Source organism: Centroberyx gerrardi, chromosome 9, assembly GCF_048128805.1.
Source record: "Centroberyx gerrardi isolate f3 chromosome 9, fCenGer3.hap1.cur.20231027, whole genome shotgun sequence".
Taxonomy (NCBI): domain Eukaryota; kingdom Metazoa; phylum Chordata; class Actinopteri; order Beryciformes; family Berycidae; genus Centroberyx; species Centroberyx gerrardi.
In genome coordinates this window covers 15,495,760-15,555,764 of record NC_136005.1, presented here as the reverse complement: position 1 = coordinate 15,555,764, position 60,005 = coordinate 15,495,760, and the positions used below count along the sequence as shown (strand labels likewise).

At 44.1% G+C, this 60,005-nt stretch overlaps 4 protein-coding genes across 4 annotated transcripts; 1 reads left to right on the top strand and 3 right to left on the bottom strand.

Moving 5' to 3' along the window:
* Window positions 1–1,282: 1,282 nt before the first annotated feature.
* Window positions 1,283–5,026, bottom strand: LOC139908785 (flavin-containing monooxygenase 5-like). Its single transcript, XM_071895604.2, has 10 exons — window positions 4,895–5,026; window positions 4,351–4,539; window positions 4,046–4,211; window positions 3,716–3,858; window positions 3,164–3,363; window positions 2,471–2,704; window positions 2,157–2,278; window positions 1,956–2,028; window positions 1,729–1,798; window positions 1,283–1,639 (listed from the first exon to the last, which is right to left on the bottom strand). The coding sequence occupies exons 1-10, from the start codon at window positions 5,024–5,026 to the stop codon at window positions 1,283–1,285; spliced, it is 1,686 nt and encodes a 561-aa protein (XP_071751705.2).
* Window positions 5,027–9,203: 4,177 nt separating this feature from the next.
* LOC139908834 (flavin-containing monooxygenase 5-like) lies at window positions 9,204–10,886 on the bottom strand. Its single transcript, XM_071895675.1, has 5 exons — window positions 10,755–10,886; window positions 10,446–10,634; window positions 10,175–10,340; window positions 9,531–9,673; window positions 9,204–9,407 (listed from the first exon to the last, which is right to left on the bottom strand). Exons 1-5 carry the CDS (start codon window positions 10,884–10,886, stop codon window positions 9,204–9,206), a joined length of 834 nt encoding a protein of 277 aa, XP_071751776.1.
* A 5,876-nt stretch (window positions 10,887–16,762) lies between these two features.
* Window positions 16,763–22,058, bottom strand: plpp6 (phospholipid phosphatase 6). The gene is made up of 2 exons (XM_071895660.2): window positions 21,426–22,058; window positions 16,763–18,434 (listed from the first exon to the last, which is right to left on the bottom strand). The coding sequence occupies exons 1-2, from the start codon at window positions 21,907–21,909 to the stop codon at window positions 18,067–18,069; spliced, it is 852 nt and encodes a 283-aa protein (XP_071751761.1). The 5' UTR covers window positions 21,910–22,058; the 3' UTR covers window positions 16,763–18,066.
* A 434-nt stretch (window positions 22,059–22,492) lies between these two features.
* Window positions 22,493–28,865, top strand: prdx6 (peroxiredoxin 6). The gene is made up of 5 exons (XM_071895621.2): window positions 22,493–22,656; window positions 25,583–25,739; window positions 26,947–27,093; window positions 27,963–28,109; window positions 28,499–28,865. The coding sequence occupies exons 1-5, from the start codon at window positions 22,565–22,567 to the stop codon at window positions 28,622–28,624; spliced, it is 669 nt and encodes a 222-aa protein (XP_071751722.1). The 5' UTR covers window positions 22,493–22,564; the 3' UTR covers window positions 28,625–28,865.
* The last annotated feature ends 31,140 nt before the right edge of the window (window positions 28,866–60,005 follow it).

The window sequence follows — 60,005 nt, the reverse complement described above, 5'->3', positions numbered from 1 at the left end:
ATTTTGATAAACAAGAGTTAAGGAAAGAGATAGAAATTCAAATTCAACTTTACAAATCTCAACCATGAACTTCTAGATTCAACTGCAATATTGGCCCTTTTGCAATTTTGCAAATGAGGTTGTATCCTACCAGGTGATGCAAGCCTGTACGCCCATGAACTAAATGTTCATGTCTACTCTCTTGTAACTAGTCCAAAAGGCCGCAAAATGTCACTTTTATTCATCTGTAGTTACATCTTGAAGCAGTTGGAGTTTATTACAATTTGTCAGACTAACGCTTTACAGGCTACATACCATCCGCTAAAACATGCCTCACACACACACTGTATCAACCTTACCTCTTCTTCGCAGGGAGAAATCAGAGTAGACTAGACTAGACTAGATCCTCTCTCTTCCTGCTACCTCCATTCTTCAATCCTGTTTAAACTGATTAGCTAATCAGGCTTTACCATTTACGCAAAGGAGGTTGATAACTGATCAACTGGGGTCCAACTGGGGTGTTTTCATCATATAAACACTGATGGGACCTGACACAGAAATGTTACAATGTTACCACTGTGTTTAACATGGTCAGTTCTGCCTGTTTAATAAATATAAAGAAGATGCAGATGGTAGACAGAAGACAAAGTCAAAGTACAACATTAACAGAGCATAATCTTTGTGAAATTCTGTATTGATTTGATTAAATTACCTTTAGCGTTTATGTAGCATTAAATAACATTTGGTTTAGGCCAGGGTCAGCATTCATTACTATTGACATTCATTATTTGATGGCTGCAAGAGTGTTCATTGTTTGATGTGGTCATTTGTTATTTGACTTTGTGCTGTGCATCTGTCAATGAAACAGCAGGTGATGCAAATTACACGCACGCCAGTGTTAGCTTGTTGTTAACAAAATTATTGTTTCAGCTTGAAAACGGTTACAGAATTCAAGTGCCATTAGAGAGACAAATGTACGTAGGTAAAAACATCCATGTTTAAAAAGCTTGCATTAAGCACAGACTGTGACAGGGAAGATTATGTGAACACCCCATTCATTTTCCCCAAATCGCTTTAGATCCAGAAGTCCATATTTGGGCAAAGCACACTCAAAATGATGACATCACTTATTAGGTCTATCCTCAGACCAGTGTTCCCTTTCTCTTTTGCTGCAACTAAGATTATTTTGGATGTTAAAAACAGTCAGTTTCCATTCATATGGTTTACTTATTTAGACTTTAAGCATGTTGGATCTCACAGTACCGGCTGATCCTAGATCACATCATGTTACTGTGGTCAGTGTCTACCAGGCGCTCTGCAGCAGAGTGTTAAGCCTGTCCAGAAGCTGAGCTGGACCCTGCAGCACTGTGCTGAGTTTATCATGAGACAAGAGCACAGCCGTTACCACAGCTCCTCCAGATAGTGTGAGCAGCCAGGGGGAGAAGAGGACAGACTGCCTGGTCTCCGGTTCTGGAACTACTCTGGTCCTGAAAGGCTGGGCCACCCGCTCCCATTGAGTGAGGATGGCCTGACGCGCTCCGGCCCACTGTCCAGGCCCAGTCAGACGGTACTGATACGGGGTGCAGGGACCCAGGAAGACCTTCAGCCCCAGCACAGGATCTGTCAGTAGTAATCTCAGGATGTTTGGTCGAACCCCTATCTGTGATTGGAGATGTATTATGATGGTTGTGCCTGTTACATACATATGGTAACACAATTTTATTTAGAGCTGAGCAGAAGTGAACTGACCTCCCCAGCCATGAAATCCAGGTAGGAGATGTAGTTCACCTGGAGCGCAGCCTGTCGTGGACAGGGATAGCTGAGACAACAACAGAGGGGTAATGTCATTTATTAACAGTGCATATTATTTTAATCACATGGACATTGGACTGAGATTTAAGCTTTAAAAAAATCCTCAGAAAAGACTTGAATGATCTCAGACATCTATGGAACAAAAACTTCTAGACAATGGCTACCTCCTCATGTTTGTCTTTCTCTCAGACTCAATGACAGTGAGCATTGTCTCCTTGGGTGGAAGATGGCTCAAACCTTGAAGAAACAAAGACACCAACTGACAAGTCTTGTTCCCTATGCTTTTGTGTTTGTGTTTGTTGTGATGTGGACATAAATAAAAGTGAGAGAGAGAGAGTGTGTGAGTAAAGCTCAGGTATGTTTACCGGCAATGACCTTAATGGCCCATCGTGCCTGCATTTCCACTATGGGCATGATCGGTCCTTTTGTCTGGAACAGACCCATGATGGCCAGAGTGGACTGTTCTAGAGACGGAGGAAACAGTCTCCTGAAATTTGAGAGAATTGTAGAGTAATCATTTTAAATTGTGGTATTATAGTAACAAGTCCTAACAGGTGCCATATGAAATGACATTATTAGTGTCTATAATGCAATATTGAGGTTTAATTAACTTGCGTTACATCCCATATGTCATTAGCCCTACCTATACAAGACAAATCTCTATCCACCCTGTACTTACTTGTACAACGTCACCTCTCCGCCAGGCCCCTCAGATAGACCTGGGGGCAGGAATGTGAAGTTTCCATTATAGCCTGTGCAGAAGACCACAACATCAATGTTCTCCTCCACTGTGCCATCCTCAAACACGAGCCCCGAGCCCTGAAATCCTTGCAGGTTAGGCTTCATCACTAACGCCCCCTGAAGGATTCGGCCAGGAAGGTCGTCATTGATCAGTGGCTTTCTGTCTAAAAGCCTGGGAGAGAGAGGAAATGAGGGAAGGAGTCAGTCAAACTCATTCCTTTGGTACAAATAGTACGCTTTGTCACATTCAAGATCATGCTTTTGAAGTAGTTTGAGTGATAGCACAGCTGACTATCCAGCTAGAATTGCTGTTATATGTAGAGTGAGAGTAACAGAGCTGGCAGGAATTCTGTGCTTTTTCTAATTTACTTGCTAGCAGGAAGAACACATCCTGTAGCACAATAAATACTGGTAAAAAAAATATTTAAATAAAGAGGAAAAGCTGAATCTCAGGTTGGACAGTCAACCAAAACAAGCTGGCAGTAAACCCCTGTGTTGTAGGATCACGAGGCAGAAAGGAACAGACTGCTAAGCATCAGCTGCAGAGACAGGTGCACTTGCAGCCAAGTCATCCAGGCAGCGTTCTGAATATCACCCATCGAAATGTGTCGAACAGAGTTTCAGTAGTCACCTGTGTCTGGGCATCAGGCCGTACAATCTGTGGTCATATTTGTGGTTCAAGGCTCTCTCTGCCACCCAGTTGACCAGAACTTTGGGTAGAAGGAGGGTTAGGATGTTGTTCAGCCTGGTGATGACTGTCATGTCCAAGGGAAGGCCGCTGCTGGACATCCTGCCCATCACCCAGGCTCCTTGGCGTGTGCTGAGGAACGTCTGTCAGAGAGAGAGTAAGAGCACTGGGTGGGGATACAGGATATTGTGTGTCATAGATGGGCAACATTCTCACAAACATGCAAACAATTACATTGCGAAACAACATTGCAACAACAAGGCAGCGCCCATCAGAGCTCCCACATAAAATCCGGTTTAACTCTGCTCTTCAAGTGTCTTATGAGAACACTGCAATATCAGTATAATAGCATAGCTCACAAAATAAAAAAGAAATACGAGCCAACAGACACATTGACAATAACAATTAATTTTTAATCATCTATCGCAATTCCTCTGGATCACCACTGCCCAACAAAGCTGGAGGCAACGGTTTTCTGTTCCTCTTCTGCCTCACCTTCTCTGCAGATCTGCTAATCTCCACAGCAATGTCTCCCCCAGAATTGCCAATGCCGACCACCACCACCTTCTTTCCTCTGAAGGCACCTGCATCTTTGTATTGCCAGCTGTGGAAGCATCTGCCAGCAAATGTCTCGTGACCTGGAGAGAACCAGATGGTGCTAAAGCTTAGAGAAGAACTGGAGTTTCTTTCTAGAATCGTATACACTGTTAAATCAGTGCATTTCAAATCAATCCTCCATCAAATATTGTAAAAGTATAATGATTATATATGTTTGAGAAGCATGTTTGAAATGTATTTGAGTGATGTCTGTGTGTGTTTACTGACCTGGAAAGTCTCTCAGGGGTAAGACTGGATGGGTGTAGTGGCCTGAACACACCAGAACTCCATCGAAGACCTGCCTGTCTTCCTCTCCATCCCTGTTAACGGTCACCACTTCCCACTGGCCAGACAGAGAGAAATCTGGCCTTTGCCTCACACTTCTCACTGTGGTCTGAAGCACACATACACATATATACACACACACACACACAGTAGAAAATGTGAGAGGCTCGACACAGCATGCTGTAGAAACTTGACAGAAGATAGTGGGAGCCTTGAAATAATGTCACAGGGGACGAGAGAGGAATAACCTGGAAGCGGATGTGTCTGCGCAAGTCAAAGCGCTCAGCATAGAGCCCGAAGTAATGCAGGAGCTGTGAGTTGTGCATGTAGTTCGGATAGTCCGCAGGCATGGGGAAGTCGCTGAAACACATCATCTCTTTGGAGGTGTTGACCACCAAGGAGCGGTAGATACTGGAGCGCTCTGGCTCTGGTGACTCCTGTGGACACAAAAGAAAAAAACAATGCTGTTGATGATTTCAGGATGACACTGAGCTGGTGCAAATATTGCATGTAACCCTGATCTGATGTTGGGATGTTACGTTTACCTGCTTTAGCCAGAGCATAGGAAGGTACTCTATCTATTGTTGTGCACAGGGTACACAATCTTTTGGATTACCTCTCACTCACCCTGTTTATTAATCCAAATATTCATCTATGCATGGGAACTACTTCTCCTTGAAAGTGGAATGTTTTTTGCCCATACAGCATCATAAGATATTGATGGCAATACAAATCCTAGTCTGGCTAGAGACCAATATTCTGGATATTTCTCAAACCAGTGCCCTCACCCACCTTAAACCTCCACAGGCCGCCGATGTCATCACTGCTCTCGAAGCAGACAGGCTCCAGCCCCTCATCCAAACAGCTCTTGATACAGACCAGACCTGAACTGCCCCCTCCAACCACTGCCACACGCCGGGTCATTATTGATCACTTGTATATATGGGGGAAGAGAATTGGCGCACGCTATTAAACAAGTGTGATCTCTGGAAAACAGAAGAAACTCAGGAGTGTCAGTCAAGTATTTTAGAAATTCCCCTTAACGGAGGGGGAGTAACAGAACACTTTGGAACTCTTTTGTGTAATCATTAACACGACACCTTTATCTTATTATTAAAGTATGAAACACAAGTCAACTACTCTCACCTTCTCCAGTAAGTTGATCCTAAGCCCTGTGCAGCTGTGTTCACTGGTGTTGAATAGCCTCTAAATTCACTGGAACTGGCCTGTTGCATATCACCCAATCAGTTAATCAGTATCCCTCCCTGGGACTTTAACCCTCTTTGGAGTAGAAAGGTTTACACTTGAATGCTGTGAAATGTATGGCAAAGTAATGTGGTGCTCCTCATTTTAGGAGAGATCTCCAAATTCTCTTCAGCAGAATGCCATACTGTGCGAAACAATGTTTGTAAGTGAACCCAAAGGAAAGGGAAAGAAGAGCAAGGTTGTGTTTTTATAGTTAAACTTTTACTTTGTAACGGAGAAGCCGTCTAGCCACAGGAAGCACTTTGTAAACGCACTCCTTACACAGACCTGCATACACACACTGGCATATAAACACTGCCCTTCCTTCCTGCTGTCAATGTAGTAAGTGCACGCACCGCAATGCCTATTCTAGTTTGGCAAATAATTCCCCACTAGTCCATACCCGGGGATGCGCCACAACTACGTGCAGACTTCCGGGGATGCGCACGCCACAACATCATCCACAGTTAGGGCAGACTGGTGTTGGCTGTGCCCAGATGTGTAGCTGCGTTTTTCTGGAGCTGTTATGTAGGCTAGTGTTTAGTTTTTGTAAATACTTTCTTTTTTTCCCTTTTCTAAATGGACGTCTATTTTTCTGTTCCTCTGAAATTTTTGTTATGGAGCACCTAATAGGCCTATACACACTTTCACTGAAGTGCTGAGCGACTTAAGCCATTGTTTTTCCCAACTTCAACCCACACTCCGTTACATAAGTGCATGTCCATCCATCCTGAAGAAAAAAACAGTGCCACCTTTTGACCAAAGTGAAGAACTGGTATTACACTTGTTCTTCTACAAGTCTGTTCTACTTAGCTAATGAGTCACACTTATGGACATGTTCATCCAAAGTGCTTAGCTGCATCATTAGTGTACGACTACAGGTGGCCTCAGTGGAAACTGACCAACTATTCTTGGCAAAGTTAGTGCCATGCAGTAGTGATGATATGCAGCTATGCTTTGAGACAAACGTTACTCTTCGCTAGACAGTGGCAGAAGGCTACAGGTGAATATCCCCACACTGGTTTTAGCAGACAGAGTTAGGCCAGTTTGTGTAAATAAATAGCTTGACTCAACCGGAGGCATTACCAGAAAGTGGTCTATAGCACCAGTTGGCTGTTTTTGGGGCAGTTCTGGCTTTTTCATTGTTTGCCCCTTGCTGTTTGCCAAGAATGGCCAACAGTGTCTCTCGAGTTAGTCATACAGGATGGGCTCCTTATGGTTGCCACGATTGCTTGCTTTTTATTAATTCTTGTGTTTTATTTCATATGTTCCCTTGCATGCCTACCATTCCATGATATTGTTGTAGTTTCAATGCAACTAGACACAAGAAGTTAGGTGAGACATTTATTATAAACATTGTTGTATTCACACAGAAATGTGAAAAACACTCCACATTCATGGTCACTTTAAGTTAAATATGGTGTAAAGAAATGTTTCTCACTTTAGTACTTTGAAAAAATGACATTTAACGATTCTATAAATCTCACTAGGCTACAGAGAAATCACAAAGGAGTGAAAGGACAGATTCCGCAACATATGACAGGTTTAAATGTTTAAATAGTCTAAATATACACATAATACTTCTAGTTCAGATCACAGCTCAGACAGTGATCCCAATAATCATCATCCCCATAATCACAACCCAAATGGGAGTATACAGAGCTAGATAAAAGCTTAGTCTGACTGAATTTAAGTGAAAGACATTTGGTGTTACAATGGTAACTCCTATGTTAATATCTTCCACCGCAGATACTTCCACATAGACCCAGATACACTAGAGATGGACAGAGGTTAACATTCTGTCTGTAGGAGCTAATGGTTCTCTTTTCATGTTATTTGACCCCTGCAGCACGTTCAGACTGCCTGTGGACGGAAGTTGGAGAGGAGGGTGGGGATGGTGGTGGGGTTGCGGACATGGATGTAGTAGACGGCCGCTCCTCCGGCCATGACAGTCAGGCTCAGCTTGAACAGTCGGCCAGCGATGGAAGCCTTTTGCTCCTCCACCTGGCAGAGATATGGGGAAAAAGTTAGATGATCTCACTGGCAAAATGCTAAGTCATTCATACTGAATACCTACTTATTTTTCAGATAACTTTGGACTCTGACAACTGTACATTACACTACAATTACATGCCAGGTCAGTAGTATCTTGGGGAACAAATGTCCATTGCAGACCTGTCTGGTTTTCAGGGGCTGGAACATGCGGTCAAACTGGGTGAAGATCGCTCTGCGGGCCCCCTCCCATTTCCCTGGTCCCATCACACGATACTGGTAGGATGTGACGGGTCCCCACAGAATCTTATTGAACAGTTGGTAGTCCGTGAAGAAGAGCCAGGGAAGACTTGGCCGCACTCCTATCTCTCCAGCTAATTCATCCATGTAGGAGACAAAGTCCACCTGCAGGGGTGTCAACTTGGACACAATGTAGCTGTGGGGAGGGCATATCATAAATGAATGTAAGATTCCAGTGTAATATTAATCCAGTGACTCGGTACGGAACAAAGAAAACATGTTATCTGGGATTTGAGGGCAATGTTGGTTGCAATAGTAACAACAAATGAGGCAAATGAATACTGAGAGACTCACTTTTTGTCCATGTCTTTGGTGTCATTCTCAACTGCCTTTATCATGGCCTGGTGTGAAGGCAGTTTTTTAAGTCCTGAAGAGCAAAAGACAGAGGGCTGAGGTGAATACCGACTGACAAGAGCTTGGAAAGTGCCTAGGCTAGGATTACAGAGTGCTGAAGTAGGTATATTTTTCAGATCTGAGCTGAAATGCCATTAACAAAATGCTGGACCTTTGTGTGTGTAGGCGTATTAGATCTGCAGTTTAAGAAGTCCCTGCATCTTGCCCACACACCACAGTGACTGATTTATGACAGACATGCAGCCTCACCTTTGAAGACACGTGAGACCCAGCGGGCCTGCATCTCAGCCTGAGGCATAATAGCACCGAGGGCATGGATGAAGCCCACGACAGCCAGAGTGGGGTGCTCCATGTTAGGAGGGAAAACGTGCTTGTACAGACCCACGCGGTGGCCAGACTTGTACATGGCGCTGCTTGGCAGGAAGGGGAAATCGTAGTTGTATCCTGTGGCGAACACAATCGTATCCACCTACAGCAGGTAAAAAGATCAGAGCTGAACTTGTGTTTCAAGTTGGCAAGAACTTAGATATTTAATGCTTACAGTTGATTTAGATATCTTTAGAGAAATAGTCTTCTGACCTTTTCCACGACACTTCCATCATCAAACACCACGGTGGAGCCGCGGATCTCCTTCACGTTTGGTTTGACAATGACAGACCCGGACAGAATCTTCAAAGGCAGGTCATCGTTGATCACTGGGATCTGACTGAACAGCCTGGTGAGGTGGGAGGCAGTGGAGGGGAGGGGAGGGCAGGGGAGGGGAGGGGAGGGGGGGAGAGCAGAGGAGAGGGGAGAGATTGAGGCATTGTAACCTACAGTAACTGCTCTGATAAGAACACAGATGGAGAGTGACTTACAATCCACAAGAATGGCATCCACAAAGTATAAAGAATGATTAAGGGAGGCTCTATCACAGTACCTTACTGTCTCTATCCAATACTATGCATATTAGAGGTCTTGCACTCTTTCTACCCAAGGGGAATGCATTAAAATGTCTGGCTTCAGATTTGACTCATCTTGCACACTGTAGAAAACTTCAAAACTGCAATGTGTAATTCCTTAAATGAAATTTGCTTTATTTCCGACACACACAAAAATGTGAGAAACAATAATGTGAGAAATTTTATGCTGAGTAATATACTGTGCAGTGCAGGATGCATTAGAACAAACCATAATGTTGGTACTGAGAGCCTGTAGAAACCGAAACTTCCTACCTGTGTCTGGGCTTGAGTGCGTACATGGTGTGGTCATACATGGCGTTGAGTTTGCCCTCGCCAATCCAGTTGAGAACGCTCATGGGCAGCAGCTGGAACAGGATGTGGACAAAGCGTGTGTTGTACTTCATGTCCACTGGCAGGCCGTTGTCAGAAACCTGCCGGATGACCCAGGCACCACGACGAGTGCTTACATAAACCTGCAGAGGCCAGAGAGAGGAGTGGACAGGCAGAGAGACAGATACAAAAAAAAGAGCATGAATGGACGGATTATCTTGCATCGATCACTTAGGAGGAATTGTAATCAGAAACAACTTCCTGACCTGCTCTGCGACTCTGCTGCTCTCCACAGCAATGTCACCGCCTGAGTTACCGATGCCGATAACCACCACTCTCTTCCCGTACATGTCCTCAGGCCCTTTGTAGTCCCAGCTGTGGAAGTACTTTCCTTCAAATGTCTCAATTCCTGCAACACACACGGTCATTCAATTTCAGCAGAATGATCTGATGTGACCTATGCTTCGAATTGTGTTCCCAATGTTCTTTTCATTATATGAGGCTGGCTATCCTTTGTAATACAAAACAGATTCTCCCTCAGGCATTTTTCTTGGTCCTATTTCAGGTCTCCTCTTGTCATGTCTGAAAGGACAAATTTTTAGAATGTTGTTCCAGTAACAGAAGTGAACACCCTGATCCTGTACAGCTGTGATTGTTTCGACATATTACAGAAAATGGGATATAGACTCCTTTTGTAAGCCATGGCAGCACATGATGGTATAAAGACAGATAGAGTGACAGATAGAGTGATAAAGTCGTTTCCTCCATGTCCCCTCTCCTTATTGCTACAATAAACAAACATCCATTCAACATTATTCATTTACATTAAGATCATGGGGGCTGAACACAGGGGCACTGGGTATGTGTCTCTCCAGTCAAACCAGTGTCTGTTAGTAGAATGTGTCTTTACCTGGGAAGTCTTTGAGCGGCAGGTGGGGGTAGGTGTAGTGACCGGCGCAGCAGATAACTGCATCAAAGACATGCCTCTCCTCCTGTCCGTCCCTGTTCTCAGTCACCACCTCCCACTGACCGGTGCGCGAAAAGTCTGACCTCTGTCTAACACTCTTCACTGTGGTCTAAAATATAAAAGAAAATACATATGATATGGGTTATTTTATAGATACCTCGTAGAAACGCCCTATATAATTAACCACACACTCCTCTCTCTCCTGTCTTGTTACCTGGTACCGGATGTGCTGCAGCAGTTTAAAGTGCTCTGCATACATCCTGAAGTAGTTTAGGATTTTTGAGTGGTGCATATAGTTGGGGTAATCAGCAGGAATGGGGAAGTCGCTGTAGCACATCATCTCCTTGGAGATGTTGATGGTGAGGGAACGGTAGATACTGGCCCTGTTGGGCTCTGACACTTCCTGCGGAGGAACAGTTTGAAAAGGCAGATGTTAACAAAAACAAAATGGTTGCAGCATAAATGGTTTAGGGCGTAAATAAAACACTGCTGCCGAGATAGTTGTTCTAGAGTGAGGTCTTGCCTTGAACTTCCACAGTCCGCCCATGTCATCACTGCTTTCAAAGCAGGTGGGCACCATCCCCTCGTCCAGACAAGCCTTCATACTGGTCAGACCGGAGGGGCCTGCCCCAATCACTGCTACTTTCTGCACCATGTTGGAGCTGCGGAGGCAAAGGGAGAGTTGAGGTTAGCACCAGGCAGCATGCATGTTCTGGTAGAGAGGGGAAAATACTGCACTAACTCCAGGTCTATTAAATCATTTCAGTGTACTGCTTCAGTCAAACTTTTTGCTGATCACATTCTTGTCAGACTGAATTATATAACAGGCTTTCAGATTGGGTCTACCAGTCTATCAGGGCAATTTCCAGTATCACCCAGGAGATAGTTCAGCAGCATGAACGATATGAAGCCTTGTGCACGATGAAATTTTACTAATTTGAATTGCACTAATTAAAACTTTAAACATTCTGGCAGCAGATGAACAGATGTTTACTGTAGTGGAGAAAAAAGCAGAGCTGACAAAATAAAAATCAGAAGCCCTGGCTTGACTTTATATCTACATGATTACCCATAGCAGAAAAACTTTTTTGAATAATACTAAAAGTTTGATGTTTTCACTCACAGCCATAGCACAGTTTAATGTTATGCTAACATAACAAATGTAATTTAAACATAACCGATTACCTTCAAAATGGTACTCAAATGCAGCAGAATATTCCAGAAAGTAAAACAGCAGCAGGTTTCCTTCTTACCTTGATCCTAGCACGTCAGCTCAGTATGTCTGTAAAGTGGGATGGGAATCATCTGAGCACTGTGCCTTTTATGTTAACCCTGAGGCAAGACATGCTTTCATTTTTTTTAATCACGCCCAAAAAAGGCAACTATCAAGTTGAGCTGTGTTTACTCAGGCCAAACGACTAAAGTTCACTCATCTCGTGCAAATCAAGTGTATGAAGAGTGGTCATAGTGGCAACGTGACATCCTTTCTTACCCGAGTCCCTGCACAGGTGCCAAAGGGACAGGACAGGGCAACATAATGTAACGGGGACACCAATTACTGCAACTAGTTTGGAACCCTGCCAACTCTGATAAAACCCTGCCTGCCACCATTTATTGCTACAAAAGTTCAATATCAGTAGACGATTATAGCTTGTCTGTGGTTCTCAATGGTGAATTTATAGTGACCTTATCACACTTTGTTTTGTTTTTTTGTTTTATGGTACAGCCAAACTGGTGTGTGTGCCATTATATTGTGCAAATAATACATGCTGTGTGTTGATAGCCAATGTAGATCTACTTCAGCCAAGAAATTGATGCATGATTGATTTTAGAGGTTACTTCAACAGTGAGTACACTTCATCACCATTTACTGAGTGGAATGGGGTCAATTCCCTTACAGTAACACTGTGTATGTGCACCATACAGTTCAAACAGTCAATAAATATCAGCATGACATATTTGCAAATTTGTTCTTCATTTTTATTTAAAAAGTCATAATTACAGTCAAATCATTCAGCAATAAACCTCACCAACTCAGGGAATATTAAACAGCAATACTTGCTACCACATTCAACTCCATTGAATATTACACAGTGTAATCAAATGACTATATAGGGATATGTACATACATTTGTCAAGATACTTCAGAGTAAGGACTATACAGTAAGCACACAACAATATAATTTATAGTATATAGCTGGCGAAATTGAGTGCAGTGAAATGTGATGGAGCTAGCTCCGTGTTTGGATTCACACTGTACAGCTTGGGCATTCAATTATTTTGGAAATAGGTGTGGAATAAACAAAATGCATCTTTACTTATTGTGGTGGTTCTCAACCTGGGGGTAGGTAGATGATACATGGAATGTGAAAAATGTATTTCTAATACACAAATATAGTATGGTTGTGATCATTGTGATAAACGCCTTTTTCTTATTTGCAGTCTCTAGGCTTCCTCCAATAATTACAAAGTAAAAAAAAGTCTGAAAAGCAATAATAAAAATCATCATTTGGTCACAAAGCTCACCATCCTGCATATTTAGGTTTGCCACTTGGGGTCACAGACATCACATCATAGTGGTTGTGACCCAAAAAGGTGAAGAACCACTGTCTCACTTGCTGGTCGAGGAAACTTATCTTTAAAAGTCCAAGCTTGCACTGGGAAGATCATTGGTCAATTATTGCACAAAGAATGTACAGCATGTAAGAGGTCAATAAAACAGTCCGTAGTATAGGGCACCAGTGTACCAGGGAACAGCCTGTTCAATGATGTCACTCAGTTCACACCAGACACGTGGTCTGGGCTATCTGGCAACAGCCCACATGAAGTGGCTCACAGTCAAAAACAGATATTTGAAGAGCTTTTAAAATCTAAGGTCACACATCAGATTTTTTTTTTCTTCTGAAATTTGCAACCATTTCAAACACATCTGGCCACAGGACGGGATAAACTATATATTCACAATTCTGACCAAATTCGTCATCAACAGCCAAACAAAAGCTAGACTAGCACACATGGAAATTAGTGCTTAGCTGGAACTGAATAAGGTTTATTTTGTGAATGTGTGGAGTGAGAGCAGATGTGGTTGTGGTATTCAGAGGGATGTAGGGACTGTTTCGAGGTGAGTAAGAGGGCAGGGGCGGACTGGCCATCTGGAGCAGTGGGACTTTTCCCGGTGGGCTGGTTGACCTGTGGGCCGGCAGCGAGCCCAGCAGCACCGATATCAAAAAATGAAAAAAAGTCCCATGCTGTTTGGTAGTTTTGCTGTAGACTGTAAGGGGGTTGGGGGGGGGGGGGGGGGGGGGGGGGGGTCACAAGTTCATCACATCATAAGCCCATCTTCCCCCCTCCCCGCCAGCTTTACTGTGGTACATTCTATCTTTCCTACACAAATACACATTATGCTGCCTTCAGGTGCTGTTGGAAATATCAGAATTATAAATTCAGCATGCATGAACGATATAAACAAGGGGGTAAATATGACAGGGAGAGTCAGGATTTTCTATGATCCCCGAGTTGTTGGGCAGAGAGCATGGACCCTTGCCAACAAATTGTTTTTTTTTTAAATTATTATATTCTAATAATTTCTTTGTTCTAGATGTGTCCACATTGTGAGACGTGGGGCAGTGGGTTGAGTATTGGTGGGTCAGGTTGGGTCAAATTTCCAGGGCCTTTTTTTTTATTTATTTTTTTATCCCAGCCTGCCAGTGTGACAGGGAGCCAGCTGCTGGGCATCTTAGAAGGGAACAGAAGATGCAATTCAGCTGCTCAGGCCTACTGAGAGGAAGATGAGAGGGAAAGCAAAGGAGGCAGCGATACTAGTGGAGGAAGGAAACAGCATGAGAGAGCAAAGCAGGGCAAATTGGAAGAGGACAGTGAGTCACGGCTAATATGCTGCTCTTCCATTTTTAATCATTGCAGAGATATTCTGAGGGGATGGCCTGTTCCTAACACACACACAGACACAGACACAGACACAGACACACACCTTTCTCCCTGTCTCTCCCTGAATCCACTCAACAGGGAGAAGTAGAGAATTGTGTGTGTCTAGTGAATGAATGGAAGAGAGCAGCAAGAAGAGATACAGAAGCTCATTGTGTAGCGGACTACAGAAGAGAGCAAGGAACATAGCAGGTAACTATAGATGAATGGCCATGAATAGGGATATTTAAAGGGCACCACCACTCCATATTCCTGGGGTTCGCCAAGGTACATGTCATTATGTGGCTCAAGCTCTACATTGGATGTCATTCGCACAGAAAAATGCTCATGTAACTCCACTTTGCTTGGCTGCCATTTTCTACCCGGGTAATTTGGGGATTCTGCTCTTACAAAAGCAAGTGGTGAGAAGAAATCATTTAACTTGGACTTCAGAAAAGTCATCTAATCACATAAGTATGATTATGTTCAAGCCATTTTTCTTATTCTCATAGTTAATTGCAAATAAGCAAAAATCCCCACTTCAGTTTATATGTTTGTTAGAAGTCTGATTTTCTGGCTATTGGAAAACAATATCAGGTGGGTAATATCACTACAGACATGGGACAGCCAATATTGGGTGACTGAGTGCTCATGGACCCAACTGTTGTTAAAAACACCACCGCCAAAGTGAAACTTGTGTAATAACTTCACTTGAAGTTAAGGACACGAATCACCTAACCATACGGCCCAAAGATTCACCTAGGGGTCGACGGTCTCTGTGACACATCAAGCACACGTCTGTGTTACAACATCTTGACCACTGGCGTCACTGAAGTTTTAACTCTTAGAAACATTAATGCCTCACACTTGTCTGCACACGCCAACACACACACACACAGTAGTAGGTCAGCTTGGATAAGGATTAATCATCAAACATGCTGCCTTTGAGAAAACGTAAGTACACCCAGACATACAAGGTAGATGCAGACCCATAAGGCCACGTCTGTGACTACGCATCAGGATCCAAGACCAGTTCAGCAGTTGGATGCAGGCCACAAAGCGTTACAACATCAATGTAAAGACTCTTTGCCCTTTCTTTGGTCTAATTATTGACAGTAGGAAAATTGGCATCAGTACAAAACTCAGCTGTTTAGCATTTAACAGATTTGTCAAGTGATTTCAACCTAGAATTACAGGGCAATTCATAGCATAACAGACACTATGACCATGCATAACACTACTGGAAATCTACCAAGCCAATATTTGACATACAGAGCCTTGCAAAATTATTCAGACCCCTTGAGTATTTTTGTTTGCTTTTTTTTTTAATCTGAAATTCATTTATCGATATTTCAACAATAAGGTTGGCTTCATCTTCAGAAGTATTACTACTTCTTATGGTGAACTTCATCAGTACAACATGAGGAGTTGTACTTTCATACCAGCAGTCCTTTTCTCAGAGAAGGTGTGAGTTTCTTTTCCAAATGGTTCACATCTCACAGTGGAATGAAACTCCTCATATATCCACGGTCTACTCTGTTATTCTGCAGCTGCTGCACTGAAGAGGATTGTACTGTCAATAAAAACCTGGAAAATGTTCGATTTCCAGCTCCAGACCCCTCGACTCTTGGCACATTTTGTTGTGCTAACAAGTTATTTCAAAATGGATTGCTTTGGGAGGATCTATGCAAAGTGCATTGTTCTATCAAAGTGAAAACAAATCTGAAGAAATTTATGTGAATGTATAAAATTAACAAAAATTAACAGAGAAACTGAGTTTGCATAAGTATTCATTGCTTCGTTTGGGATAAATTGTCACAGTAGCAAAAATTTGCTCAACAATTTTTATCATGTGTTGCTCAGATGTCATTAGGGGTCCAAGCATGAAGTGCTGGAACCCAACCTAGTTTTTTAGATTGTATTTAGCGGTTCTGAAAAATGTTTTCATTTCAAAGTTGTTTTTTCAATTTGTCTTTCAGGTCCCTTCTCTAGAGCGTGATGGGATTTTTATGGTGTAGGCTGGACAGTATGGGATACATGGTTCATTCATGGATGACATTCAAATCCAGTTCTTGAAGTTTCAGAAAAAATATAAATCATCACCCTCCCATCAAACCCACTGAAACTACACCGTCTATATTTTCAATTATGGTGATTGGAAATAGATGATTTATATTTTCTTTTAAACTTCAAGAACTCTACTAAGGACTACTAAAGACAATCTAAATATGACATTGGAGTAACGTTGGAATGTGGAGAAATGTTGAGCCTTTTTTCCTAGTGTGACAGTTTAGCCAAAACAAAGCAAAGGGGATTAATATTTCTGCAAAATAGATTTATTTAAATTTTATACTTTCACATAATTTTCTACAAATTTGGTTTCACATTGATAACGTGCTTTGTAATAACTTTGAAATAACTTAATAGAACAACAAAATGTGCAAAACGTCAAGGGTCTGAATACTTTTGCAAGGCACTGTATATTTCTTTTTATCCTCAAATGCAAAAGTTTGAACCAGACAAATTTCCATAGAAGGAACAATGAAGAGAACTGAACTGAACTGAAGGACATGCCTTTGACTTGTAGAAAACTAGGTTAACATCCCTCTACTTTCCAATTCCCACCAATGATTGATAAACCTTGGCAGTAGCCCGGGGCATTACATAATAAATCAAACGGTTAAGCGTCCCCATTCAACCTCAGTGCCAACCTAAAGCTGCCTGCTATCATGGCGCTAACTTATCAATGAGGGGAAATGACGTGCGTAATCCCACGCACTTGTCCAATAGTTCAAAATGTCTACTAATGAATAAACCAAATATGTCACCATACAATTATTGTCAAGGGTATTGGGAAACATGTTTGGTGATAAAACAGTACAATCCCTATGTCTCTTTTTACCCCAAATGACATTCAGTCACAGGTGTAAAGCATGTTATTTGAAAACATGATGACCTAATTTCCAAAGTCCTTCACAGGTTTGTGTAACTGTTTCACAGTGCAGCATTAAAGCAAGAAGTCGTTTTTTGTGAACATGGGAAAAAAACTTGGGAGGGGAACCATCACCTAATTGATCTATTATTACAACTGACTCTATTTCAGAGTGCCCCACAAGCACTCTAATGAACGCTTTTAATTAACCATGTACCTTTCCCCAGATATGAATGATCACTGTTAAGCTCAATAATACAAATACTCCCCCACAGTCATTTCTCTCACTCTCTCACTCCCAATCCTGTGCAGAGGAGAAAACTTGAATGTAAGGTTAAAATAAAATCTCTTTTCCCCGGCTGAGTCCATTTTTGGCCGATCCCCCTGTGATGGTGTATTGGGGGCGTCGCATCCCCCAAAACCAGCACCCCAGCAAACCACACGTATCACTATTGCTTCATTCAACAGAGGGAGGGAACAGGACAGTGAGAGAACACACACTCTTTGCTAGAAAGCTGATTGCATTAGTGCCAATGGTGTTCCAGGTCCGTGCAGCACATGTGAGCTCATCACTTAGTTTTTGTTTTTCTTAAATCCAGGTATTAAGACATTTTGCTTGTTGATGGATGGATAACTGCAGTCATTTGTTTAGTTTAGCAAATTATATTTGAAACAACTCATTACTTTATAGTGAAGATGTAAAGCTACAAGGGTTGGGAATCTTTCTGAATTATGCACCACTCTACTCTTTACTACCTCGACTCAAGTTCAAGCCCATTCAACATGCACCTTTTCCTCCTCGTTATTCAGATTAACAGGCATGACAAATGACTGTTAGGTCAATTCTTAATCCACAGATTGGAAGCAATTGTGTATTTTCATGGGCATGGAGCAGTGCATCAGCCACATCACCTCATTTCAAACTGCCATGCCACCAGTGGCGCCCCCACCTCCTCCTTCCTTCCCCCTTCAGCCCTTTATCTCAAGCTAGCTGTCCCAGCAGCCCTTGCAGGGCTTGAGGTGAGAGCCAGAGCATCTCCACCAGGTTGTACTGGCAATAGCCCATCCAGAACCCAAACACCACGTCGGTCACATTGTGCCTCCCCAGCAGCACCCGGCTCAGCCCCACCAAGCCGGCCCACAGCAGGACCAGGACCCGCAGCGGGGCGGCCAGCACCAGGTGTGCCAGCACGAACCGCCCACACATGGCAGCACGGGTGGCATGGCCAGAGGGGAAGGAGTAGCGGTCCACGGAGAAGGTGGCGAACATGTCCATACGGTTATGGGCTGGCCGGCGCCGACGTACCACCGCCTTGACAATGCCAACCAGAACCAGGTCCAACAGCAGGGCTAAGAGGAAGGGAAGGGGGAGAGGGGAGAGAACAAAAACACTGTTAGCTAACAGCGTGAGACAATATACTGTAGCTCAGAGCATACAATGGCAATAAACATGGCTTTTGCACTAGAGATGTGTTATGCTGTACAAACACAGCAATGTAAAGATCAACACAAAAAGCCTTCAGCAAACAGATATGAGGGCCCTTAATTATATAGATAGTGCTATAAACAGGGGATATAATATAATATTCCATAAAAGTACCAGAACCATGCTTTGATTATTTTTGTATCCTTGTTACAGATCTGTGTCACAATGACTATAAAAAGATAGAAGGTTAAATGAACAAGATGATGTTATCTTGTCACTCAGTCTCTTTCATTGGAATTATATAAGCATCCAGATTCACCTGTCAGAGACTGTTAATGTTAACACCCTTTTGATCCCATTGCCAACCTAGATCAACCTTCCAGCCGCACACAACTACGCGCACAAGGAGACAAAAGGAGGAGGAGAGGGTGAGTGGGAGGGGGGGGGGAGAGAGAGAGAGAGAGAGAGAGAGAGAGAGAGAGAGAGAGAGAGAGAGAGTCTTTTCATCCCTGAGGTGGCATTATCCCAGACTGCGGGGGAGCAGCTGGCATTTGTGCTCACTTTTTGAGCATCTGCACCGCTTCACATAGACAAAGACTGAAATGTTCTTACCTCAAGCTCACACCTGCACACACACACACACACCTGCACACACACACACTGCCCGTTGAGAATGTTAAGTCTGACTGAGGCACTATGGAGGTTATGTGCAGGTTTACCATGCCCAAACCTGAGCATGAGACAGGCACAGAGGAATAGAGGTTACCGCTTGCTGCATCCCCATCCAAACCCCTCAGGATGACATCATCAGCATGCAGGAGGAACATGGTAAATATTTCATGACTCTACAGGCGGCTTTTTAGTGGTGATGTAAATTCTAACCCTTTACTGATTATTATTAACCCTCAGTACCCCCTGGAAACAGTGTGTTTCCCCCCAGATTCACCAGTCAGACCACAAACTCCTCTCCGAGGTAAATCCACCTTCATCCCTTCCAAACACAGGAACTTATCTGTAGATACACACTATAGGCTTGTTGAGAGATGTCGCTCCTCTCAGGCAAAACGAGACAATACAAGGTAGTCAATAACCTGACTAATAGATGACACTTCTCTTGTGATCCACAGCACATCCAATCACACTTTCCAATACCCCTTAAAAACAGCCTTCCTGTTTCTCAGCTTGAGCCATCCGTCCTATTCATGATGTTGATTTAAAAAAACAAGTAGCTGATGGGACTGGATCACACAAGCAACAAATCAGTTTGTCAATATTTCAGTCTGTTAGTAAGTCTAAATAAAACCAGAATTCCAACTTCTGACGATAAGTAACTTGTACAGTATAACCACTGGCAAATGATATGGGATCAATCGTAAGGAAACACGACATATTTCACAGCATATAAACACTGGCATGGATTCCACTGTCAAATCTCTGGATAAACCAGAGAAGAGAGCGAGCCCCTCTAACCTGAGGAACATGCTGATTAAGGCAGACTTGCCTCTGCTTTCCAGCTTCACCTTTCTATGCTCTGTGGAACCTCAAAATTATTGATGTACCATATGCCAGCAATGTAATTTTTTTTTTTTTTTCAATGTAATTTCACAAAAAGAAAAAACTTTTCTTCATCCACACACTGGAAAATATATGAAATCAAAGCTGTCATGTCATGCAAAACCAATTGAGAAGATTGCCCATCCCTTCCATGGATTGTCAATAACTGTACTTATGTAACCTATATATGCATATGTTTGCACTCAGATGTCCGTTACAGTACTGTAATATAGCCTATATTTTTGTATGTATGAATTTGCTTTGTATATTCTATGTATCTTCTGTGCAGACTGGTTATGTGATTCATAGGTAGGCTATTTCATGGGTATTTAAGATGGTGTCTGTGTATGTTTGCATTATGTCTGACGAAAAGCAACTAGCTTGAAACATCACTTTTTTATCATTGGTGCATTAAATAAGCACTGAAGGGAGCCTATCAGTGTGCAGTGTGCATGTTTTCACTTTTTATTATTCTACTGGCAGCTCGTTGAGACAACCAGAGCAGCTGCTGCACTGTAACACCATTCATCAATCAATCTACAATCTATTATTTGCAGAATCTCAAACCCCCACCATCCCTCCATCACCACAACCCTCTCCCTCTCCCTCCTCCTGCCTGTGGTTTTCCATACTGTGCTCACAGAGACTCAGCTGGCTACAGTGGCTGAGGTCGACTGGACGACTCCCTCTGGAGGCACAGGTTAGTCCTAACACAGGACACCTGATGGCACATGGCCTGCTTTACTCAGGGTGGCAACAACAACATGCACTGTTCAGATACACAGCATTAGAGTATGTGCACATTTAGCCAAGTCACTGAATCAGAAGCATCCATGCATTTACCATTGGAACCAAGCTGACTGGTGCAAGAAGTATGGCAGAGGTGGGTGGATTTTTACAGGAGAGGTGAAGACAAGAGGTAGGACTCGAAATCAGGAGGAAATGGAGAACAGAAATGGAGCAAGGCCACAATGAGTGACAGATGACATCTACAGGTGAGAGGCTGCTAGATCTGAGCGAGGAAAGAAAAAAATAAGTAGAAAATTAAACATGGTTAAGGGAGGTGGGGTCATCATTTCTGAGGGCGAGGTGTATTCTGCATGAGAGTGGGACATGACAAATCAGGACAAGGGAGGAGCAGGGGGGCTGTGACACAAATACTGCATTACTGGTGCACCACAGTGTTACTTTGAAGTCTGTCTCTGCAAACACATACTACTAGGAAGGCTTTGCATGATTTTTATGGAAACTCTCTATAAGAAGGAGTGAACAAGTAGGAAGACAGAACAACACAGATGAAGCAGAGCACAAATGGAAAATAACAGAAATAATAGATTTTTTTTTGTATTTTTTTTTTTTACCAACGAAAAGGTTGAGCATGACTTCTTGTCCTGCAGCACTGTCACTCTTATACAGGCAGTAGGCAGTCCCAACCAGCCACGGGATGCCATGTCCCGATATCTCAATCAGTTTCATCAATGGGCGAATGCTGCCCCATGACGAGTCCTCGCAGGCGCACACCCCCAGGCGCTTGGACAGCCACAGGTCTATGGCGAGCAGGGAGCTGAGCGCTATGCCGATGAAGGACGGGTTGAGTCGCATGCAGTCCTCTTCGGGCATCCCCTGCCCGCCTGTTGAGCCCGTGGAGGAACCGGAGCCCCGGCGCCGCGTGGGGCTCTCCGAGGCTCGGAGCCGAGCGGTGGTCGGGTCGGAGCCCTGCCGCTGGAGCAGGTGCGGCGGCGGGGCTCGGTTCAGCGACATGAACTCGTAACGCCCGTTGGAGCTGCCGAGCACCGGGCTCCCTCCGCTGCGTCCGGCGCTTTTGTTGGCTTTTGGAGAAGGCATTTCGTCTAACTGTCGGCGAGGACGGTTACGTGTAATCCAGTTGCACCTACCGGGTTAGGTTTTCTGCAGTGCCGTGCGGGTTATCGCTCTTTTCAGTTTATCGGTTTACATTTGACAATTCATATCACGTTCGGAAACACTTTTCAGAAACGCCATCTTTGTTGTTCGTGTCGCAAAGCTACTTGGGAAATAGTGTTTTACTAGAAATGTACACGTGACCATGAAATACATGAGCGCAGTCTTTTGTGTTGTCACGCCAAGATGACTTGCATGAAAATGCAGGACTGCTATGAAAACATTTTTTTATTACATTTTTTAAATTTTAGATACCATGCCATTCCATGTTTGTCCCTTTACATTTATTTTTTTCAAAAACCTTATTACATCATCAACTCATCATGGTACAATTGAGCATGAAAATAGCTCATGAAAACAGCTGTGAACACAGTATGGCAAGGTATTGTCATTAACCATAAGACAAATACAAAGGGTGTGAAACAGGCACGGGGTCTGATGAATACGGTGCTCTGGTTGGTCGATGTGAAGTTAGCCACGCCTCTTTCCGGGTTCATTCATGCGGTGCTGACGCTGAGTAGTCCCTGTCCGGCAGCCTCGTCCTTTCTCCTGTGTCTGTACTGGAGAGAAAACCCTGACCATGCCTGGGCTTTTGCTGGGAGACGTGTTTCCTAACTTCGAGGCCGAAACTACCATCGGCAAGATCAAGTTCCACGATTTCCTTGGAAGCTCGTAAGTGCGTGTGCTTCTGGCACGGGTGTTAGTACTGTATTTTGTCAATTTGAGCTTTAACTCTGCTTGTAACTGTTGTAACATTGACTGAGCGATGATAGCTGGTTGTGTGTGGGCCTGTTGCCTGATTGAGGAAGTATGAACAAGGTGGCACGGCTAGGAAAAGTTTAATTTTTAATTCAAGAATCAAAAAGCCAAGCTGTGTGGACAACTAGGTGACTAGAGACTGGACAAAAACCGAGTCAGTACCTGACGTCAATGTCACTGACACCTGGTGGTTGGCACAGGCGAAATTATACAAGCATGACTCAGTTGGATAAAGTTAGGATAACATAACAGTACTTGACTTTGTAGATTCCTGTATATAATATACATCAAATATCTTCATCTTCATCCTGTATGTTTTTCCACATATGTAGGCTAATGTTGGTTCTCCAGCCTACAGAGATGTAGTTTTGTATTTCTGAAGACAGTCATGTATTAGCTGCAGACCAAAAGAGAGTTACGGCAAAAAAAAACTTGGTTCATGCTGATATGAGGTGGATATTATGCAAGTGGTTCAGCATTTTTTTTTCTGTCTAGCTGGCTCATTCAGTGAGGCGTAAGAGCAGAGAGGACAAGGCCAGTATTGTGTGTGTTTGTGTGAACTTGGACAGTCGTTCAGCGCTTGTGTCCAGCGTTGGCATCCATCCTACTGTCTAATCCTCCGAGCCTCAGTGGTATCAGTAGAGCAGAGAGATACCAATAGTTAAATCATATTCATTATACGACACACAATTGTGTTTCCTCCTTCCTTGTAATGAAGGTTTGGCACACATTGCATGAGCAGAGATGTTGCAAGAGTGTTATTGGCTCCAGTTTCCAAATAGCCATCACTTGCAGAACTGTTTGCTTATCAGTACAAGGACTCTAACCCATTATTGAGATTGCATCAATTGCTTTGATTCGGAGCAAAAAAAAAAAAAATGGGAAAACGGAAAAAAAGGCAAACCCTTTGCCTTTTTTTCTGTTTTATGGTCACGATTCATCTCGTAGTTGGTTGGCTTAAAACTCTCTAGATAAGGATTTTCTGAAAAGTCAGTGGAGGAATGAATGGGAAATTCACTTCCTGGAACCGGAGCCGTTCAAAAGTGGGCGGTCACTGTTGAGCTCTATTGGTGCTGGATTGTGAGAGAAGACCACCTGTTGTAATGGTGGCCTAGTTTTTCAAGCCTCCATTATGTTTGTCCTGGTTGACACAAAGGACAGCGTTGAGAGAGCTTTGTGTCTGCCTGTAGTTGGCAGGCAGAATAAACACCAGGGAAATTCCACATCACAAATCTTTACTCCATTCTTCTCCATTAAAAAGAGACAAAACCAGGCTATATATAGTGGCGAACAGAAAACAACTAATGATGGCTAGACAAACACTACTAGACAGACCGCTGAGAAGACGTAGAAGTGGACAAATGTGCAGGCAGTGTCGTCGCAGCAGAGCGAGGGGGATCAATAAAGTGCTATCTTATCTTATTTTATGCACCTATGAATGGGGGTTTAATTCCTTTCTAAACCGATTCAACTTTGGTCCTTGTTATCTACAACCCAAAAAGAGTGATAGCCCCTGGCAGGACCATGTTGTTTATGCAAATTGACAGTTTAGGTGTTGCACTAAAATCAGTTAGTTGTCCAACTAGTTTTCATTTTCTTTGCAATTCCCCAAGCAACACCAGCCTGAACACATTCCTCATAGAGTTATGTGATTTCCCTTTTAATCAGGTGATCACACTGCCTCTATTCAGACAAAGCACCATGGGAGTGAGGAGCAAAGCTGTATTGTTGCCTCTGTGCTCATGTGATGTGCATCACAAGTCATTGAGTTACCTTTGTGGTTATGGAGCGTAGATAGCAGGAGACCACAAGGTCTGCAGAACTGAAGTCTTCAATCACTCAAGCAGTTGGTTATTTATTTCACACACATCATAAAAAAATGCAGATGCAGTTTTAGAAGCTTCAGAATTGCTACAAAATGAAACATTTTGTATGATTCCCTGATTTTAAAAAAGCAAAAATAGAATTAAAGATTCAAAAAGTACATAAGAATTGTACACCAAGTATTTTCTTAAAAATGTCCCCAGTCTCTGCAGCTGTCTGGTAAAATGAAAATAAGAAGATGAATGTACCCTTAAACCCCCTCCTTGTGCAGCACGCTGTACTTTCCCAGTACAACGCAGCTGGGTTTAATGTCTTGGGTCTGAGTCTGCCAGATGCACATACACCTGTTGCTCCAATCTATGGCGGCTGGTTGTGGTATTTCCTCCACTGAGACTTGTTTTCTCTGGTTTTCTCCTTTCTTACCCATTTCCCCTCTTCTGTTGTCTCAGCTCCCACTCCTTCCTAACCTTGTGATCTTATTCCCGTCTCTCTCTCTGCCTCCCTTCAGTCCCTCTCTGTGAAGACTTTATTTGTCCCTAATGGGGAACTTGGATGCACCAAGGCATAAATACATACAACAGACAAAAATACATGTAAGACACTTAATATAGACACATTAAGAGACAACTGGTGAACTATGTAAAGTGTGTAAAACACTCAAGGAAGTGAGAGCATGCGGTGGATTGTCGTTCTGTTACTGCCGTTTTATAGCCTGTCGAATAAACGAGAACTTAAGTCTGCTTGATTTAGCTTGTGGTCGCCTGCCCTGAACCTGTGACCAGAAGGAAGTAACAAGGGCAGCCCATAATACTCTGGACTTTGCCTAAGACTCAGTGCGGGTTGACTGCTGGATGCCAAGGATTTTATTTGCTGCTTTCACAATACTGTTGTCACGCTCATGTTTCTAAACCAGGCCACTATAGAGCATGTGATGAATGGTTGGACAAAATATGTGTAGACCAGAGACATCATTGTTATAATAACATGAAAAAACGTCCCCTCTTTCCCTCTGTAGGTGGGGTATCCTGTTCTCCCACCCAAGGGACTTTACTCCTGTCTGTACCACTGAGCTGGCCCGTGCTGCTCAGCTCAGCGATGAGTTCAAGAAACGGGGTGTCAAGATGATTGCCTTGTCCATCGACAGTGCTGAGGACCACCGCAATTGGAGCAAGGTTGGGGACACACACACACACACATACACACACACACAGACCTTTTCCAGGGTGTCTCTCTGCCTCTATATGTGGTGTGTGTGTGAGAGGTTAAAGGATAACAGATCAGGGGACTGTGGGTAGAGCGAGACTCGGTCAGATGATGTCAATCCACTCTCACACACTTGTGTTGCATAACTTTGACATTTGAAAGCTTGCAGATGGGTCACCATCTGTAAACTTTGGCAGCAATGCCCTAAGTTCCTGTGATCGGCCATCTGACCCTCTGCAAAATGCTCATCATCCTCCAACTCCACCTGTTAAATCCCCTGTGAGACTGGGCCAAGGCTTTACTGTCCTGACCAGGCTTAATTTTATACAGATGGCTCTGCAATCTGTCCCACAATCTGATATTCCCACTCCCATTTAACTGAAAACACTTAGTGTCAGTTTTCCAATATTATTCTCTGAATGTCCTAGAAGCTGTAACCTTGCAGATCTAAGGAACAAAACTGTTCCCATCAGCCAACATAATTATAAAACTAAGCTTCTACTAGTCTAGGCCTGTAACTACAAATTGCATCCTAATTTTGCATGTGGACGTGCATTATCTGGAGGAAAAGGAGGGGTCAAGTAGGCATTCATGGGTTAATCCCCACCCTCAACACGAACGGGACCCACTGTGATTGGCTCTCAACTGGGTTGCTACGTTACAGCAACACCTCCTCTCAAAGGCCTGTGATTGGTCCAAGAGGAAGTAGAGACAAGTTCTGGAATCCCACACTGGGCCAATGCTGATTAGACGAACTGTTTGGGTTTGAAGTTACGGCAGCACCACCTCCCTCCAAAAAAACAAAAAAATAGAAGCTTTTTGAGTGCTGCAGTCAAGCATCTGTATGACGACAAAAGTGTCCCCCAGTCTTAGTGACCAGGCTTGGAAGTTCAAAGCCGTCACAGGACGTCGTTCGCCACTGAACCTCCGTTTATGGCTCATGCATGAGTTACAGATTGGCAGCTGGGAGTTTCTAGTCAACCTACAGTAAACTCTTATCAAACCTCTGTATCTTATCAGACAAGTCCTCTGCCGCAAGGATGGAGATGTCCATCAAGAAGCTGAGAATTATTAACTTGAGATGCAAGTGTGTTACTTTGAACACACACACCCACTGAGGAAAAGGATTAAAGATTAAATTGTGTCTGAAATCATGTGCCCTGTCTTTCTGTACAGGATGTGATGGCCTTTAACAGTGATGGCGCCGACAGCCCGCTGCCCTACCCCATCATCGCTGACGACAAGAGAGAGCTGTCGGTCCAGCTGGGCATGCTGGACCCCGATGAGAGAGACAAGGACGGGATGCCCCTCACTGCTCGCTGTGTAAGAGCCCCGTCCTCCCTTTCTCATTCACTAACACACACACAAATGGACCCTTTATCAATGCTGGATAAATTTAGTATTATATCACCACACTGCCATCTTGGTAGGCGGACAGCAGGTGATTGTAATCAAACAACCACAGCCAATGGACCGTATCCAAAATTAACACCTGCCAAATGCCGGTAAATTTGTCTTCTGCAGATAAATCGGTAAGGGTCTTTCTGGCCAATATCAGTGCTGTTCTCAAACTTCATCCTTTCTGACCACCGTAAAATCTTATTTAAACCATGAGACAATCAAATCAGAGCAAAACGATGGCTCTGTATCAAACAGGCTGTTGATTGGCTGCCTGTTAAGCTGGCTCTACACAAAGTTTTAGCATCTAAACTAATGCTTTTCCTCCTGTTTCTCTGCTGCCTGGATGGTTAACTGGTCTAACGTTCATTGAAATTCAACGTTATTTCTATATGGCGACACATAGCAGGTGTGAGGACAAAAAACATCCACTGTGAAAGTGAGTGAGCAAGTTTTTAATTGAAACTCTAAATCTACTCACACAGTACATCATTCTGTACATGAAATAGTGTTGAAAACAGGTAGGGTGACATATTTCTATGAAAATGTATATCAATTAATTTAGTTGGTTAAAAAAAATTCTTGGCAGGTGAATTTGTTTTAGTTTACCAGCCCTTGGCAGGTGAGCCAAAAAGTTAATTTCGGACTCTGGAAAGTTTTGGAAAGTTTCGGAAAGTATTTATCATCAGAATACTATGAATGAACAGCAAAGCTGGCAATGGAAACAAACACTTTTGCATAGAATATGCAAAAACTGAGGCTTATTGTGTGTGTTTTGCTGAACCCTCCTCCAGGTCTTTGTGATTGGCCCAGACAAGAAGCTGAAGCTGTCCATCCTCTACCCAGCCACCACAGGGAGGAACTTTGACGAGTTGCTCCGAGTCATCGACTCTCTGCAGCTCACCGCACAGAAGAAGGTTGCCACTCCTGTCGACTGGAAGGTACACACTCAAACCATTTATTCACACCAATCAGCAGCCCGGGCGATAAAGTCAGGAAACAAATATGGATGCACAACAGATGGCATTATCACAGGTACATTACTTGTGCACACATCAAGCACATAAGTAACATTGAAGCTCTCACTGAGGATAGGAAAAAGCAGAACCTTATACATCATATAGAAATTGACAACAATTGCTGATAAGGAAGCATATCTTGGAGCTGCTTAGCCCTGTAATTTTACCAATTGCAGAGATGACAAGCTGTGAGATTGAAGTCATGAGGGGCCGCTACATGAGTACCTTCACACAGAAGGCTTCCTCTAGACTGTGGTCAGAAATACATCCCACCTCCAAATCCCACTTCTCTGTTCTCATGTCTTTTCCAGCCTGGTGACAAAGTCATGGTGATTCCCTCTCTGTCTGATGCTGAGGCCACAGCCCTCTTCCCCAGTGGTGTGACCACTAAAGAGCTGCCTTCTGGGAAGAGCTACCTGCGCTACACCCAGCTCTGAAGAGAGACTCTGTTACAGCACAGTCCTGATAAGTTCACCAAGGAGCCTGCTCTAGTTTACTGCTATTTGATCTAGCAATATTTGAACAATAGCTTGAATAACTGACCAACTTTACGCGCTTATCTGACACTATGACTAGTGTTTACTAGTGTGACTAGTCGTGTAATGTGTCCAGCAATGGACCAGTATCATTGTACAGTGCCTTGCTTACTTTTCCCTGAATAAACACTTTTGTAACGTGTCCTATGAATCTTTGAGCATTTTATGCTGTTTACATGTTATAAATGGCCATAAATAGTGTTATCCTGTAAAATGAAGACAATATAGAAATAATAAGGTATCAATCCTCCTACGTTCTTAGCTGCAGTTATACAGTTGCTACTTCTCTTAGACTACTCCAATCACTTCTTCATGATATACAGTATATATTTTAACCAAGGACATATGGTATTCTCAAAATGAGCTGCACCTAAGGTAGTTATGTTATCAGGTTTAAGTTCAGGACCATGGAGAACATAGAATAACAGAATAATGAACAGATCAGATTTAAGGTCCTGCCATACATAACTTGTAACCCCACTGCCATTTTATTATTGCACTGCTGCTTATCCCATTGCTACTTTCTGCTATGACTCAATGTTGCTGCTTTACCGCTAGGTGTCGCTCTCCCACAGTCCCAACTCATAATACCAGAATGCTGCTGTTGCTGCAGTACTTTCTTCTGTCAGTAGGTGGCAGTACATGCACAACAGTAGATCCACTGATGGTGTCCTGTGACAGCCGTGCACCTGAAGGCACCAGCCGCTTCACAACACACCAAGACACAGTGTTAGGGAGTGGTACCTACCAGTTCATCTACATTTTGTATTAGTGTAGTAGTAGGCTAGCCAAATTCAAGTGTAGTTGTTTAAGCTGGTCACTGCTTTTGCATGTTGTTCAGATATGTGGGCACATGTTTCCTTAAAGTAAACAGTAAGGCCTCAAAATGTTATCCCCTTTTTACCCTATCTTTTGTCTCCTTTTGTCCACTCAACTTTATAGGTTAATGCCCTAACTGCTTGATTCATTATCTCAGTGTAGACTAGGCTTTTAAATGGATAGTTGTTCCTTGTTTTGTTCCCTCTCAGTGTCAGTTACATTGATGCTGAGGCCTTTTCAGTGCCAGTTGAAGTCCAGGTGAAACCCCCTTGCTCAAGAGGATGAAAAGATACAATTTTGGATTATAAAAAATTTGTTTATAATCCAAAAGGGCAGTTGTAGCCTGGATGGGGTTTTTCCCTTACTATCCAAATTCAAATAGCCTTGTGGAGATTACTATGTGAGTAAAGCCTCTAGAACAGCCTTACAGGATATCATGAAGTATAATAAGGTATAGAAACAAACATGCTTTAGAAACAAAGAACGTGTAGTTTGTATGTAGTGGAACTACTATTTCAAAGCAGTGTTAGTTTGATGAGCCACAGTGTACTCTTAGGCTAGTAATTTCAGGACGTTATTGAAGTTCTAGTATTGTGAAGATGTTAATAGTTTGATAAATAACAGATTGGGAGTAATTTCCCCAACACAGCATAGACAACTACAGAGAATTCAGACTGGAATATTAATGTATTTCATTTCAGTTCACCTCAGTAAAAACAGAATAAGTTTAAATGAACAGAATATATGTACACCCTATGTCTTATGTACATACATATATAAAACATAAGATCCATAAAAACCATCACAGCATCTCAGTATTGCAGAGTTAGATCAATGACTGAACCGGCGCTCGCTTCTCATCAGCAGTAAACTCTTCCTGAGAAACTCATCTAAGCAGGTTGGCCGTAACTGTAGACGAGACACTGAAGCCAGAACCAAGGTATAGGTTTCCTCTTTAAGTTATTCAACCCTCAAAACTGCATGGCTGAGGATCATATTAATTACTTTAAGTAGTCTGAAGGTGAACACGCACACGCACACACACGCATGCTCACACACACACATGCACACACACACACTGGCCTGGAATTCACTCTGAGGAATGTTGAGGTCAAAGACAAAAGATGGGATTCCCTTTGAGTGTGGAGGGAGGCAGGGTGTGAGCAGGGCCAGATAAAATATCTTTGGACCCTCCCCCAGTTCACTTCACTTGTCCAGACAATCTGAATTGGGAGGCTTGTACTCACTTTTTAAAATTTTTTATCAGTTGCTCACTTCACTGAATCCCCCCATATATTTAATCAAACAGTCCTACAATGTGCTTGTGTATTGTTTCGTTGGTTTGTTACAATACTGAGTGCTTGAACACATGTTTTCTCACTGTCTGTCCATTAGATTGGAGTGTTATTCTGTTCCCATCCCATTCTCTGTGTATTACAGTAAAGCAGCCAGAACGATATCTCTGTGCAGGGCAGGTAGGGAACTAAGTTTGCGTTGACGACAATGCTTAACAAAGCTGATATGCTCTCAAATGTGTGATGAAAGTACATGCATTTATGAGGTTTAAACACTCAAACCCCTTGCTGCCCCTCCTTGCCCTCCTCCTCCTCCTTCTCCTCCTCCATTCTCTGTTTTCTAGCCCTCTTCTCTGGTGGCTGCTTTGTCCCCAGTAGTCGTCCAAAGTAACACCCGCATAGATACACCGTACTGATCAAATGCATTTCTCAAATTCCACACCCCAACGGCCTGTGCCAGAGCTCGTGAAGCACTTTGGGTGTCAGACACTGGCTTAATTGCCTGGTACCAGCCCACACCCGCTCATCTGTCACCCCTCACTGCGCCGCTATCAAGCCAGCTCACCCCACCTCGCCCAGCCAACTCTAGCCATGTACATGTAATATAACACCGGCCATGGCCAAGTCTCACAGGGCAAAACACAAACACAATACCAGCTGCTGGTCTCTCTCTCTCTCTCTCTCTCGCTCTCTCTCACACACACACATACACACACTCAACCGCTGAACAAAGACATGAACATTCATCTGAAAGCTGAGTCCCCCCTCCCACCAAACAATGTTGCATTGATGTGACAGACCTCTAACCTGTCTTATCTCAGAGAAGGAGAGGATTTCCCCTCAGAAACCAGGCTCCGGTTCTCCTAACAAGTGATAACTAGGGAAGGATAATGCAGCAGCTAGATAAGTTGGCTGTGGTAAAGTCGGTATGGAAATATTCATTTTACTACACAAACTTCGGCACAAGCAGAAGGCGTTAAGGATCTTTGGCGTGGCTGTTCTCAACCATGAGAGGGAATAGCAAGAGGAGGCTATGAATACATGCACAATATGTATGTTTCTATGTGTGTGTGTGTGTGTGTGTGTGTGTTTATTCATAAGCATGTACTCGCTAGGGAAGAGGTCATTATTCCCATGCTATGTGCCAGGCATTGACTTCATCACCTGAAGCTGCCTGTGACCCGCAGGTTAACAAGCCAGAGACCAGAGAAGCAAAACAACACGCACGCACGTGCACACACACACACACACACACACACACATATACTGAGCTATAGCTTGATGCTTTCCAGACGCACCCTCTCTCCCTCCTGCATCGCCTGGCACTGTAGCCCTCCCCAAACCATCTCCCACCCCCGCACACACACACACACACACACACACACTAGCAACTCCCCCGTCTCTCAACCTTCTTATCAAAGCCCAGTACCTCTTTGCTCTCTTTGGCTTCCCTTTCTCATGCACAGACAAAATACTTCACAGTCAAATCCTTCTCTTTGTTTATTTCTTTATTTTATTTCTTCTTTCTTTTAACCTCCGACCTTCTCCAAGCCTCTATGGGCTCAACAGTTTACAGGCAGACAGACTGGCAGACACGCAAAAATAAGACAGACAGTAAGACTAAGATAGACTTACTGATGGACAGTAAGGCAGACGAACAGAAAGAAGGTCAGACAGACAAACAGTCTAACAGAAACATAGCAGTTGACCCCAGGATTTGGCTGAACTTTAAGGGGCATTAACCGCCTCACAGTGGACACTCACCCTTGAGCTTTCCTCACTCCCGCTAAAGTATGGGTCATGGGGTTTGAACACACAGGCACACACATCTGCACATGCGGGGGAAGACATAGCGATAAAAGTGATGAAAGCGTATGATCCGAGTGGTTAGATAAATGCCATTGTTTTGATGGCACCTCATAAATACAGCATCTAGACAGGCTATTACTGTAGTCATATCCCAAAGCTCTCTGGCAACTAATGACTGCAGGTTAGGGCCAGTTAGTGCTCTATGAACAGGGTGATGAATGTGAAGGTAAAAGTGCAATCACTCTCTGTGCTTATCTTTATCTCTCTCTATCAATATCGCTCTCTTTCGCTCCCTTTTTCCTCCCCCCCTCTCTCTCTATTAGAGACACATTGATCACCAGCCAGTGGCATATCACCTGAGTAATGGCTAAGGGTGTCTGGGCTTTAAAACAACCCCAGTACAGCGCCAAGAGCTTTATCACAGTGACAAGGCAAATGGCTGCTCACATAATAAAGTGTGCTTGTGCGTGTGTATGTGTGTGTGTGTGTGTGTGTGTGTGCGATCATAACGCAGAGGACTTTGCCATTAAGAGGAGACATCAGACACAACCCAATAAGAATCAGAGACCACCGGCTCTGCTCCAAAGCATGTTAGCTGCAGACTACAGAGGCACTTTAAGTCATTAATAATCTTTTCAGCATGTGTGTAGGTGTGTGTGTGTGTGTGTATGTCATTTTCCTCATGGCAGGCTTTCAATATAATCATACTCAAGGGTGATCTTTTTTCAATGTCCGAAGCTCTTGAAATGGATAAAAACACAAACTACCAGAATAAAAATTAGTAAATCAAAGTTCCACTTTCTAATCTGAGAAGGTATATTTTCGTAACCAGGTGGATACAAAGTCAAGGACCAGTGTTAATTTGCAGTAATAACAATGGCCTTGACCTGGTCAGCATTTACCATTACACAGATGATTGTGCTATTAAGCTGTGGTGAGTTCCTACAGAGAAGCCTAACTTGGACATTAGAGGAAAGGAGGTGGAAGGGCCAAGGCTTGTGGTGAAGAAGAAACGGTGAACAAAGCAAAACGGAGAGGAAAAACGATAGAGACTCTACAATTCCAAACCCCGTTGCTGTTTTTTTATCTTCTGTTTTCCTTTCCGTTGGTTTATTTTTCTTGAAGCAGAGGGCAGTCAGTGTGAGAGGGCAGAAGGAAGGTGGCTAGGCAGTGAAACTCTATCGCTGGGGGAAGAGAGAGAGAGAGTGCCACGTGTGTGTGTGTGTGTGTGTGTGTGTGTGTGTGTGTGTATGGAAGTTTGTGTCTTTGTGTGTGTCTGTGTGTGTGATGTGGTGGGGCAGGAGGGGGCAGGAATGGGTGGAGGCAGCAGAGGTGAAGGATGAGAAGAAGTTGAAAGAGAGAGAATGAGGAGAGCGAGGGATGTTGAAGAAAGAGAGGTGACTGGGTTGCCATGGCAACTGTTTAGGGTTTGGATGATTTTCCTAACCATAATGGGCTACTTTGGACCATAATGAAACCAGTCTGGCTTTCCTGGCTCTCACACCCTGGGTCATGTGCATACACACACACACACACACACACAGCTGAGAGAGTAACACATGTTTTGCTTTAGTAGTTGTTTATGTTCATCCAACAGTGGGAGAGGAGAGCCACGGTTAACTATCAATTAAAGCGATGATCGTAAAACAAGCGTTTGTAAACAAACATTGCCAGGCTCACAGGGAGAGAGAGAGAGAGAGAGAGAGAGAGAGATAAAAAGAGAAAGTAGAAAGAAAAAAAGATAATGTAATATTGTTGCTATAGTGCAGATATACCTCTGTCTGCTGTTGAAAATAATGTTGCTGTAATAACGTAGAACATACAAAGGCAGGTATGAACATTCCCTTCAACCTTAGACAAAAGCCCACCTTATCATCACAGTTACAAGACACTAAATGTTTGCAACACAATGTTTAATATGCTGGAAAGAAGACTTATATTCCTTTCTCATGTTATAGTGTAGCTAGCGGGCTTAACCCCACCAGGAACCAGTAAGAACCTAGTTTGGTTTCAATAAGTATGTGTATAAAACTGTGTGTGTTAATGGGGCTTTAAGCTGGCATATGTTACAGTGGGGGAGTAATAAGTCTCTGTGTGTGCGTTAAAGAAGTTAGGGCTTGCGTGTGTGTCAGAGTGTGTATGTGTGCAATAAAGTGTGTGTGTGTGTGTGTGTGTGTGTGTGTTAATGTCTCCTCTGTCTGAGTATAATGAGCTCCCCTGGGCCTCTCTCACCTTCCACCCCTCCCTCCTTGCCTTCACCCCTCCCTCCTCCTCCTCCATTCCCTAAACTTGGCCCTATTAACCCCTCGCTTCCCCTCACATGTTTATTTAGGTTCGGGAAGGTGGGGAGGAAAGGTGAGTCGACCGCCTGTACACATGTTTATTTATATATAGGTAGGTCTAAGGCTTTGAGGAGGGGGGGCAACATTGAGTTAGTGTGACTACGATCCCTGTTTTGGGTTCCAAGAATTTCCCGCGTTTGTCTGCTGGGAACAGAAAAACAAGAGACGACACCTTAGACATCGGTCAGTGGCTTCACACCTTACACTGACCCAGTGGCCATGATGCTGAGGTCAACTCCATCTCTAAGGTGCTGAGAGGAATGACAAAGTCACGCTGGTCAGGAAGCCGCGGAGGCCGGCTTGCTCATTCCCTCCAGCCTGGACTGAACCTCTGTGTGGTCAGGGGTCAGGAGCTGCCCTTTACCAACGGCCATATGGGTGTGGACGTACCTCAAACCCTGTCACATGGCAGAACCACTGCCAACACACACAACAAACTAACATATAAACTGCATTCTCTCCCATGGATGCAGCAAACTTCAAAAATGTCCTCATCTTCACCGTTGGCCAGCCTTGCATTGAGTTTAAGCTGAAGTTCTACTTGCACATATGAAAATGATAAAAGATTCAATTCCACATGCGCTAAAGTTGTGGTGAGTCAGACAGGGATAAAGGATTAAACACAATCTGACACTGAAAAGCAATAGGAGCAGAGAACTAAATGGCTACTGACCTCTGTTTACCACATTTGAGAGTAAAGAGCATGAATCTTATTCTGGTCTAAAGCCAGGCTAATCAGTTTCAGACCTAATAATATAAAAACTAACAAAATGCCTTTGACGTTTGCTCAGTCCGTAGAGGTGGCACAGGGACAGAAACACTCTCAACCACAATACTACAGTGGTGCAACTTGGAAGGTGAGAGTCACCTCATGTTGTGGTATTTGAGCTTATCTATGACGTTGTATATCTCGCTGAAAGTCAAATATTCACTATTTAGTCTTGGATTATGGACAAGCCTGCCTGAGTCAGAGGCGGTGGGCATGGGAATGGCACTAAAATGCGACTTGTTTGACTAACCCTGGATATTTATAGCTCCGGTCAACTCTAGAAAGTCTCAGTCGTATTATATCTTGTTGTGGTATTTGTTTTAGGGACTGTAGCGATGCAGTCACAAACGGGGATAAAGCGATTAGACCCGATGCAAGCTCAATCCAAGACATTCTTTGGCTCTGCATGTGCGTTTACTCCTGCTTACTAAACTGAAATAGAATATCTCAAATCCTGCTAAATGCCACAGATATCTCTACACGTGTGGTGTATTTTTGGAAAATGGAAATGTGATTTCCCGTAAACCGATTAAAGAGAATAAAACTACAATTTATTTTGAAAGTTGACTATGACTGGTTTTGCTTGACAAATTCAGACATGTATGCTTTAGCAGACATCAACAGTTGTATGTAGGGTGTAAAGTAGGGTGAGGGAAGGAGGGTGACTCAGGTATAGTCTGTGGAGTTAGACAGCTTGTATGGTGGGGAATTCTCTAAAGGGCTTTAGTCCAAAGCTGGTAGGTTCCAGGCCTGAGAATAGGAGGGTGATCTCAGTAGGGATTTCCCCGCTGCCTGTCTCTCTCCCTCTCTCTCTCCCTCCGCTCCCTGTATCCCTCTGTTATCACCTGCAGTCAATGCTTTATCCCTCCGCCCTGCTGTTAGTTAGTCGGTGCCATTTAGTCGTCTTATAGTGGGATTAGAGCCGTGGCTTCCACCTTACCTGATCTCGGTCAAGCCGTCTCGCATTGATGACATCACAGACTTGTTGTTCTGTGGAGAGCCAGGGGATTTATGACAGCAACAAAGTTTGGAAACAGGAAAACAGAGCAGAACATGTGGACTGATACCCCCCCTCCTTCTCTCTCTCTCTCTCTCTCTCTCTCTCTCTCTCCCTCCCTCCCTGAAAAACAATATATCCAATGGATTACTGTACCAAAGGGCATGCTATTTCAGAGGTGACAATCCTCTTGAAAACTAGTAGCCTCTACAGTGGCTGCCTAGATAAAGATTTATGATACAGAGAGAGGGCAGAGAGAAAGAGAAAGAAAAAAAGAGAGAGAGAGAGAGGGTGAAAGAGGAAGAGAAAGAGAGAGGGAGAGAGAGACAGGGAGAAAGAGAAAGAGAGATAAAGAGAAAGAAAAAGAGAAGTAAACAGAAAGAGAAACATGGCTTGAGTCAAACAGCTCCTAAAAAACGTCCGCAAATGAAAATGTATTTTAGGAGACAAATTTACACACTCAGACAGACAGACAGACAGACAGACAGACAGACAGACAGACAGAGCGCCTGAGACAGAGACAGAGACAGAGACAGCTAGAGACAGATAGCAAAGCTAAGACAGGGTGACGCCAGTAGGAAATAGAAAGAGGTGGATGGAGGTGAAAGGCAGACAGAAAAATCACAGAGGTCTTTTCAAGTGGTGCCCAGTATTACTTAAGTCTCAGAGCTGCTGCCAGCGCTCGGTTCCCAGTGCCACTCCAGCACAGTGAGGCTTTGTGCCGCTGGTTCTCAGAGGAGCTCAGGCAGCTCCAGCTGGCAGAAGCCCAGGCAGGGCTTCTCATGTTGGGGTACTGGGAGCAGGCACGCTGGGGTACGGTGGATGTTTTTTTTACCCCCCCCCCAAAAAAAGCAACTGAAATAATTGTCTACTTGATACCATTAACAGAACACACTGGGCACAAGCTAAAAATCACTGCTCCAACATTTTAACAGCAAACAGAGCCCCATTTTAAATAGGGGTCTTTGTTTTATTTCATTCACTGTGGTTACTACTCTGCTGGGAGCCCTAAATACAGCAGAAACAATGCTTAGACTGTAGCACTTTGGTTGAATGGTGTTATATACCAGTACTATACTGTTTGGCCCATGTTTGGCAGCTTGAACTGCTTTACATTTCACTTGTATCGCATGTTCACTTGAGGTTTTGATATTTCCAGTGTGGCTCATGATCGACGAGAACGGAGAGGAGAAGTCCCGGCCGAGGCGAGGTGAGAAAGGGGAAGCTGCACCGAGGTCTGAGATGACCCCCCACATCCCCATCAATATCATTCATCATTCAATAATACACATTCTCTGTCTGTTCAGAGTTAAGTGGTGAATGTAAATTACAGCTTAAAAGCAGGGAGGCAACAGAGGGTTTAACTACAACCTTGCAGCACCTCCCCTCCCCTCCTCTCCTCCTGCCTTCTTCCTCCCCCTCCTCCTGCACAGATGGACCGATAAGGGCAGACAATGCATTTCTTTGAACGCAGGCAGGGAGGAGAAGAGTTTGACGGATGAGCACGCATACAGGCACGCAGCAACACAAGCACACACACACACATGCACACATTAGCGGGCTTGTCTGAGAGGTTTGTGACAGGGCCACATCTCCATGAGTGTGTTATCATCTATCTTTATGAGTCTTCCACAGGAGGTAAGGCTCTAAATTACACGTCTCTGTGTCCCCAATCCTGTCGACTGAACAAAATAGTTCCTGCTTAACTGTCCCTCTGCAAAACAAAGCCTTTTACATTTTATGGCTAGAGGAACAAGTTATTGCAGGTATACATGCACACACACACACACACACACACACACACACACACACACACACACACACACTTGAGCTTGTCCTCAGTGATGAGATGTTTGTGATGGAGGAGTGTGTATAAAACAAGTAGACAGCTGAAAGGGCACTTTGCCACTTGGCACACTGCCATTTTCCATTTAACGTCCCCTCCTTTCTCCTCTATTTCACCCTGCATGCAATAACTTGGCATCATTTCCACCCAGCTTAATGTTTCTTCTTTCTACACACTTCTACACTTCAGTACATATCATAGACATTTATCACACAGTAATGCCATTTACAAAATTGTATACAAAACCAAATCAAAGTGCAACTTGAAATGTTTGTGTGTGTTTGTGCATGCATTCCTGTATGTGTGTTGGGGTGTGTGTGTGTGTGTGTGTGTGTGTTAGTGTGTGTGTGTATAGCGGTACCCCTATGTTAGTGTGTGGCCAGATTTCATAGCTGTAGAGAACTAAGAAAGCTTCTCTGTTCTGGTAATCAGGTCATCATCGATGAGAGGATCCTCTGCAGAGACATTATCATCTCTTTGATACTACCTTGCTGTGGGTACAAGGCAGAACTGTATGTGTGTGTGTGTGTGTGTGTGTTTATACTAACTATGAGATAACAACATAAAAAAACTGAAAAGAACAGATACACCATTTTGTACTAGATAAGAAGGAAAGAGACGGAAAAATTTTATGTGGAGAGGAGATGAGGGGATAAGAGAGAGGAGAGGAGAGGAGAGGAGAGGAGAGGAGAGGAGAGGAGAGGAGAGGAGAGGAGAGCAGAGCAGAGGAGAAATGAGGACAGATGTGGAGGGGAGCGAGCAGTGGGAAAGATTACCAGGCCAGCTGCAGGCAGAGCAGATACTCTTACAATAGCTTGGCGAGAGTTCAGGTTTCAGCTCTGTACCACCCTTCTTTTCACCTCCCTCTCTTCCTCTCTGCTGTGCAATTCTGCCTATCTGCATGAACGCTGTCTGTCTTTTCCACGCCGATCTCCTTCATCCGAGTATTTTTACCCACTCTTCTCCTCCAATTGACTTCATGCCTTTCTTTCTCCACCCCCCCACCCCTTTCTGCCACTTGCCAAAACCACAACACACACTTAAACTGGGCCTGCAGTCAGTTTCTGAAGGTCAGGTTTGATGTGACAGCAAGTGGGTGGGGGGCGAGGAGAGAGAGAACTGTTTAAGCTGGCCGTGATCCACAGGTCTTCCACAACCCAACGTCATGATCAAAGAGAGAGAGAGAGAGAGAGGGAGAGAGAGAGAGAGAGAGAGAGAGAGAGAGAGAGAAGGGGAGTTGGTGCAAGGCAGTGCGGTGAGTTGAGTCTGTATTATCATGATGTAAACATGGACTCAGGCCCCACAGATGTGGTTACCTGACACAGAGATAAACGATCACTTTTCTCAATCACCATCGCAGGCGAAAAATGCTTCAGTGTATGTTTCACTTTGAACCTGCACATAACTTTCAAGCCGACCGATTGGTGGATAGAGTCACAGCTTTGATCAGCATTTCTGACAGAGACCCAGAGGAAGATCCAGGATTTGAGAGTTGACTTAAACCTGTAGCAGTTTTCTTGCAGTGTTGCTGTACTTTCACCCCAGTTGATACATTTCAAAGTTTTCTGTTTCTAATGCAGTTCTCTGTGTGAAAGTAAAGGAATAGGCATAGAGGTCAGAGAAGAGGTGCTGTGGCTGACCTTTGACCTCCAGTCAGTACTTTGCCTCAGCAATCCCAGGATGCTTCAGTGACAGTTATCATCAAATCAATGGAGCGCTGCACTGTGTGCCCCGGAGCATCTGGTGACATGAAACACTATAGCTACGAATAGCAAATTTCATTGGGAAGCAGTGTGTGTGTGTGTGTGTGTGTGTGTGTGTGTGTGTGTGGTGAGGGGTGGGGGGGTTGGGGGATTATCAGACATTTAAAAAGATCTCATACAGGTTTCCTTTTCATGTTAGTTTTACATTTTATAGGTTTTGTTTATTTTTATTGTTATATTTTTTTTTACATTTATTGTGATTTTGCCATATTTATCATGCGTCTTTTCACAGGCCCCTTCTTAAACCTTTGCTTATCAGGTTACATGTTATTTATATCATGTAATTTTATATACTTTTTTCTGCTCAAACTGACAAAACCAAACAAATATTTGAAAAGTCAAGAACCATTTTGAGTGGTGTGGCCCAGCCTGACCTCCCCATGCCCTCCCAGATGTATGTGGAGCATCTGTCTGACAACAAATGTGTCCCACAAAGGATGAGAGAGCTCCATCTAGCCCCACACACACACACACACATGCACACACACAAACACACGCACACACACACACACACACGCACACACAATTCCCTTAGAGGAAACCCGATCCCCTTCATATCTCCAGTTCAAACGCAGAGAGAAATGCCTCAGAAATGCAATTTGGTGGAGGGGCTTGGCAACTCAAACAACAATGGCAGCAAAACCAAATGAACTTGGAGGGAAAAGATGAAAAGAAATTAGCAGCATGGCAGATATAATGTATGTGTGTGAGTCTGCATAAAGACAGGTTCCCATAGTGTGGTTTTACTGAGCATGAACAGTGGAAGTGCTTCCTCTGCTATTTAAGGAAGAAGAAAGAGCGCACAGCAATCATGATTAAGTATCAAAATTGTGTGTGTGTGTGTGTGTGTGTGCGTGTGTGTGTGTGTGTGTGTGTATGCATGCATGTGTTTATCTTAGAAATGCAGTAATCAGGATTGGTATTATCAAGCATAATGATTCATTAAGGCACTATGGTTGATTATAATAGCCAAGCAATGGGCTACATGTGATAAGGCCGTACCGTATACTGAAAAATGTTCCCTGTTTGTAAAATCTAGACTGTAACTTTAATTTGCTCCACAGAGACTGGGACATTTCAACAATTCTTTGGTGGATGGCTGCTGCCATTGAAAAACACCCGATAGTATATAACTACTATTCATCAGCTCTGCAACCAACAGTGTTTGTTTTCATATTAAACGAAATAATCACCATGAATAGTTAGTCCATCTCCCTGTTCAAAAAGGCCTGGAGGGATGGATGATGGATAGAGGAGGCTGGGTAGAAAAGAAAAGAAAAGAAAAGAAGGAGGGCAGGGGATCAGCCCCGACTATAATATCCCAAATAATCTCTTTTCAAGGTGTAGGATTTTGGTATTTTTTAATATTCCAATGTAGAATAAAGTTCAGAACATTATTCATGTTTATTCCTCTCCATCAACTGAATGGCAGTGCACAGGCAGGCAGGCAGGCAGGCAGTCTCTCATTTGAGCAGTGCGAGCTAGCCAAGCTATAAAAGCAGCTATAAAAATCACCTCCAGAACCAGCTCAGATGCCGGCCATATGGCTGTGAGTTTAACAAGGACAAACTGCAGCTCCTCACAGCTGCCTGCTCTCTCTCATGGGTTCAATCGCTCCTTATTCCTCCTTTTCTTCTTCAATTCTGTCCCCATCTCTCTCTGCACTCTTTCAACCCTTTTCTGTAGAGTTATTTTGTTGTCCGTGTTTTCAGATACAGCGCTGTGTGTGTGTAACTGACGGTCTCTGTGATAGCAGAACAAAGAGTGTGTGCCACTTTATCATGTGCTGTCACATTCCTGCCACAAACCATAAATCTAGATCAGATCAGATGTTCAAGAGGTCAGCCTTTTTTCTTTCCCTGAATCCATACTGGATTTCTTTCACAAAAACGCTGTAATTGCTTGAGGTTACTGGCACTATCTGTGCTCACTTAAACCTTTTAGGCCATTTTCCTCTTTTGTTCAGTGTTTTCTGGTTTTCTCTCTGCCCATTCATTTCCTATCTGAAAACCTTTCCTCAAGTCAGATTTGAGTATTACCTCAACCAGCAGTTACTGTCAAAGATCCAGTGCTGGAACTACTAGAATAGAAGTACTAGAATATCCATCTCAAGTAGAAGTATTGTTACTTTGCTGATATTTTACTTAAGTAGAAGTAAAATTGCCAGTATAAAATTCAAAGTGAAAGTAAAAAAGTAGCTCATTTAAATTGCACTCAGAGTAAAAGATACTGAGTTACTTTTTAGAAAAGAGAACACTTTTACATGTGATCTTTCCCATGCAAATCTAAAAGGATGAGAGGACAGAGTTCAAACTAGATTCTTTTAATCTGAAAAAATAGAAATTACAAAATAATGTGCATAAACCATGTCAAACCATATTACTCTTCTCACTCCGAATGGTCCAGTTTCTGATGCTTATGGAGAGCCACAAAATTTGTATTCTGTATTGGATGTGATTTAAAAGTACACAAAACAGCTACTAAATTACAGTAACGTGAGTAAATGTAATTGGTTACTTCCACCCTTGCAAAGATCATAATGTTGATTGAAACATATAACCCAAGTTCAAGAGAGAGAAAAAACTTGAACAAACGCTCCCTTCTTTTTCTTCTACTGACCGGTAGTACCTTGGTCATTAGTCAACAATGAGGATGTGAGTCTTGAAGTAAGCGCTGGCAGCTCTCCATCCCCTGGGCCTCTTCTCTTTCAGCCAGGCTTCAGGTCTGCAGCCCTGTCATTAGCCCTGAGCTGTAATTAACGGACACACCTGTCACCACGCTGCACGCAGACACGGCAGGTCATCCGTGGGACGCAGGGGATTTCCCTCTAAAACTATATCACACATCGGATTATGGAGCCCGATGGGTTGCTGTGTCGTTGCTCTGCTTCAACAATGGCGTAAGTGCCGTCTAGTATCTGCCTCCCACAGGTGCTGCGGTTGAGGTAGGAGGACACGTCTCACCCTGCCTGTGTTCGCTTGTGTATGCACATGTGTATGTGAAGTACAGGGACCTGGAAGGGTGGAGGGGTGGGTGGGTGTGGGTCTGGGTGGAGAGGGCGATGCTAATGGGGACATCTGTGGAATTGGGACTGGGTGCACAGAAAGCGGAGGGGAGGTGGGGGTGGGTGAGGTTGTTGGTTGTCTGCCATGCTAACAAGCAGAGCTAAAAGCCCAGAGTGACAGCCCTATTAGACACTAATGGAGGCTGAGACAGCTGAGGCCCTGACACACACACACACACACACACACACACACACACACAAAATAAAAGACCACCACGCCCAAGTACAACCAAGTGACTCCCCCTCCCCAAGCTCCATCTCCTCTCTTTCCCTTCATCCCTCCTGTCCTCCATCCCTGTAGTTAAATATCTTTATGGGCGAGGGAGTGGCAAAGGGATAGGGCGATTGGATGGGGTCTCATGCTATCAACCATCCCTGGAGGTAAAGAAGGGTCAAGGACTCTCGTTTTTCATCTCAGCCAATTACCCCCCCCATTCCAACCCGCCTCTCCTCTTTCTACCCCCCTCGCCCTCTTTCCTTGCTGCGCACCATCCAGTCCCCTAATCACATCCATTCTGGCACACATGGATGCACACACACACACACACACACACACAGACACATGTGCCACTCCTCACACACATGTACACACACACACACAAACGCGCACACACACACACAAACACACTGCGACTGCCCTTCAAATGAACAGCCCATGTAGACTAACAAACTACAATTGTTCTCTAAAATAAGAGTCAAGCTTGATGAAAAAAGGAAAATTCCATTCCAATTAACATTCCTCTTCCTCCAGCTATTCTCCCAAAATCTGGCATCATTCCTCTGTCTCTGTGTGCTGGGCTAGCAGACTAGTACACATGCTTGGTCCCTGCTGTCCTCCGTCCCTGGAGGATCTCTGGGACTGTGGTGTGGCTGTGTGTTTGGGTGACCCAAGGGTGCAGTCCAGATCGGGTCCTGAGGGGAGAGGCTGGGGCAAGGCCTGACCTTCTAGCGTTCTCTGGCATGCTAAGTATGTAGCGGGAAACAAGCTGAACATCTATCTATCTACATAAAGACGGGACTGTTGGCCTGCAGGCCAGGATATGAAGGGGAACTGCAGAGGATAGAGCGCTGGAGGGCTGTCGTAGCTGTGAAATGTGTGTGTGTGTGTTGGGGGGCTGTGGGGGGTGTGCTAGGCGTGGGTGAGGTTGGCGATTACTTCTGAGAGGGCCTACAATTAACCCTTCACCTCTCTGTGACCCTCTCATTCCCATACTTAACCCCTCCCAGAGGTCGGAGGGGAACAGACTGCGGTTCTCTAACAAGGCAATTCTCAAATGAGTCTATAATGGTGAGAAGCAAACAGAGGCTCACACAGGAGGACGACCATCGCTCAGTAAAGCATCGCTCGCACTATGCCAGTGTTAGCGGTTTGACTCCCAGTAGAACAATCCAGAACTGTAGGTGCTTTGGATAAAATCGTGCACCAAGTGACCTATCGATGAGTTGCAATGACGACACCATTCTGTTGACGTTGCCATATTGACTCCCAAAGCAAACGTCCACAGTTAGTGAGAGAATGTTCCTATTCATATCGCTATTTTATTAAATACTTTACTTACCGAGTACCAATTAAAATGCCTGTCATACTGTATGTTGTGCCATCGGTTGTGATAATCATATTGGGATGGAAGGGCTCAAATTTAATAATTTGCCCACAAAGAGAGACATGGCATGCTAGCAACAATTTATAAACAAATGCTATCTTACATGCCTGGTCATCAGGAACAACTTTTTCTCTTGCAGATGAAATGGTTTTGGATAGTTGAACCTGAAATTAAATACTGAAATGCATTGCTACTTTTGTACACCTTAAGGGTTTCACCGGAATACAGAGACGGGTTGTGAATAAGATGTACAGTATGTATCAAGAAACAACAGTCCAGGGACTTTATCTGCAGACTTGATTGGTGTTATTGGTGATGTTCTTGGCAGAGAGGAAGGGTCACATCCTCCAAGAAGTTCAATCTGTTTTAAATATCTTTCCTTTTCTTCCCAAGTCGGGTGAGACGTTTGCTTGTTCATGGTCGCTTGTTGTATCGTCTGTAGTTATAACTGAACGCTTTTGGGAGTCAACATGTCAGCAAAACAGTGATATCACAGCAAGTGATGGATATGTAGCCAGAAGGAAGTGAACTCTCAGGAGAAAGGAGGAAGATTGCACACAGACACTGAATAAGAGTGAGTCAAAAGGGAGGGAGCGAGCTTTTCCTGAACTCTCCACAATAACTTTCCTCCTTGCATGTTTCCACCAACGACCACAGAATGTCAGCCAGGATTAAGGATTTACTGTGACTCATTAACTCTGCTCGTACCTTGTTTATGAGCACACGTGACCCTCCTCCTCCACTGTGATTCCAGGGCGATGAGTGTACCTGCGCCCCAAGGAGGGAATCACAGTTTGGGTAGGCCCTCCATGGAGACGATCCGGCTCCTGGAGCAGAATACTGGAGCCAGGCTGCCTGTAGCAGCTCCCCAGAGAGGCTGAAGGGGGTGTGGAGAGACCTGCAGGGGGGTGAGGGTGTGTGTGTATGTGTGTGTATGTGTGTGTGTGTGTGTGTGTGTGTGTGTGTGAGGGGGGGGGGGGGGGGTTAAATGATGTGTCCAGCAGATATGTACCAGTTGACTGTAGGTTTTAAACCAGTGTAGTCACATCTGCCCAGTAAATTATACTCAATTAGTTACACATTACTATTATACATGTGCATAGACGGGCCTATTTTGTGCTCTTTGGAAACACACACACTCACACACACACGCACGCACGCACGCACACACTCAGCACTGTTATCATTTTAAAAACACAGGGAAGAATGGAGTGTCGCTGGATTCTTCACAGTGTATAAGGGCTTAACATATGGTCTACACATACATTGTCTAGACAAAAAGGCTTTGACGGTTCAACGCAAAGGGAACAATAGTCAAAGAGGCTGAAGACAGGGAAGTTTCTGCAGTGTTTTGAAAGACCCTGTCGTCACTTATTCTGAAATGAAAAGAAAGACAGAAAATGAGAGAAAGACAACAAAAACACAGCTGGTAGTGTGAGATGAGAGAAAAAGTCTCAGGTTCGAGTTGTGAAAACAGTGTCTCGGTCTACTTTGAATACCCCCCCCCCAACTTCATATGAGGGGAACTACTATCTACGATCAGCCAACCTTTCACTGCATTCACACACTCTTGTTGCTTGCCAATCACTTACGCTGGGTTGAAACTGCAGCAGTCAAGTGGGAGCAAGACTCAGTGAGCAGTTATTCTTTTTCCTGTGTTTACTGGCTAATGACTAATGACTTTGATGTGCTGTACCTGAGATACAGTTCTGTTTGATGAATGGATGCGCTGTTTTTGGTGTGACAAACACCCACACACTCTTCCAGTCAGCAGCAGATCACAGATTTCACTGGAACAATAGCACCTGTCTCAAAAACCACTGCACAGATAACTGCTTAACGGCTATTTTGTATTGTCATTCGCATTTCCTGATAATATCTGGGGGAAACAAAATGTCAGAGCCTATAGGGACACACTAGGTGGCTTTCTGTCATAGCCTTCGTTTGCAAAATCCTAAGAGTTTTAGGAAAATCATAGCATGTGTGACACCCCCAGTGATTCAGTTTTATCGCTCTTAACAGCTCCTGTGACTCTTATGGCAAAATCAAACTGATTTTGATCGTAAATTAGGGAGCACACTGCAGCGGCAGCAGTTTCTTGCTCTCAATTTTGCTTGTTTGTACTCTTCTGATTCTGGTGTGCCTTACGGTGATTGGCTGCGAGAAGACCAGTCAAGGTACTCTCGCAGCGCAATACCGGATTTGGACTCATGGGAATATGTTGGGAGGGAATCGTGTAGATAGTCTAGTCATCCTGTGATGCCTAGTGGTCAAATCTAACACCCTCTAGGACAGAAAGTGCAGCGAAATTCAGAATCTGTCAGTCATTAAATGTGACATACTCCCAACTAGAAGTTGTGTAATGTGTACCTAACATAAGTAGATTCATTGTTCCTGTGCAGTCTTTTATTCACTCCTCCACTCCACCTTGATTCCTCATCTCCTGTTTTAAACTCTACTTCTAGTTTGTGCCAAAGCAGAGCAGAAATCTTTCTCTAAAGAAAAAAAAGCAACCTTTTTTGATCGACTTCCTCTGCCAGTTGAAACCATGCACTGCGGTCAATCTGAACATGTTTAGTTTCCTGGATTGTTTTTCCTTGGCTTTGATCCTTGCTGGAGCTGAAGGGCTGCTGACAGAGACAAATACACCGCGCTCCACAGAGCTGACACTCACACTCGTGTGTGAGAGGAAGATCTCACACACTCAGAGTGAGCAGAGGTGGTAGAGATGACTCCTCTGGATTAAAGGCCTGTGTAGATACAGTAGAGTGAGGAGGGTAAATACAGCCTAGTTCCTTAAACCATGGGTCAGGACCCAAAATGGGATGTGGGTCTATGTCTAGTGGGTCGCCACATCACAAGAGTAGTGATTTATTTAAATAAACCTGGATTCCAGCACAAAAGAAGAATTAATCAGCTCTGGATCTTAGTTGTATGTTGAAAGTTCAAGAGCCCCTAGTGTAGAGGGTTTTTCATTTGATCAATGAAGGATATAAAGGAGTGTTAAGGAGTGTTAAGGAATGGGCCTGGTACAGGACAGGAATTGTTGCTCCTTCCCTCTGTCCAAAAGTGTGGCGTGTGATTACAGAGAAGATGCCCAGCTTGGCCGGACCAGCGAGTCCACACCAGATTATTGTCTGAATTACATGAGCATAAGAACAGTCTTTATCTCTGCAGGTCTGTCATTTGCCTGACATACAATTCTACTGGGGGGTCATTATGTTGTACGCAAACACATGCACGTGTATATGCACATGTGCACACACGTACACGCATGCACACACACACAGTCTCTCTCTCTCTCTTTTCCTCCCCTCCGACTTTCCTGAATGCCAATTAATCTCACCGCATTACTTCTCTACTTTTCAGTTTAAATATGTGCAGAGCTTTTGAAAGATGAATCTTCCTGAAATGCCGCCACCAGCTACAATTAGCCAGTGAGCCGACCACACCCAATACATGTATGAGTGACACACAGCAACCAACCACGGATCACAAAGTCAGGACTGAAGAAAGTGATATATTGTTGTTCGAGTGAGATTCATCTTTGCTCATTTAGCCGCCCGCTCTCCCCCCCCCATCCATCTTTCTTTCATCCCTCTCTCGGAGCGGCGTGGCTGAGCTCCAGTTTCATGGGCCTAAATTGAATCAGGAAAATCAACCTCGTCTTCATCCTCATCTTTAATGAGAGAGATGGAGGGATTTCCAAGGTGCTGCTCTGCCCTGTTTTCTTTAGAAAGGTCTCGCTGTTCTGGGAAGGAAGCCTAGAGAAGTGGATTAACTAAAACCCAAAGGAAGGAAGAAACAGATATGCTGGACGAGATCACACACACACACACACACACACACACACACACACACACGTACACTATTACACACACTCACGCACATGCACACACACACGCACACTTTGTAGAAACAAACCTAAAAGTTGGGAGAGAGAGGTGTTATAAGAGCTCCAAGGAGGTTATTTCCTTCCAGCTCCGAATCAAACAGGACCAGAGAGGAGAGGAAAGGAAGAAAATCTAAAACACATTTTCACCCTTCGCCCTGACATGTGGAACCTGTACTGGGACTGTTTTCTTTTCATCTGACTGGGACGGGGCTGAGGGGTTTCTACAGTGTCCCCTCTGCCCTCTCCTCCCAGGGGGGCTGTGCTGACCTAATTAACAACCAGGACACCCTCTCGCAGAGAACAACAGCACCTTCACAGCTCCGTGCGAAGGCCCCATGGCCCCAGCTAGCTACAGTATGGCACCATGTCGCCGGCTCATGTCCGAGGCCTCATGCCTCAGTGCGCTAGCCTGGATCTCTGACTGCTCATGGAAAGTGTCAGAGTCATTCATATGAAGCTCCTCTCTATTTCTGACCCTGGAGAGGCAACTGTAATCTCTGAAAGTGAGAATGGAATCACTCTTTTCATTTTGATTGATTGGAATATCTATCCGGAAAGATTAGTGCTGTGGAAAATAGAAGTGAGACTTATTGCTACCTCTCTATGTATCTCATAATCTCAACTAAACAACTAAACATGTTGTCCCCCACGAATGATGCAGGCACCCCATCCAAGTTAAAAGGCCACTGAATGTAATTTGTAAGGATAGCTGGAAGCTGATGTGTAGCAAGTTTTGTGTCAGTTCGACTTATGGTGTAGGCGGCAAATTTTTTTATAGTGTGTCCATTGGGCAAATCAGTATATTTTTAACCCCAGAACACAGTGCCAAGATGCATCCTCCCTCCAAGTTTGGTCAAAATTGGACCAGTGACACCACGTTTTAGTAAAAAAAAATTTGACGTTTAATTATAGCGCCCCCTTTAGGCCAATCAGTATAATTTTTTAAAACGCTGGAAAACAGTGCAAAGCTGCATCATCCCGTCTATATTTATATTTAGCGAAAATCAGACCAGTGATGTCTGAGATACCTGAGATATCACCTTTGATGGATGGTCGGACAGACACAGCCCGATCCACAGTGCAACCCCCCCCCCCACCCCCTGTTGTGATGACACAATAATCAGAAAGTTGATCTGATGGCAGTTGCACTTGGAAAAAAGTGTATGAGAAGCAACGAGGGCGATAAAGAGCGCCTGCAAGTTAGAGGAGTAAAGTGAAACAGTGGGGGCGTGATAAAGACCACCAACTTCCAACCCGCCCCTACGTGCCGTATATACCTGTAACCACAACTCAATATCAACTGGCAATGCTTACACACACTTTAAAGCGAGGGCTTTCCTTTTTCCCCCTGCAGTTTCAGAATCCCCCCACAGCTGAGAAGGGTAACGGTGACAAGCAGCGGTCCGCCCACACACTGCGTGGGCGCCATGTTAGCGTTGCTCTGCTGTGTCTGTCATGCTTTGCTGGGCTGCATCTCCATGACGGGATCCCCTCAAAGCTGTCACGTCTTTGAGATAGGGGTCACCGCTCCAAGATGACATTTAAACAAATACTGTGGGCTCTGATAAAGGTTATATGGGTTTCAATTATTCATACACACATCGAGTAGATAGCTGTAGAAGAATACGAGTAATAATGAAGGGAGAGTTCGAAAATTATGCTGATGTAACACTATTAACTGCTGTAGAGCAGTGATTCTCAACCTTTTTCATATCAAGGACCCCTAATTTATTCCACATTAGGGCCATGGACCCCCATTGGATATTTTTAGACAACAGTAAAACTATGACCAAAACAATCATTTTTCTACATTCTCTAATTGTGTTAACTTCTTGTAAATGAAATAATGGTGAAGTTTAACAATTCATCAATTTGCTGGGGATCCCCTGGAACCCCCCTCCTGGACACCTGGTGGTCCCCGGACCCCACATTGAGAACCACTGCTGTAGAGGATAAATATTCACACCCGTTTAAATAATGATGAAATAATTAATTTGGCTATTGCATAAGTGAAAAGACTTTTCCTACTGTAGGCCCCATTTTGGAATGATGTCATTATTATATCTTAATCTAATAAACATGTATAGCTATATAGTTAGACTATCAGTGATATGCTTTGTGTGGAAATACATCAAATATTTCACAGTGATATTGTACTTTTATGACATTTCTAAACAACCTAAACTGTTGTGTAGCTGCCATTTCATTAGGTTTCACTTCTGGATAAACGAGAGCCTGTGCACGCATTCGTATTAATGTGTCCCTATGTGGTTAAGGCATCATGGGGGTCTCTTACATATGGATTCTCATTGTGGAGGCCATAAAGATCAACTAACCGCAGCATGTCTCTCTGCCACGGCGCTTAACTGACTCATGTGCATTCACACTCCAACCAGCACGTAGGCGGAAAAAAACCACAGGGGTTGGGGGGGTGGGGGTGAGAGCGACTAAGGGGGGCAAACTAACCGTGAACTAGCTGGGAATCCCTCTCAGACTGATCAGAACAGGCGTTGTGAGGCAGAGGGGACACAGACGAGCGCACAAGGTGAGTGTTAGTTGCACATGCAGAGAAGAGATTCAGGCCTCTGCAGCTGGTGCAGAGGTGGACAGAAAGTGCAAATTCAAAGGTCATACGCTTCTCCACACCTTTTCACTTTCTCAATAGTAAAACTACAGCAAAAATCCCAAGTGAGAAAGAGCCAGAAGGTGTGGTGGGAAATTTTTTAAAACAATTCTGCTCAGAAAAAAGATTCCTGTAATTTCAAATAATCCAGTAAATTGAACCACTCTGTGTATGTACAGCAGCATGAAAACTTTTGAATAACGAATGTCTGGCTGGTGTATCAGTATTTAACGACACAAGAAGGGAATTATTTGGCCGTTTCAATTTTGTATACATCAATATATGTTCTTGAGGAGGATGACTAATAGAAGGAACATTAATTTTACAAGTTTCTTAGGCAATATAAAACTCAGTCATAACTCAAAATACATGTCTGTTTTTCTCCAATATATGCAGACATTACCAATGTAAACAAACCTCTTAGAGCGTCAAAGAACATGTAAAACTTATGTAAAGCTGTCATACTGTCACTCCTTGTCCAGCAGTTTAGAAAATAATTTTCAGAAGTAAGATTTTTTTGATCCAATAAATCACTATGTAAACAAAGCCACTGGGGTGGAAGGGGCAGTTCCAATAGTGGGAGTCATACTGCAATTACACATTTGCCCTTTTAACTTACTGTAAGGCTCAGGACTGACAAGGTTGGTGGCCCTCTGGTAAATGACCAGTGTTTTTTTACTGTTTGTTTGTCTTCCTGGAAAACAACCTTCTGTGCTTACTGGATGTGTGGGCACCTGCTGACGACATTAGCACGCCTTGACTAGAGCAATGATAAGAATACCGCCAGGCAAATGAACTGTTTTGGAAATGACAAAGGTAGGCGCTATTGTTATATTGTTTGCGGTAAAGCGGACGTGCTCAGAGCGAATCACATACATCCAGCAAAAGTTTTGGACAGGCGGTGTGGTTGTAGTAGCAGAGCAGAATGTGTAGCTGTTCATCAATAGGTGACTGGTTAATACAGGTAATAATCTTGTTATTTATACTCAATAAATGTGTGTAAGTGTGTGTGTGCATGGTTGGGCGCGAGGTAGGTTTTGCATGTCTGCATGTGTGTGGCGACAGACAGGCTGGTGGTGTTGTATGTCTCAGTGGTGTGACCTCGGGGTGCCTCGGAAACGAGGTGAAATGGGTTGAAGGCGGTGTGGGGTGAACTTCATATTCCAGAGGTGAGTGGGCCTGCAGCAGCGGTGCGAGCGCTAATGTGTTTGGGTAGGGAGAGACGGAGACTGGGGAGAGGGTAGTTACCTGAAACCTATCTTCTGAAAACAGAGCTGCCTGCTGACATGCGAAACCTGTAGTGTGGATTCAATTTAGTCACAATCACACAGAAACATGCACAGAGCAGGAGAGAGAGCGAGAGAGAGAGAAAGGGAAAGAGAGAACGACAGCGTGAGTCAACCAGGCCGTTAAAAGTTCCACAACTGCGAGCGTATTTGGAGGGACAAATTTACACACTCCTGCCGCAGCCAAAATTGCATTTCTATATGTGTGTGTGTGTGTGTGTTGTACAGTATGTGCGTTTGGAGCGACCTCCTTCCTGATAAAGCTTGCGCAGACGTCTGGATTTCGCCGCTCCGATGGAAAGTCCTAAAGCCTGCACCACAGACGCTCTTTCTTCCCAGCCTCGGAGCTCCTCCCAGCTGCGCTCCACCTGACGGGTTTTCCTCCCTCGGAGCGTCCAGACGGACACGCCGAGACCCAGACTGCAGCACAAACACAGGCGGTCATTGGGAGAACAGGGGGTGGGCGGCGAGGTTGGCAGGTGTATAGAGAGAGCGGGGCGGAGGGGAGGGATGGAGGGAAAGCGAAGGGCGGACAGGTTCAATTGGGGCTGACGAAGAGAGTTACTTCCAGTGAGAGCGGGGGAAAACGAGACAGGTAGGGAGAGAGAGGGGGGAAGATAGAGGGAGAGAAATGGTGGGGGCACAGAAAATGAAGCTGCTCGCTGTTGTGGGTGTATGAGGGGAAAAAAGAGAGAGAGGGAAACCCAGACACAAACATAAACACTGGCCAGCACTTCAATGATTCCTCTCTCTCTGGCTCTCCGCCTCCCTCCCTATCTCCCCCCTCTCTCTCCCTCTCTCCCCCACACTAGCCGAGCATAAACAAATATAACATGGAAAGCATCAGACGGGCCCCATACATCTCAGAGAGAAGGCAGTCTGAAGTGTGTGAGAAAAGGGAAAATCGAGGTGGTAAGGGGCATTTAGTTGTTTCCATTCTATAAAAAGACCAATTGGATTAGATGGCCCCACACACACACACACACACACACACACACACACACACACACACTGTCCCTTTCGCTGCATTCATCTCTAGTATAACCTTTCCTCTCCCATCCAGCTCCTTTCTAATCACATCAGCTGTAAACTCAAGTGGCCACTGAGAAATGTCATCCTGTCAGACGTCTGGCTTTCTGTCTGTCTGTCTGTCCGTCTAAACTCATAAACCTGAAATAGAAAACAGAAAACAGCAAGACAGTCTCATATTTCGCCTCCACGACAGAGAGAGAGAGAGAGAGAGAGAGAGAGAGAGAGAGAGAGAGAGGGTACTGCGTTATTCCTGTGGCCCAACCATTATAGGCCACATAAAAAGACACATATATGTGCAAATACACAACATCCCTACACACACACACACACACGCACACACACACACACACACACACAAATGGATTGAAGCTCTAACGGTCATCATTTGATGACCAGAGGGAGGAGAGCATGAAGCTGGATCTCTCTGGCATGAGAGTGTGATTGATACCCACCAGACACAGAAACCTGACAGTAACCATGTACTGTACCACACACACAGACACACACACACTTAAATAATATTGTTAACACAGACACAAATACACACACACTGGGTGCTTGGCTCCTACGAAGACGCAATGTCACAGATTACTGCGGCTCCTTGGTCTGGCTGGTAATGACATCATGCCTGGGTTTGCTCCCAGAGATCCCTGCTGCTGGCACACTGCCAGCCCTACATCTGCAAAAAGCCCTACATGCGCACACACACACACACACACACACGCACGCACACATGCATACACACCACATACACACAAACATATGCACACACAACACAATCTCAACTTTAGACCCCGCCCCCACTCTGTCTCTCCCTCTCTATTTCTCTCTCTCTGTGTCTCTTGCCTTTGTCTCTTTGTGAGAATAAAGTGCAGATTCTCCTCTGGCTCCAGTCACAGAGAACAACTGTACCATCGCCAGAGAACGACTTGGTAAAATGTTGCTTGCGCACTGACAAAGGCTTTAGTGCTAAAATGCAATACAAGACAATTGTGTTTTGCATTGAAAAATAAATGGAAGGAAGGAAAGGAAATCTACAGAAACAGGTATTTGGAATGAAGTAAGCCTAGATTCTGATTTGTGGACCATTTCTCTTCTTTGAATTGTTAGTCACAAACACTTACAGGTCTCTCGTAAAGTTCATGGCTCACTCAACACTCCCATTCTGACTAGAACTGCACCAAACTTCATTCAAAGATAAAAGGAGCGATGGCAGGCAAATGGTGGGAATTAGCCTACATTGTAAGAGCGATCAATTTTCTTTTTCATTCCCTCTTGGCACGCCTTTGCCACCTTCGCCCATCACCCCCCGGTGGAACGAATGAAACCGGTCCCCCGCCAGGCGTAGTGTAGTCTGAGAGACACTTAGGAACAGGAGGGGAGCGAATCTGTCTGTTTGTGTAGGTGGGTGTTTGTACATGGAGTGTACTATTGTAACCAGAGAAACACGGATCTAGGTGCTTCTCTGTTGGGCCTTTAAAGTTGCCCTGCGATGCCAAAGTGCCCGAAGGCTCGCAAACACTCTCTCGCTTCTCTGGTTCCAAGCCTAACGAGTCCAGGGGGTTAAAATGTGGACGGATCCCAAAGAAACGGCGGTCCCTACCGGTTTCAACTGCTGCCTCAAAGGCCAAAAGTGCTCATGAAATTAATCAGAGCCACGTTGCTGTAACCATGCAACAACCTCATGTTAGGCTGAAAACAGACAGGGCAGGAGAGTCGACGAAAACAGAATGTTGTGGAATAGAGAAGAGAAGAGAGTCCGATGCCCTGCTGACCCTCAGCCTCAGTGTTCATCATCTGTTTCCAGCCTCTTTTAAGAAGTCTCTACTTCTCCTCCACCCAATAATTTAGTGTCCACGACTTCTTCGTCTACAATATGTCAGCAGACAAAAACAGAGCAGCTACATGGTTCACACACACACACACACACACACACACACACACACACACACAGTGGAAGTGTATCAGACACTCTGCATGAGGTCTGTTCACAAAACAATACCATTCAGATAGACATAACAAACATTTTAATGTGTGTGCGTGTTTTTGTGTGTGTGTGTGTGTGTGTGTGTGTGTGCCCATGCATGCGTCTGTGTGTGTATGTGTCTTCAAGTGTGTCTAAAATTGTTGTTGCTGAGTGTGCATCTGTGTGTGTGTGTGTGTGTGTGTGTGTGTGTGTTGCTGTTGGAGTGAGTGGACCATACCACCGGGGTCAACCTGGGCCAGCTGCTTGGAGCTGATGGAGTGAGCCACACACATGCTGCCCTATTGAACCGTGACCTTAAGAGAGAGCGGAGGAGAGAAGGAGGGGAGTGAGGGAGGAAAGGAGGAAAGAGGAAAGGAAGGAGGAAAAGGAAGGAGAGTGAAGGAGGAAAGAGGAAAAGAAAGAGGAAAAGGAGCAGCACACCGGCTGTTTACCTTCTGCAAAGGTCAATTTTATCTTGAGCTGTTTCAAACATTGATCTACATCAAACTGCGCTGGGAGCTAAAGATAGATGGGCAGACTGAGCATACTACATCTTACTTGTGACTGTTTTTCTTGGATTAAAACTAGTTTTCGGTACCCTCTATAATAGCCTACCTGTCTGAGGAATAATATATAACGCTATTAAACTAAAACCACAAAAAAATGGCAAGAATGATGCTGATTTCTTATGTTATTCTTCCACAGCTACTCCTATTCCTTCAAGTTAGTAGGCTGCTACACTCAGTACATTCAAGATACTGTAGACTGTCCTCCTCTCTGCATACAGAAGTCAGTTAATTGAGCTTGAATCATTTGACTATCTATACAGAGCGTATAGAGAGCGCACATGAAAGTATATACAGTCTATTTTTATATGTAGAGTTCTGTGGTGTTCCAGCTCCGAAAGCCTTAAAGGCCTCACACAGAGAAAGACACACACATGCGAAAACACACCATCTCCCGTCCCTTTGCACACATGCAAGCCAGCACACACAAAAGCATGCACACACACACACACACACACACACACACACACACACAGACACACACACACTGTCTCACCACCCACCGCTTGGTGTTTGTTTAATATGGCATTTCAGTGTGAGGACAGTATATCCTGCTCCCCTCTTTATAAGGGCACAGAGAAGGCAGGGCTCTCTCACACTGAGACGAACCCACCCCCCCTCCCCTTCCCCCCAACACACACACACACTTGGTAGTCCCGTGCCAACTCCTGCCTCTTGGCACAGCCCAGAGTTAACGTTGCTCTAACTGAGAAATGGCATCTGCTTCATCTCTCTTTTCACCGAACCATTCTACTCCTCCGAACTCAATAACCCCCCTCACCTCAAAATGTCCGTCCCATATCCAAAAATGCACGCATGCTGACACACACACACACACACACACACACACACACACGCACGTGGACACGAACGTTACACACACACGTTAGCGGGCTGGCACCGGCGCTGGAGTCTTGTCTGTCTGTGATGAGAAGCACAGAGGGCTCCGTTGAAAGAACAGATTTAGTCTTTTGTGTTCTTGGCGTAAGTAGGCCACGTCTTCGAAAGACAAATCCCTGCCGCACATTAGCCTGGAGTTGTCACTTAGGAGCTAATAAATACTAGAAAACCAAGCTGGGGAAGGAGTGTTTGTGACTGTTTTTCGTTGTCTGTTTGAAGTCCTTGTACGGGCAGTTTGTCTTTGGAGCCGCCATCCACATAACGCCACGGGTCATTTTTCAAATACACAGGAGCTGTTGCTAAATTGAACTCATCAACAAATTGTGTCAAACACTGATATATACAGCTGAGATTCTCAACAGATATTAAGGATGACAGTTGGCAGCAGATGTGCACTATATCTGGTCGACTCTGCACAACAGAGTGATGTCTTACCTTTTCCAGACACACTGGTGATCCTCGCTGTAGGAGGTAAATTTGGGTCTGAATCATCATTTTGGTCTGCCTTTCGTTACCTAATCCATGGGTCTGACAGGTACTAATGTTAATATGCTGATCCAGTGATGAGAAGTGGAACTATGTATAGTTCAGTTGTAGTTTAGCTGCATTTTGAAGTAGTTTAGTTGCAGTTTTGACTGAATTAAAATTCATATTTTTTCAGTGGCTAACTACTTTTAAGCGAATCAGCACTAAATCAGTTGTTTTAGCTGTAAACATGGTTATATGGCTTCCATATAGTGAATAGCATTAATCCTGTAGTTAATTTTGACATTTTTCGAATTACGTCCTGCATCCGCTTCTAGGGGCAGAAAATCGTTGCTGCACTGCTCTCTATATATGGGCTGCAACTTTGAACCGTGCTGCACTTCTGTCAGTGATGTCAAGGCAGGTATGTCGCCTTTGGCAGTGTCAAATGCTTTGCGATGAGAAAATTGTAAGTAGAGATGGGTGATCTGTTATCACAGACACACAGAACCTATTCACTCAGTCAGTGTCAGCAGTTTTCAACTGAAGTTGAAGCTATCTCTGCTCTGTCCCGACCAAACCTCCTACCTGTATATTATGACAAGATGCTAAGAAAAAGAAGGAATTAGCTCAGCTCAGGTTTCTCTTGAATTCACATGATCTATAATGTAATACCCATATAATATATGAAGATGTATGTAGTTAGAAGAGAAAGTTTAAAGACCTGTAGAACAAGCTTTCAGGAGATCATGACAAAAGAGCAGCAGAAAATGCAGCAATTTGCATAAGGTCAGAAAAAAATAATGCTAGAATCTATTTGTTCATTTTCCATGTAATTTTACTGTAGTTTAACTAATTTGTTGTATTTGTAGCTTAATATGTTATTTTTGGGGCAGATGAAATGTAATTTAAAATGTAATTTAACTGTCATCGTGAAGTAGTTAGTGTGGTAAATTTAATATGTTTTAGAGGAGTTTAAACCGCTCTACAGATACACCCACACTCACTCTGATCCTTGTCCAGTAGCTCAACCAAACAGTTCCCAACTAAATGAAAAATAACATGATGGCAAAACAATGAACATTAGTGATATGAAAGTGGGATAACGCTGGAACAATATTGGCTGGGATCTCAACATTTTTGGTTGTGTTTTCATGTGTCAGAGCTGCTGCTTTTGGCAGCGCTCCCCTTGCATCCTAACCAGTGTACACAGCCTGTACACACACACACACACACACACACACACACACACACACACATATACACACAGAGGCAAAGGGGATGTATAAAGTAGCACCAGCTTTGAGGAAGGGAGACCGTATGAAGGAGAGACTAAGACCAAGAGGAACCAGACAGAAAGCAAATGTCTGGTGAAGCATACAACGAAAGAGAAGAAGTGCTGTGATTTTGCATATGGAAGTGAAAGACAGTTAAATGCAGCAACTGGGGACCAGGAAAAACTATAGAGATGAAAGCATTATTGTTCACATCCGCCTTTTACACAGCATACTGTCTTTTATAGGAGATAAAGATAGACAGAGGGGGTGACCCTGTTTAATAGAGAGAGACAATAGAGACGGGGGAGATAACGCTGCCTGGTTTCTCTTGGTTTCCTGTAAGGACCACAGTCATGTCTGGAAGCCCTCAGCTCCTCTAAGGACTCATCTAGAACCACCTGGAGACAGATGTGAGCCGAGCTCCAGGGCTCTGGGAGATTAACAACAAAGTTTTCTGTTGATGGCCACACAAATTACCAGACTGCATACAGATATTTTTTGGGTCGGACATTCTTTCATTGGAAAAAGATGTCTGTTCAAACCAAGGCTTCAAACTGAAATACCTGCAGTGTTTGTGGAAAGACCAACCAAAAGCCTACACAGATTGTTTCTCCCTAATATTTACTGTTAGGCCAAGTATGTATAAAGGCCTGTACATTCGAGGGACACAAACAACAGTAGCAACAAAAAAAATGCCAAAACTCAAAGGACATCCCACCAGCTTAGTGATGATCATGCAAGGCTTAGCTTCTCTGACGAATCATAAACAATCTGGGCTTAGAGCTGACTAGTCTAATGCTAAAATATGCTATGCTATTTTAATGGCACACAGACGTTAGCAAGGCGATTACCATTCTCTCGGGCCTGCAGAGGGAGAAACTCCTTCACAATGGGACACGTCACAAGCCTAAGTCTAGCTAAGCCGCATGGCATTTCTAGGATATTTCAAGTCAAATTAAATGCA

What these genes read in the sequence shown, in the direction of transcription:
- LOC139908785 (XM_071895604.2), bottom strand. Translation starts at nt 5,026, where the DNA reads ATGACCCGGCGTGTGGCAGTGGTTGGAGGGGGCAGTTCAGGTCTGGTC. An exon ending in GGCCTGATGCCCAGACACAG is followed by an intron (nt 2,705 to 3,163) that starts GTGACTACTGAA and finishes TCTCTCTCCCAG; the next exon opens with GCTTTTAGACAGAAAGCCAC. An exon ending in TGGATTTCATGGCTGGGGAG is followed by an intron (nt 1,640 to 1,728) that starts GTCAGTTCACTT and finishes CTCCAATCACAG; the next exon opens with ATAGGGGTTCGACCAAACAT.
- LOC139908834 (XM_071895675.1), bottom strand. Translation starts at nt 10,886, where the DNA reads ATGGTGCAGAAAGTAGCAGTGATTGGGGCAGGCCCCTCCGGTCTGACC. An exon ending in TGCAGCACATCCGGTACCAG is followed by an intron (nt 10,341 to 10,445) that starts GTAACAAGACAG and finishes TTTATATTTTAG; the next exon opens with ACCACAGTGAAGAGTGTTAG. An exon ending in GCCGCTCAAAGACTTCCCAG is followed by an intron (nt 9,674 to 10,174) that starts GTAAAGACACAT and finishes TGTGTGTTGCAG; the next exon opens with GAATTGAGACATTTGAAGGA.
- plpp6 (XM_071895660.2), bottom strand. Translation starts at nt 21,909, where the DNA reads ATGCCTTCTCCAAAAGCCAACAAAAGCGCCGGACGCAGCGGAGGGAGC. An exon ending in CATGCTCAACCTTTTCGTTG is followed by an intron (nt 18,435 to 21,425) that starts GTAAAAAAAAAA and finishes CCTTCCTCTTAG; the next exon opens with CCCTGCTGTTGGACCTGGTT.
- prdx6 (XM_071895621.2), top strand. Translation starts at nt 22,565, where the DNA reads ATGCCTGGGCTTTTGCTGGGAGACGTGTTTCCTAACTTCGAGGCCGAA. An exon ending in CACGATTTCCTTGGAAGCTC is followed by an intron (nt 22,657 to 25,582) that starts GTAAGTGCGTGT and finishes TTCCCTCTGTAG; the next exon opens with GTGGGGTATCCTGTTCTCCC. An exon ending in TGCCCCTCACTGCTCGCTGT is followed by an intron (nt 27,094 to 27,962) that starts GTAAGAGCCCCG and finishes ACCCTCCTCCAG; the next exon opens with GTCTTTGTGATTGGCCCAGA.